At 42.4% G+C, this 70723-nt stretch overlaps 3 protein-coding genes across 13 annotated transcripts; all 3 read left to right on the forward strand.

The window, feature by feature from the left end:
• Positions 1-5465: 5465 nt before the first annotated feature.
• On the forward strand, positions 5466-11037 carry Cxxc1 (CXXC finger protein 1). 2 transcript variants are annotated; one of them, XM_076837030.2, is made up of 15 exons: positions 5466-5875; positions 6589-6707; positions 6799-6899; positions 7182-7417; positions 7508-7684; positions 8084-8110; positions 8188-8433; positions 8598-8717; positions 8871-9055; positions 9353-9560; positions 9643-9753; positions 9894-9943; positions 10097-10193; positions 10396-10548; positions 10631-11037. In XM_076837030.2, the coding sequence occupies exons 1-15, from the start codon at positions 5594-5596 to the stop codon at positions 10775-10777; spliced, it is 2259 nt and encodes a 752-aa protein (XP_076693145.2). In that variant the 5' UTR covers positions 5466-5593; the 3' UTR covers positions 10778-11037. The 2 variants fall into 2 exon arrangements, with proteins under 2 accessions (XP_076693145.2, XP_076693146.2); XM_076837031.2 differs by having other exon boundaries at positions 5468-5875; positions 8598-8705.
• A 911-nt stretch (positions 11038-11948) lies between these two features.
• On the forward strand, positions 11949-31390 carry Mbd1 (methyl-CpG binding domain protein 1). 10 transcript variants are annotated; one of them, XM_076837011.2, is made up of 17 exons: positions 11949-12159; positions 17895-18029; positions 21692-21806; positions 21896-22080; positions 22164-22246; positions 22461-22501; positions 22878-23024; positions 23126-23254; positions 23625-23750; positions 23834-23902; positions 24439-24606; positions 24924-25223; positions 25316-25453; positions 25756-25890; positions 25977-26038; positions 27177-27248; positions 30528-30615. In XM_076837011.2, the coding sequence occupies exons 2-16, from the start codon at positions 17920-17922 to the stop codon at positions 27214-27216; spliced, it is 1848 nt and encodes a 615-aa protein (XP_076693126.2). In that variant the 5' UTR covers positions 11949-12159; positions 17895-17919; the 3' UTR covers positions 27217-27248; positions 30528-30615. The 10 variants fall into 10 exon arrangements, with proteins under 10 accessions (XP_076693126.2, XP_076693127.2, XP_076693124.2 ...); XM_076837012.2 differs by having other exon boundaries at positions 24442-24606; XM_076837009.2 differs by lacking the exon at positions 27177-27248 and having other exon boundaries at positions 30528-31390.
• A 353-nt stretch (positions 31391-31743) lies between these two features.
• On the forward strand, positions 31744-59006 carry Cfap53 (cilia and flagella associated protein 53). Its single transcript, XM_076837076.2, has 8 exons — positions 31744-31964; positions 37232-37464; positions 37766-37939; positions 46299-46602; positions 47166-47384; positions 53083-53299; positions 55155-55257; positions 58740-59006. The coding sequence occupies exons 1-8, from the start codon at positions 31896-31898 to the stop codon at positions 58966-58968; spliced, it is 1548 nt and encodes a 515-aa protein (XP_076693191.2). The 5' UTR covers positions 31744-31895; the 3' UTR covers positions 58969-59006.
• Positions 59007-70723: the final 11717 nt, after the last annotated feature.

Genomic DNA, 70723 nt, shown 5'->3' on the forward strand with positions numbered 1-70723 from the left:
TTCTCTCTTGCTGCTGTGGTTCCCACTTGTCCTGAGGTGCCATTCTGAGTTCCTAGCTCTGTTTTCCTTATTCCCAGCCTGCAATACTAAACTTTAGAACTTGATTAATTGCGTATTTAATGTGTCTTGACCCAGATCCACTGAGACCCTTAGCCTTTGGAACCCTTTTCTTCACCATGCCCAGCTCAGTGCTATGGCTTCTCCATCAGCTTTTCATCGAATTTCTCCCATCTCGAAGATCCCTGGGCCTATGTCCTAATTTTAGCTCAAGGATCAGAATTCATAGTAGGAAGTTTTTTCTTTTTTCTTTTTTTTAATAATATCCAATATTACTTCTGACTTTGTAGCTTGGCAAACCACTTAGGCTCCTTGAATCTCAACTGCTTTAACTGCAAATGAATATTACCTTTTTTCTGTCTACCTAATAGATCCAATAAGAATGTTTATGTGTAAACTGCACATCTGATGGCAAATTCCTGTAATCCCAGTGACTGAGGAGGCTGAGGTAGGAGGATTACTATTTCAAGGCCAGTCTCAGCAACTTAGCAAAACCCTCAGCAATTAAAAAATTAAAAATTAAAAAAGGACTGGGAATGTAGTTTTGTGGTAAGACAACCCTGTGTTCAATCTGCAGTACCAAAATTATAACAATGATTATTATTATTATGTTTATGTGTAAGTACTTATAAAACATGAAGTATTGCAGAATTGTGTGCTTCTCATGTGATTATTATTATCGTCATTAAACTCTACTACAAGCTGGGTGTGGTGGTGCATTCCTGTAATCCCAGCAGATCAGGAGGCTGAGACGGGAAGGTTACGAGTTCAAAACCAGCCACAGCAAAAGCAAGGCACTAAGCAACTCAGTGAGACCTTGTCTCTAAATAAAATACAAAATAGGGCTGAGATGTGGCTCAGTGGTCAAATGCCCCTGAGTTCAATCCCCACTATCAAAAACAAACAAACAAAAACCTCTATTGCAGATAGCCACAAAAAAATGTGACTTTTCTGCAAAGTTTTTTCACTAATCTTTCTTTACATTGGCCATAAAAATTTAAATACTGAATTATAATACAAGATCTTAAAGCCTTCATACAACCATTTTCAATAACATAAAGGTGAAAGCTCTTAAAATGAATGGAAAGTTGGGCTCTCTGTAAACCTAGTTACTCAAGAGTCTGAGGCAGGAGGATCAATCGCAAATTCAAGGCCAGACTTGGAAACTTAGTAAGACTCTGTCTCAAAATAAGAAATTAAGAGGCTGAGGATGTAGTTCCATGGTAGAGCATACCTGGTTTAATCTCCAGTACTGGAGGAGAAATAAAATAAAATAAATGAAAAAACAGAAACTCTCCACAAACAAACTGAAACCATGGGAAAAACTCATATGAAAAATATGAAAATTGAATGAAGACAAAACTGAGCCACTGGTTTAATTCAGTAGCAAAAAGGAGATGACAGGGGAGGGAGTTAAGGGACTTAAAAATAGATAAACAGAAACCATACAGTCTGGAAAGGGGAGGGATAAAGATCGAAAAGCAATGAAAAGGGACTTGGAAATCTTTGGGAGCTATATAAGAAGTTAAACTCTCATGTCATTGAGATCTCAGAAGAGAATGAGATTGGTGCAGATAAAAATATTTGAAGCAAAATGACTAGAACTTCTCAAACTTAGTGAAAAAATATAAGCTTATATATTCTAGAAGGTAATAAATCCCAAATAAGTTTCAAAGATAAACCCAAAGAAAATAATGGCTCAAAACATTGTAATTAAACTAAAATAATATTGAAAGCAGCTAGAGGAAAACAGTACACATTGGGAGCAATGGTTGAAAAGCAGGTTTTTCATTAGAAACCAGAGACAGTTAAAAAAAAGGAATTAAAACCAACCACAAATGGATGGCTGTTCCTATGGAAAGAAAAGATGAGTAAAAATACAAATAGCCATTTCATGATGAAAAAAATTATTTTTGTTCATGAAATCATAGCAGTGGAAGAAAGTAAAATTGGGTGCATTGAGCTTGGAACTGCTTTGAAATCCCCAGCCAGTACCCAGGGAACCCCTGCTGCTGGGATAACCTGTCGGAATTGTCTGGAATTAGGACAAACAGGAAAGGAAAGCTTAATGCCCTGTATCATTAATGAATCACTGGATGTGAGCTGTCCAGGAAAGGTATGACCTTTCTTTAGTCTAGGCAACTCAGAATAAGGCTAACAACGAAAAAGTTCTGCTAGCAACACCATCTGCAGCTGGAGAAATACACCCTGCAGTCCTGATGTAGGACTGGGGTTCACTATGTGTAGTGAATCCATTATACCTACACATTCCATTGCCAAGTTAAGTATTCCCCAGAATGGTCTGACTGGACTACCTGGACTGCCATCTGTTGTACATTCTCTTTTGGTAGTTTTTTAGTTCCGGGATACATCCAGCGGGGAGCAGCCTGGACTCCCGACAGCAAGAGACAGAGAATCTTTGATTCTGTGTCTGGGGGTGATCAGGCCCCATTTACCAGAGAATCTACTTACTTTGAATCTCCTCCTGAGCCAGCTTCATGTTTAGGGTGTCATTGTGAAAGGAGCAAAGGCCAGCTCACAGGGGGTGGGGGTAGGAGAATGGGGGATATCTTCTTCCTGCCAAGGAGGGTGTGAGCCACCTGGAAACTTAAAGTCTAAATTAATTAGTGATGAACAAAATACAAATAATCAGAAATATATTTACATAAATCAGAGCCCCTGATAAATCTACTCCATGTGAGTACTGGAACTAGACAAAGAAAAGATGGTTCCAGTGGTTTACTTAAGGGGGTACCTCAAAAGCAGGGATAAGGTTTCAAGGGCAGAGTTTTGCTTCCTGCTGTCTTGCAGTCAGCAGACTGATTGCCATCTTGGCAGGTCACACCCATCTCAGGTGCTGTGTGGGCCATGGCAGAGCAGGATAGAAATTTACACTGTCCCTAGGCAATTGACCATTGGTCATTCCCAGACATCAGATGTTTCTATCCACTAGGCTTCTATGCATGATAACCCACATGCAACCATGACAATAATTCAGTAGACTGTTACTGTCATCTGCCAGGTGTTTAATACCAGAATTTTGGAACCAGGCATAATAACCATAAACAGATTTATCAGGCCACTGAAAACATTGTTGAATAACCTGTCTGCCAGTGCATTTGAGAAACAATAAGAATTTGTTTATGAAGATCTCAGTCTAATTTTTGAGCATTTGCTGGCCTTTATCACAACCCTTGGTTGGTAGGCCACGACTTCCTGCTCCATACTTCAATGGTAACTTCCTGATTCCTAACTGTTGTGTTTTTTCAGAACATGGTATCCTAAGAGTCATCTTCAAGTCTGACTTAAGGATGTCTCCTGAGCTAGACAGGACTAAGAGCCCAAACCAATGGAAACTTAGATTCAAAACTGGGAGCTACATGAACCAAAATCAATAGCAAGCGGCTCTGACCATAAAATCACAATCTAGAACTAAACTAGTAAAACCCAAGAAAAAGACACTGTGCTCAATCTAGACCCAAGGCATCAGTGGCCCCCTTAATTCCCCAAACCCTTAAAAATCCTCTTCACTGGCTGATGGGGGTGTAGATTTGAGTGTGTGCCTCTTGTCTCCTGGTTGGCCAACCTATAATTGAGCTCTTTTTGTGAATTCTAGTGCTATAGTATTGGTTCTAATTTCATCATGCAGTGCATCCATGTACAATATCAGAGGTAACCAAAGTTCACATTCCAGGCAGCAGCTTGAGACATGCATATGTCATTCTGCAAAATGTTACCCAGTGGACACTTGTGCAGGCCCAAGTAAAGGGTCAGTGGTTTCAACCAGTTTTAGAAAACAGTGGCCTCCAAGTTTCTGAAAACAACTTAAACAACCATTACTACCTGACCAAAATATCAGAGGGTTTATCTATAGAAATGTTAATGAGAACATATTGTTTAAGTCATTTCTAAAATTGGTGTTTATCAAGTAATTGATAATTGGTGTTTGGCAAGTAACTATAAACAAAGCTAGAGTTTATTCAGATTTTCCCTTGGTTTTACTTTCATGATAATTTTTCCATTTATTTTCATAATCTTTAAGGAAATAATCAGAATAAACATGATCATAAGTGCTGAAGAACGTTCCTGGCACAGCACACAGTGGCACAGGCCTGTTATACCAGAAACTCAGGAGTCTGGGGCAGGAGGATGGTAAGTTGGAGGGCTGCCTGGGTAACTTAGCAAGATCCTGTGTCAAAATAAAAATAAAATAAAAAGGGCTGGGGATATAGCTCTAAAGCTCCTGGGTTCAATCCAGGAGCGAGTGCGTGTTGTCTCACTCTCACATAGTGCTAACACAGTGCGTGTGCACATGTGCGCGCACATACACAAATCTTCATTGCAATTTTATTTACAATAATACTTGGAAATGTTTTGTCACCTAAAACAGAATTTCACAAGAGTGTGTAAGAAAAGGAGTTTATTTGAGAATGAGGATAGCTACCCAGGAGACAAGGATTCTGGTTGCCCAGAATAAGGGACTCATGAATGGCGACAAGAGATCTGGTTTTATAGATTTTTTTTTAATATTTATTTTTTAGGTGTAGATGAACACAACACAATGCCTTTATTTTTATGTGGTGCTGAGGATGGAACCCAGGCCCCGCCCTGCTAGGCCGGCGCTCTACCGCTGAGTCACAACCCCAGCCCGAATTATTTATTTTTTTTAAAAAAAATACACGAAGGAGGTTGCAGCAACTTGGTTGTTGTTAATTTATATTAAACTTTCATTGAAAGAAGCGGTGATACGCATGAAAGTTCATTTCCACGTAATTTATTACTCCAATGGTGTCAGCGCCTAAATTGAAACGGTTAAAAGTTTAAATTAAACTTTTCTTGAGGCTGGAATCCCGGAGGACCCGACGGCTGTGGGAACCCACGTTCTCCAGGGCTGACAGCAGTCTTCAGAGACCCCTTTTAGTTATGTCTTCAGTTCTACATGTTCAAAACCACGAAATGGCTGCGTAAGATGTGCTATACTGGTAGGCTATTGTGCCGCTTATACAACTAAAACGAAATTTGAAATTAGTTTAAGAATTATTTATAAATAAATGTGGAGCCGTGCCAGACAAACCTGGTTAACAGCCAGGAGTGAGAGCCGGGTGAAGGCAGGTGAAGTCGGAGACACCTGGGGATCCCAGTTTGCTTCGCCTAGGCCAGGCACAGTCTGCCGGCGCCCCACTGCCATACGTGGAAGGGGAACCGAACGTGACTTGATCCAAGCAGTAGTTCGCAGGAGGCAGCTGTGTGTATCTGTAAACAGACGGGCAGGAGAGTCGGTCGATGTTCGGAATTGACAGCCATGATGGCATCCCCCTCCGCGAAACTACGACCAGGACGCCGGCATATATCGTCTGGGAACGTACGGAGTCGGCCCCCTTATGGAGTCAGATTCCAAGAAGTCGGCGTCTGAATGGAAATCACAAAGTAGATGTGGCCATATTGCCTATAACGTCGAGTAATTCCAAGAGTCCGCCGTACGGACTCGAAGGAGAAGGTGGCGACGTCCTCCGGAAAGCCTCACATAGGCGCGACCATGTTTCCCGCGAACGTACGGACTCGGCTGCCGTACGGACTCGACAGCCAAGATGGCGGCGCTCGAGGGAGTTTCGGGAGCTCTGGGAGGGCGACTTACTCGTTTGCTACTGAGCCGTCGCACTGGTCGTGCGCAATAAGAGTACGGTGCCCGGGAGGCGCGACCGTAGCGGAAGTAGCGGTGGGCGCCTTTGCAACCGCCGCGGACGCCGCCGCCGGTTTTGTACAGGTTCGCTGGTCGCTAGCTGGAGTCACGAGGGGCTGCGCCGGCAGCGGAAACATGGTGAGTACTGGGTCGAGGGAGGGGTTCGGCGGTCCAGGTCGTGGTGCTGGTAACTGGTGGCCCCTGGTAGACGCATGGGGGTTCTGTGGTGAGCAGTAACCGCGAGACTGTGGGCCGAAAGGTGGGGGTCTGTGGGAAGAATGGTGGGGTGTGGGGTGAATCACCTGGGAGTTCTGTGATGAGGCATCACGGGGGTCCGTAGTGGAAGTTTAGTGGGGACTCCAGATGGCAGTTCCGTGGGAAACCGTGAGGCGGGGCTCCTTGGGCAGAGGGGTAGGAGCTTGTGGTGAGCCGGTCGGACGGTCTGTCAGGAGTACGTGGAAACTGTGAGCGGGGCTGGGGACCGTGTCGTGGGGACCGCGACGCCAAGTCCGCCGCTGAGCTATTGCGGAGTCTGTGGAGAGCTCCGAATGGAGTTCCGCGAAGACCCTTGGTGGGGCAGTTTGTTGGCAAGTGAGAGGGTGCTTGTGAGGAGCTGTTAGGGAAATGCGATAAAATGATGTGCGTCTGTCAGCGGGTGACTGAGGGGAGGTCTGGGGCTGAGTGACGAGACGTGTAAGCAGAGCAGCGGGGCGTCGGGTGGAACCCCGCGGAGAGCTCTCAGGAGGAAGCCTAGGCAGAGTGGGCATCTGAGGTGAGCCGGGATGGAGCTGTAATGGGGGATGAGCCACTGGCCCTGGGCTGGGAGTTGCCACAATGGGGGTGCCCCACAGGAGGGAGATGGTTCAGACCCAGAGCCTCCAGACGCAGGAGAAGACAGCAAGTCGGAGAATGGGGAAAATGCGCCCATCTACTGTATCTGCCGCAAACCGGACATCAACTGCTTCATGATGTGAGCTAGGGAGAGGTGGGTGGGACAGAGCCCTGGCGAAGTAGGGGCGGCTGTCAGGGCATGCCCCTCACATCTCTGCCCATCTTTGTAGCGGGTGTGACAACTGCAATGAGTGGTTCCATGGGGACTGCATCCGGATCACTGAGAAGATGGCCAAGGCCATCCGGGAGTGGTACTGTCGGGAATGCCGAGGTGAGGAGGGCGGGATGGACAGGGAAAGCCGGCTGGGCATTGAGGGAGGAGGAAGAACCATGACTGGAGGCTCATGGGTAGTCGTGGTATATGGCTGTAGGTATATGACTCTTGGTCTGTGCTGAGCTGGAATGCAGGCTTCATTGAGAGCAGTAATAGAAGATTCTACAGGAAGGGGCAGCTCTGCCCTCAAGCAGGAGGGCAGAGCAGGTACATTGGATAGTTCTAGAAAGAGGATTAACTCCTTGTTAATCCATCTTGGCCCAACCTTCTGTCCTACAGAGAAGGACCCTAAGCTGGAGATTCGCTATCGGCACAAAAAGTCTCGAGAGCGGGACGGCAATGAACGGGACGGCAGTGAGCCCCGGGATGAGGGTGGAGGGCGCAAGAGACCTGTCCCAGATCCAGACCTGCAGCGCCGGGCAGGGTCCGGGACAGGGGTTGGGGCCATGCTTGCTCGGGGCTCTGCTTCGCCCCATAAATCTTCTCCACAGCCCTTGGTGGCCACACCCAGCCAGGTGAGTGGCTGCAGTGGTTAGGATGGGTACAGTGGTTCCATCATGGCTGTTTCTAGGTTCCTGATTTCTATTCTGGGCACTGTCTCCTAGCATCACCAGCAGCAGCAGCAGATCAAAAGATCAGCTCGAATGTGCGGGGAGTGTGAAGCATGCCGGCGCACTGAGGACTGTGGCCACTGTGACTTCTGCCGAGACATGAAAAAGTTTGGGGGGCCCAACAAAATCCGGCAGAAGTGCCGGCTGCGCCAGTGCCAGCTGCGGGCCCGGGTGAGCATGGACAGAGCTGGACAGGGTCAAGTGGGGGTGCATGACTGGGAGGTACAGGCAGGGCTGTTTGAGGCTAGGAATGGGGGACCAGATGGGATGGAGCCCGATTGTATCCAGACATGTGGGAAAGGGCCTAGCATGTCCACATGAATGCTGCATGAACAGGTATGCTGGGCTGGCAAGTGAACCCCACCAAATCTTGGTGGGTAGGGGGGGCCAAGTTTTGGCAAGTGGTCAGGCATGTCAGAGTACAATAGGCAGGGCTAAGCCTGTTCTGGTGGTGAGAGAAATGGTGGCAGATATGTCTGGGGAGGCAAAGCAAGGCTAGGGGGGAGGGTTAGGGCAGGGCCACCCTCTGTCTACCTGGGGCTGACCTGGGCCTTCCTCCTGCCGGCACAGGAATCGTACAAGTACTTCCCTTCCTCGGTGAGTCCAGCCCCCCAGGGCGGGGCAGGGCATGCGGGCAGGGCGGTCAGGGCCAGTCCTGAGATTCTGCCCTGCAGCTCTCGCCGGTGACGCCTTCAGAGTCCCTGCCAAGGCCCCGCCGGCCGCCACCCACTCAACAGCCGCCACAGCCATCACAGAAGCTGGGGCGCATCCGTGAAGATGAGGGGGCAGTGGCATCATCAGCAGTTAAGGAGCCACCTGAGGCTACAGCCACACCTGAGCCACTTTCTGATGAAGACCTACCACTGGACCCTGACCTGTACCAGGACTTCTGTGCAGGGGCCTTTGATGACCATGGCCTAGTGAGCAGCAGGAGCCTCCCTTGGTGGGAGGATGGCAGTTCTAGAAACAGAGAGATTCCCAAGGGGAGAGTGGAGGTGGAGGGCAAATAAGGTTATTGGGAAATAAGCAGGTGATAGGGCTGTCAGGAATGAGGCAAGAGGGTCAGTGCATGCCCTGCTTGCAGCCCTGGATGAGTGACACAGAAGAGTCCCCATTCCTCGACCCTGCCCTACGGAAAAGAGCAGTGAAAGTGAAGCATGTGAAGCGTCGGGAGAAGAAGTCTGAGAAGAAGGTGATGGAGAGGGTAAAATGGTTGTGGGAAGGTAGAGGGTAGGGTGGGGAGGCAGAAATATTAGATAAGGGGATAAGTGGGATAAGAGCCAGAAAAGACTAGAATGGAGGGGGAGACAGGACCTGAAGCTGACTTAGATTCCCCCCTGACCTGTCTTAACCACAGAAGGAGGAGAGATACAAGAGACATCGGCAAAAGCAGAAACACAAGGACAAATGGAAACACCCAGAGAGAGCTGATGCTAAGGATCCTGCATCACTACCGCAGTGCCTGGGGCCTGGCTGTGTGCGTGCTGCCCAGCCTGGCTCCAAGTATTGCTCAGATGACTGTGGCATGAAACTGGCTGCCAAGTGAGTCTTTCCTGGCATGGAGGGGTGGGAGGAGGGAGGTAAGAAGTACAGAATAGAGCATCACTAGAATTTTCAGTGTATCTACCAGTACCTTTTTACCATTTGGTCAGTCAGTCACACACCTATCCATATACCCATTTGCTCATCCATTAACCTATCTTTCTGCTCATCCATGTAGCATTAGCCATTCACCTGTTTACTTCCCCTTTCACCATTTCATCACCCATCCATTTGCTATCCTTTGACCACCTGTTTGCCATCTTCCCTGCCTATACCCCACCCACTGCCCTCTTGCAGCCGCATCTATGAGATCCTTCCCCAGCGCATTCAGCAGTGGCAGCAGAGCCCCTGCATTGCTGAAGAACATGGCAAAAAGCTGCTTGAACGTATTCGCCGGGAGCAGCAGAGTGCCCGCACCCGTCTTCAGGAAATGGAACGCAGATTCCATGAGCTCGAGGCCATCATTCTTCGTGCCAAGCAGCAGGCTGTGCGCGAGGATGAAGAGGTAAGGATGCAGGGGGTATACAGTAGGACATGGCTTAGTACCTAGTTCCACCTGGTCTCATCATTCCTTTCACATCCCGCAGAGCAATGAGAACGACAGTGATGACACAGACCTGCAGATCTTCTGTGTCTCCTGTGGGCACCCCATCAACCCACGTGTTGCCTTGCGCCACATGGAGCGCTGCTATGCTAAGGTTGGGGTGTCAACCTGAGGGGATGGATGGTTTGGGAACATGAGTGGGCCCATGGGGGATGGATTTGTTGTTTGGATGGTGACTTGGGAGGGCATGCAGCGCATACCCACAGTTCCTTCCATTTGTGCTCATCCTTCCAGTATGAGAGCCAGACGTCCTTTGGGTCCATGTACCCCACACGCATTGAAGGGTGAGTGAGGTGCCATGAAGAGTTGGGGCTGGATTAAGGGTGGGCTCAGAAATAGAACATGTGGAGCCAGGGCAGGAAATGGGCAGGGGCAAGGATAGGTGGGCCTCTTTTCTTCTCTCTCTCCATTACCTTCTCTCTACTATAAACCACCAGGGCCACAAGACTCTTCTGTGATGTCTATAATCCTCAGAGCAAAACATACTGTAAGCGGCTCCAGGTGCTATGTCCTGAGCACTCTCGGGATCCCAAAGTAAGATTTTCCCTCAGTTTCCTCCATTCTGCCCCTTTCTACCTCAATGTCTCACTTCCATATTTTCCTTCATCAGCTGCCCTTCTTCCTTTCTATGACAACTTCCATTCCCTTCTCTTTCCTTGTCTTATCGCTGCCCTTTCCTCTTTTCACTCTCCCTTCCTCACCATCCTTATTCATCTGTACTCTGGTGTTCCTGCAGGTGCCAGCTGATGAGGTATGCGGTTGCCCCCTTGTACGTGATGTCTTTGAGCTCACAGGTGATTTCTGCCGCTTGCCGAAGCGCCAGTGCAATCGCCATTACTGCTGGGAGAAGCTGCGACGTGCTGAAGTGGACTTGGAGCGTGTACGGGTGGTAGGTTTCAGTGATGGATGTGGCTAGGGTCAAGCGGGGCTTTGGGATTCCCCTTCTCATGGCACCTTCCACCCACTTGCAGTGGTACAAGTTGGATGAGCTGTTTGAACAAGAGCGCAATGTACGCACAGCCATGACAAACCGGGCAGGATTACTGGCCCTGATGCTGCACCAAACCATCCAGCATGACCCACTCACTACCGACCTGCGCTCCAGTGCTGACCGCTGAGCCTACGGATTCAGAGCCCTCACCCTGCATTCCATTTGGGGGAGTGGCCCCGAATCCCCCTTTGTCCATTTCTCCATTATTTGTTTCTTCCATTGTCCCTGAGTTTTCTCCCTGTGCCTATCCACCTTTGACTGCCTAAAGGGTTTCAGAGTTTCCCTCTCTCCATTTTCTGTGCCTGGGTGGGACTGTGGAGTCTACTCACCCTTGCTTCCCTTCTCCCCTGGTTTTGTTAATAAAATTTTGAAGAACCAAGCAGATAACTTCTGATGGTCTCCATGTGTGTTCCAGTTACAACTGCATTCCCAACCCCTGGATAAGATGGGCGGTGGTATGTCTGTACTCAGGCTGGGCTGCAGCACATGTGTAGGCTGTGAGTATACAGTTGGCATACACTTTATGCTCCCTTGGGCTGTGAGAATATGCCCTGCCAAGGTTGAGCCCAAAGACCTACTCAGTCAGCCTGTAGTCTGGGGTCAGTAGTATCCAGTCAGCAGCCATCCCCTGTACTGACTGGCCGTCCTTCTGTGGAAGTAACACTCAGCAGACCAAAGGCACGTTCAGCCTCGCATAGAGGCCATCTCCACCCAAGCCCCTCCTGGGGGACCTGTTTACATCGGAGCCCACTGTTTGTGCTTGTGCCAGGACCCCATACAGTGCTCTCCCCACTGTGGCTCTTGGGAAGGAGACGCACCCTCACTCCCAGCGCGCCACCGCCCCCTTCCTAGGTTCCCGCGGAGGAAGCTGCGAGTCGGCGGGGGCGGAGAAAGCAGAACTCTCTGGCCCTGGGGAGAGGTTCGCGGGGAGTGGTGAAGAAAGTGTCACCTAGGAAAGGAAGCGCGCAAACCCAAACCGTTGCTTCGCCTCCCCAGCGGACTACTTGTGGAAGAGATCACAGGCACAAATCAAGCAGTTCACTGCCCCACGTAGGGTAGAACTGGATAGTGCGCAGGCGCCACCTGGATGGGCAGCGTGGGTAAGATGCGCCGGCAGGGGAAGCGAGGACCGCAGACGCCACAGCAGGACCCTCTAGCCTCTGACCCGGGCGCTCGATGCAGTTGGAAACAGTACGCAGGCGCAGCAGATCCTCGACAAGGCGCGCGCCGCTGTGGAGCCTCAGTGCGCAGGCGCGGGAGTCTCCCCTCTAAGGGCACGCGCCGTCAGGGCAGCGCGCAGGTGTCACGTCGTGGGTGGAGCCCGAGGGGCAGGCGGCGGATTTCCGGTTCCGGGAGCAGCGAACGGCCGCGGAGACGACAGCTACCGCTTAGGAGAAGACTACTTCGGAGGAGGAAGAGGAATTAGGGCAGGCGGGACGCGCAGACAGGACCCTCACCATGAGTCCTCAGGCCTAGGGCGTCGGAAGCTACCTGCCTGGTGCCAAGCTGGTGAGATAGCCGTGGGAGTGGAAATGGAGAGCGCTCAGGCGGAGAATGGGAAGGAATTGAGGCTCGGAACCCTGCCGGGGAGGAATGAAAGGTCCTCAGGCTGAGGAGGTGGAGGAATGGCGGCGCCGGAGTGTTGAAAGGGAGGTCTGGAAGGATTTAGGTGGAGGACGGGAAGAAATATGGCTCAGAATGCTGAAAGGAGTGTCGGGATCCTGGGAAAGAAGACAGAGAATGAGGAAGATCAGAACGCCTAAGGGGAGATATCGGGCTTCTCAAGGAGAGAGAGAGATGGGGGTTCAGAACGTTGAAAAGAAGAAATAAGGGGCCTTCAGCTTGATGACAAGAAGAAATTTTAGGGTTGGAATACTGAAAGGAAGGAGGAGAACTTCCATGCAGGACTAGAAAGAAGGGGGGGCGGTGTCAGAGGCTGACTAGGGATGTCATGATCCTGGACACAAAGGTGGGGAATATATGTGTATTGGGAGAAGTCAGAATTTCTCAGGCTGATAAGAGAAGAATGGAGGTTGAGAAAGTTGAAGGGGAAGAGGGATGACTTTTTGGCTGTAGAGGAGAGACATAGGTTTTTGCTTTGTGCTTGGGGAGGAACTATGGGTCAGAACCCTGAGAGAGGAAAGAAATAACGCTTGCCGAGCTTTTGTGCTGAAGAAGGGGGGACATGGGGGCTTCCAGGCTGAGGAATGGAAAGAATGTGGTGGCGTTGGGGTCTGTCTCAGGGAAGGTCTGTGATGAAGGTTATAACTCTGAAATAGTAGGCTAAGAAGGTATTACATGTGGGGAAGAAATGGAACAGTTAAAACAGTGAAAGAGAAGTTGGAAAATTGTGGGTTAAAGAAGCAGGGAATGGGAGTTCAGAACACTAAAATAGTCGACTAAAACCAAGCAAAATGGGGCCTCTTGTACTGAACTTTGTAAGTATTAGGGGCAGGTCTTAGGGTGATAAGAGGAAGAATAAGAACTATTAGATCAAAGACAGCTAGTGTCTTCTATACGAAGGACAGGTAGAGATGACCGGGGTGGGGGGTAAGTTTCTTGGGTTGACAGTGAAGGGAAACCGAGGAAAACGAGAGATAGGTAGGGAAATGAAAAATGGGGATCAGGCAGAGATACACATGAGAGTTTATTTGTCAGAGCTGACAAATAAAGGCCATCTCTCTATAGTGGAGAGAGGTAAAACAGGCTTGGGTTCCAGGTGGTTAGGGGTTGGGTTGGTATGCAACCAACCAACTCATGGAGTGGTGAGCCTTTCTCAGAAACGCCTTTGGGCAGGAAAGCAAAACTTTTTCCTTAAAATGGCTGCCTAGATGCTAAGCAAGGACCTTATATTTCCCCCCCTTTTTATTGTTTATTGGGCCCCTTAGGGAATGGGAACATATGTCAATCTTCTGTTAACTGCTTCCTGCTGGGAAGGGGCAGCATTTGAGTTGTCAATAGGGGCTTAGGATGTCATTGAAATGATGATGGAAGTTGAGTGGTGGTGGAATGCTGCCCTTGGCTGCCCAATTTTGGTAAGCTGAGTAGGGAGATAGGCAGTCTATATAGAAACTCAAAAGGGGAGAAGTTGAGTGCTTCTTTGGGAGGGCCCTAACCTAAGAAGAGCCAAGGGAAGGAGTTTAGTCCAATCTAAATGTAATCCAAGGGATAATTTAGTGAAAATGTTCTTCAAGGTTCAGTTGGTATGTTTCACCTTTCCAGAGGACTGAGGATGATAAGAGATATGAAAATACCAGGAGATGTTGAGTGCCTTAGCTACAGAGCTTGAAATATGGGAAGTAAATTCAGGATGATTATCAGACTGGAGCAAGGAGATTGAGGCCAAATCGAGGAAGAATGTTCAGTGAGAGTGCTGGCCACTGTGGGAGCACACTGTGGTAGGAAAAGTCTCAACCCATCCTGAGAAGGTGTTGATGAGTACCAAGAGAAATTAGTACCGCTTGACGGGGGCATATGGGAGAAATCCACTTGCCAATCAGAGCAAGGGAGCTGTCCTCTTGCCTGGTTTAAAGGGAAGGCAGGTGGCCAGAGATTGGAGGTGGGATTGTCTTTTTGGCAGATTTCACATGAGGCAGAGAGGGTAGAAAGAAATTGTAGGTCTTCTGGAGAGAGTTTAAGGTGGGAAGTGAGAAATTGTTTTAAAGATATGGTGTTAGGGTGAAAGAGGTTTTGAAGGAAGGTAAGTATCTGTTGAGTGTCAGGTGGGGAAGAATCCATTATGGAACTAGCAAGGCAGAGGACTGCAGGTGGAGTTTGCTGTTGGAGGGCAGAGTCTGCATTGTTGTTGTCTAGTGTCACAAAGGAGGTATCTGTCTTATGAGTTTTACAATGTGAGATGCTGATGGCAGTGGGAAGCTTTGAGGCCTGAAGGAGATCAGAGATAAAGGGGGCATTAGTAATTGAGGTTCCTTTGGTGGTAAGGAATCCATTCTCCTTCCAAATAAGATGGGATCTTTCATCAGAGAAACCTGTAGATATAAAAGGCAACAGGGTGTAAGGAATGTAAGCCCTTATGTGAATGGGGTCGTAGTAGGAAGCAATTAGATTTGAAATATACAGACAGTATGGTCCACCTTGGAAGCGGGTAATGGGAAAGCACTGGCAGACAGAATAGGGGATGGTCCTAAGGTAAGGGTGAGGATCAGGGGAGCAGCTGGCAAATCTGGATGGAAGCATATATGAGGGGAGAAGGAAAGCATAGCCCCCAACTTTGTGAGGATGTCCCTTCCCAAAAAGGGAAAAGGGCACTGTGGGATGACCAAAAAGGAGTGGGTAAAAATTAGAGAGCCAAAAATGCAAACAAGGCTAGGTGTCTGTAAGGGTTGATAGTAGGTCCCCAGAACTCCTTGAGGACTGAATATGTAGCCCTGGTGTATAGGAGGAAGGAGACAGGCCTACCTGAAATATGCAGAATTACCCTGGTTTCCATTGGAGTGATGGTACTGGTCGGGTGATGGGGACCTGGGACTCGTCAGTCTTCTGTAGCCAGTCCAAAGAGTTGGAAAGAGGAACCAGAAGGGCTCGATGGCCAGGGGCTGCCAAGGAGTCAGGGATAGTCAATGGCCAAGTGTCCCTCTTAATGGCATTTAGGACAAGGGTCTGGAGACTTGCAAGGCTTGGGACATATATGAGTACAGTGACCCATCTGACCACATTTAAAACAGTCCAAGCGGTCCCAAGGGACCCTTCTGTGAGCAAGTGGAACTAGGAACAGATACTGAGGCCGGACTGATGGCTTGAGCGAGCATCTGATATTTCTGCTTCTGGGCCTTCTCATTTCTGTCATTATATACCTTAAAGGCCACTTCTGGAACCTCAGCTTGGGAAGTTAGGGGGCCCCTTTTGAGGTACCTTAGTTTGGCCTTAATATTGGGGGAACTCTGGGAGAAAAGTAGGTCATTAGTAGTTGTCTCCCATCTGGAGTCTCAGGGTCCAGATTAGTATATTGTAATATAGCCCTAGTCAGGTGATTTTAAAATGCTGAAGGTTTTCATTCTTATCTTGGATGACTTCCTGGAGGTTTTTATAATTGATATCCTTATGGGCTGCCTTCCTAAGTCCTGCCATGAGGCAAGTAATGAATTGGTTTCTACTAGTTACTCCTCCAGGCGAATTATAATCCCAGTTGGGGTTCCAATCAGGGACCGCTTCAGTGCCAGTCTGGTGGGCAGGGAAGGTCTGATGTACCTCATCAACATAATTTCTAGCTTGTTCCCAAACTTGCCTGCGCTCCTCGTGCAGGAGGGTGTTAGAAAAGATCATATGGACATCATTGAAGGTCAAATCAAATGATTGAGTCAGATATGGAACTCTTTGATATATGTGGTGGGGCTTGAAGCAAAGGACTCAAGCCACTTTTTCTATCTGTGAAAGATCTGACGGAGAGAAAGGCACATGAATCCAGATTACACCATCTTCCCCAGCCCTCTTGTGGACAGGACACAGAGATGCAGGTTGGGCAGTGGCAGCCTATGTAGCAGGAGGAGTGAAGGGTGGAGGGGCTGAGGGGATATTTGCTGTGGCAGCTTCATCAGAAAGAGAATTGTGGTATGGTGGGGACACATCCACTGAGTTGAAGAAGGAGGAGTCCTGGGTAGGATTTTTTGTCCCTTTGGAAGCAGGAGTAGAGGAGGTGAGAGCTAAGGGGACTTGTGCAAAAGAGCAAGTATTGCAGAGACAGGGCTTAGAATGTAGAGAAGAGAAGGCCTGAATATATGTTATCTCTTTGAATTTTCCTGAATGCTCTCAATAGTTAAAAAGATCTCTTATAATATTGGGATCTGGAGTGCTGTTAAGCAGCCATTTAGAGTCATTATCCAGTGGATAATGAGGCCAGATCTATTTGTACACAAACAGATAATTTGAGGGGGCATTAGGTCTGGGCAGGGAGAGAGAGAGGGAGAAAGAGCGAGATACCTTAGGTTAGCCAAGTAGCAGCCTAGGGGACTATGGGAGGGAATGGATGAGGAGGAGCTGCCCATGGTGAGACGCAGGAGGTGAGTTTAGAGGAGGAGCATCCCCCAGTCTCTAGTATCACCTAGTCAAGAGGACAGTTATGCTCACGGTGTTGTTGCCATTACTGGGTAAATGTTGGGGCAGGAGCCTGTAGAGGCACTTGGTCGCCGCACTTGGTCGCCGCACTAGGATTACACAGTAGGGGCAGAAGCCCGTAGAGATTAACCCTAGGTTGAGAGGTAGTCTCACCAGGAACGACTCCCAGTCGCCCTTGGTGATTTTTTTTCTCAAAACCCAGAGCCCAAATAAAAGACCACCTATAGACTCGTAGACAGTAGGGATCAGCTGCAGCTGTGAAAGGTATGGCTAGGGGTGCCCCCCACCACACGGTAACTCTGGAAATACGTCATGTTCAGTAGTCATTTCCCAGGACCCATAGATTGTTTAGGTCCCAGAAACAGAAGTCTTAACTGGAATGTCCAGTGGTGGGTGCGGAGAAGGTGTTCAGTGGAATGGAGGGTCTGGTCCCACAATAGAATTTATATTGGGGCCTGGGGGTGCTCACTGACCCTCAAAGAGGGGAGTGGGCACACCGGGGGACCAATTCCAGGTTTTGGCACCAAAATGAAGGGAAATTGAGGAATGAGAGACAGGTAAGCAAGAAATGAAAGACAGAGACCAGGCAGAGATGCACACAAGAGTTTGTCAGAGCTGACGAATAAAGGTCATCTCTGTATAGTGGAGAAGCAAAACAGGCTTGATTTCCGGGACTTTTATGGGGCAGGCTCAGAAATCAGAGCTGGGCGGGTCCTAATGTGGGTAGTTAGGGGTTGGTTGCTATGGGGGAGTTGTGAGCCTTTCTCAGAAACACCCTTGGACAAGAAAGCGAAACTTTTTCCTTAAAATGGAGGCTGTCACTTAAGATGGCTGTCTTGATGCTAAGCAGGGACCTTATAGGCAGTGAATGAAATGATGGGCTTTCAGTTTGAAGATGAAGAGAAGTAGGGAATCAGTACACTGAAGATTGAGAGCAGTGGAGGCTAGCAAGTCAAGGAATAGGAGGAATGAGGAGCTCTTGGGTCCAGGACAGGGAAGAAGGGTGAGAATGGAGGATTTTCTCTCTCATATGTGTGTGCAGCTATCTGCTGTGGCAGGTCCTAGGTTTCAGGCATGCATTACAGGATATCAGTTATTTGTGTGGCCTGGGGCAGTTTGCCCTTCCTGAAGCCTTGGTTTCTCCTATACCCTCCTCTTCCCACACCTTACAGGCTGCTACTACATTTGGAAGCCTCCATGGCTGAAGACTGGCTGGACTGCCCAGCCCTGGGCCCTGGCTGGAAACGTCGTGAGGTCTATCGCAAGTCAGGGGTCACCTGTGGACGTTCAGACACCTATTACCAGAGGTAATAGATGGGTTGTGGTCAAAATTGGGTGGGGTTAAGCCTGGTTAGGGGCAGGGTAAAAGGGTGTGGTTAACTTTGTGGGTGGAGTTTAAATTATATATATAGTCAGTCCTTATTATTCAAAGTTTTCATATTTCCAAATTCACCTATTTAATAAAATTTATTTGACCAAAGTCAATACGGTGCTTTCGTGGTTATTCACAGACATTCACAGAGCAGTGAAAAATTTGAGTCACCCAATGCACATGTTCCCAGCCAAGGTTGAACAAGGCCTTTTTGTTTCAGCTTCCATATTGTAAACAAGCATTCCTTTTCGTGGTCTATTTAGTGCCATATTTTTTCCCATTTTCATGCTATTTTGTTGGTGGTTTAACTGTTTAAAATAAAGCCTGAATATATAGTGCTGAAGTACCGTCTAATGTTGAGTGCAAGAAGGCTGTGATGTGCTTTGCCCAGAAAATATGTGTCAGATAAGCTTCCTTCAGGCATGAATTAAAAATGTTGTTATCTGTGACTTCAATGTTATGGACCCGAAGTACTGTATAAACATGTACCTTATACCCAGAAAAAGAAGAGGAAACTTGTATGTGAGGACACACTGGGAAGTAAAAAAAGTAACATTTGTGGTACCTAATGAAGCTGTGGAAAAGATTTAGGAAAGCAGCTAAATCTGTGAATCCATGAAATGATGAGCAATAAAGCATAGTGAACAGCACTGTTATGAGAAACACCAGAAAGATACGTTGTCCAGCATTGGGAAAATATAAACCCATCTCAACTAGTGCTGGTTGGCTTACACATTTTAAAAGATTATTGATATGGTATGAAAATTGTTTAAATTGCATGTAGTGCAGGAGCTACAGATGAGGAGTGGGGGGGGGAATCTGGAAAATACTTACAAAGTGTTATATGAGAAAAGGTTTATATAGAAGAAGGTTTTTAATGCCAGTGAGACTGATTTGTTTTGATGGAACAGTGGTAAGCCAATCTGTGCAATGAAAACAGCCTCCAAATCCCCTGGCTTTGAGACATTCAAAACCTAAGCAATAATTTGTAAGAAAAATAAGGTGTCTTTAAACAGAAACACATTAAAAAGGATTATATTTTGATCATTGAATAAAAATGAGGCCAAAGACTTGCTGGACCCTAACCCTGTATTTGTCCCACGGACCAGTGTTTTCTTACTAATTCTGGGTTCTTGGCAGTTTTATAGAACATAACTACCAGGAATAATGAGAATTGACTGTAATTACATATACAGATGTTTATAAACCTTTTACATATGTTTTAGAATTATTAACAATACAGTTAACTATGCTTTTTACTCTAATTTTCTTTTTGTATTAAAGTTTACATTTCCCTAGAGGAAAATATTAAAACTGCAAGTATGTTTTATGTTTAGTTTTATGTTTATCCTTTTATGTTTAGTTCTAATTTTTTCACATATTTACATACTTGTTTTAAAAACTTAAAATTTAATTGTCAGGAATTATAAGGGATCCAAGATTTTACCCTACTTTGGATAAGATAACAAGTGAATGAATGCTGATAGGAAATATGAGACTCCTGGGTCAGAAATGAAAGAATTTATTACATCAGCAACAGGATCCAGTGCCAGTTCCCTGAATCCCAATTCCCACAGTGAATGAAGAGGGCTAAATAGATATGCACTGCATGTCAGTGGGTTGTATTATAGAAAAGAAACTCTGAGCTTATTTTATAATATTAAGACAGTATGCTTTCCTCTTCCTCTGGAAGGAGACCCTGTCTTATCTTCCAAGGTCTGTCTTAGAAACATCTTTGAAAAAATAGTTTATTACAAAGGACAACTGATGCCTCTTATGAGACATGCAGAAATAGAGACTCACGGAGTAATCTTCCAGTATCTCAGCATCAACTACTTGGCACTTTATATTTTATGTACTTTTTTTTTTTTTTGGTACTAGGGATTGAACCCAGGGGTGCTTTACTACTAAGCTACGTCCCAAGCCTTTTAAATTTTTTAAATTTTGAAACAGGGTCTTGCTGGTTTGCTAAGGCTGGCCTCAAACTTAGAATCCTCCTTTTTCAAAATTCTGATTCGATGGGATTGCAGACGTGTGTCACTGCACCTGGATGTAGTTAATATTTTTATGTGCTTTTTTAAAAATATTTTTTTAGTTGTTTATAGACCTTTATTTTATTTATTTATATGTGGTGCTGAGAATTAAACCCAGTGCCTCACACAGGCAAGTGCACTACCATTGAGCCCCAGCCCCAGTCTTTTATGTGCTTTTTTAAACATTTCTGTTAGAATTTTCTTTGCTTGATTATGCATTTGGTATATAATACTTAAATATTTACGTGTTATGTATTTGTGTTCTTATTTGTGTTAATTTTTACTCATAAAAAGTATTTTCAATACCATTAATGCTATGTGTCTATGTTTTATACAGTCGTGTTAGTGATGGGAATACATTAGGAGAAATGCATCATTAGGTGATTTTATTACACAAACCTCATGGAGTACAGTTTTCAAACATTTAGATTGTATAACCTCTACATGCCTAGGCTGAGGAGTGTGTTCTGAGAAATGTGTCATTAGAGGATTTCATCATGTGAACCTTATGGAATGTACTTCTGCAAACTAGGTTATCCCCCCTCAAACCTTCCCACAGGGAAGAGGACTGGGGATTGAACTCAGAGGCTTACATATGCCAGCACAAGTACTCTACTAAAGAGCTGCATTACCAACCTTTTTTATTTTATTTTGAAACAGGGTCTTGCTAAGTTGCCGAGACTGGCCTTGGACTTGAGATCCTCCTGACCCAGCCTCCTGAGTAACTGGGATTATGTAGGAATGTACCACTGCCTTACCATGCAATATAGTCTACGGGATGATATTTATATATGCTGTTTGCAGTTGATCCTTGTGCAGTGCATAACTATGTATGCTGAATCCTGTTGCTCCTAAGGCTATGATAAAATGAGATCAAATCAAACACGAGAGAAAATGATGAAATTGAGAAATGCAGCAAATGTGAGATGAGGCTGCTGCTGTCCCCACATGGTGTACTGTTTTAAAGCAAACTAAAAAGAGTAGGAATGTACTCTAAAATAATGGTAAAATGTGCAGCAAAGGGGCTGGGGATATAGCTCAATGGTAGAGTGCTTTCCTAGCAAGTGAAATCCTGGGTTCAATTCCACTACCACACACAAAAATAGCAAGTACATAAACCAGGAATAGTCTTTTATTAAGTATATTTATTAAGTAGTACATACTGTATGTAATTATATGGGCTATACAACTGGCGTGCTGTAGGTTTGTTTACATCAGCATCACCATAAAAATGAGTAATGTGTTTTGCTTGACATTACAATGGCCATGATGTCACTAGGCAATAGATTTTTCAGCTCTATTATAATCTTTATTGGACCACCTTACAATGTACTGAAACGTCATTATATAGCTCATGACTGTAGTATTTATTAATGTTTGTAAACATGCTGATATTTTTATTCATCTGTTCCTCTTACTCACAGTTGGTTGGGGTTGGATCTGGATGGGGCTCACAGGCCAATTCCAGGGTGCCTCTTGAATCCCACTAGCTCTGTAGGAGGGTGAGCTGGGTGGAACTACATTGGCTTCACCTTGGTGCCAACTCATCCTGGCCCATCCTCAGCCCCACAGGAGACAGGATCCGAAGCAAAGTTGAGCTGACTCGATACCTGGGCCCTGCATGTGACCTCACCCTCTTCGACTTCAAACAAGGAATCTTGTGCTATCCAACCCCCAAGGTACTTCACAATGTATCCAGGCAAGGGTAACTGTGCCACCTGACACCCATGCACTGATCCACATTCCTCGTGCCCTCATTCATCTTTAGGTCCAATCTGTGGCTGTCCCCAGCAAGAAGCGGAAAAAGCCTGCAAGATCGGCCAAAACTCGGAAACGTCGGGTTGCACCCCAGAGGACTGAGGTCAGGAAGGAGAGAAAGGAGAGGAAAGAGACCCAAGAGGATGAGACCAAGGCTGATACTGACACAATCCCAGCTTCATTCCCTGCACCTGGGTGAGTATTGGCCTAAAGTGAACCAGATGGGAGAGGTTTGTGATGGTACTGTTAAGGCCCCATATCTGTTTTTTCCATCGCAGGTGCTGTGAGAACTGTGGAATCAGCTTCTCAGGGGATGGTTCTGGAAGGCAGCGGCTCAAAACATTGTGCAAAGACTGCCGAGGTGAGTGGCCCCCTAGGATGGGACATAAAAAACATGAGCCAGGCCCAGTGTCAGGCTAGGCTGGAAGTTGAGGAGACTACTGGCATGGGTGGAGGTTGGATGTTGGAAGTATGAAGCATGGGTACAAGTTGAATATGGAAGTCAGGGCTGAGGTGGTGGATAAGGCCAGGTGTCGGTAGCTCCCTTCCCATTTCTCTCTCTCCCTCTCCTCCAGCACAGAGAATTGCCTTCAACCGCGAGCAGAGAATGTTTAAGGTAAGTACATGTGCTTCCTCTTCACAACCCTGCAGTAGGACCAAGATGTGATGAAGCTGGTGGAGGGTGTGATGGGTCAGTCATAGAGCCATAGGGTGCAGGAATCCTTTTATGGGGAACTGTCCATGGATTGGTTACCAACTCAGTGATGGGAATTAATTGGGGTATCTATCAATAGATATTGTGATGAAGTCAACAGGGAACCAGTAGACATAGTAGTGGTTTCAGTATGGGCAGCTAATCTGTATTTATTAGATAATAGTGATGAGGTTAATGATAGTGATGGGAGCTAGTGTCAGATCAGCAGACATGGGAGAGCAGGGGGCTTGGAGCCACCCTACTTAGGCCTGTAACCTCATCTCACCATTTCTGGCAGCGTGTGGGCTGTGGAGAGTGTGCAGCCTGTCGGGTAACTGAAGACTGTGGGGCCTGCTCCACCTGCCTCCTGCAGCTACCCCATGATGTGGCCTCAGGGCTGTTCTGCAAGTGTGAGAGGAGACGCTGCCTCCGGATTGTGCAGAGGGTGAGTTGGGCAGGTGGGGTGGGCCCAAGGCTCACCCCAGCCCCTGGCCCTCATAGCCCTGACCCCATGCATCACACCTCCGGCCCCCCCCCCCCCCACAGAGCCGAGGGTGTGGAGTGTGCCGGGGCTGTCAGACCCAAGAGGACTGTGGCCATTGCCGAGTCTGCCTTCGCCCTCCCCGCCCTGGTCTCAGGCGCCAGTGGAGGTGTGTGCAGCGGCGCTGCCTTCGGGTGAGTCAGGCTGGAGGGACCAGCACTGGCCTGGCCGGGCCAGAGCTCGTTCTGTTATTAAAGTTGCCACTGCTGCTGCTGCTTCCTCCCAACCTGGCCTTGCCTAACTCATGTCTTTCTTTTCCCTCCCACCCCACATTCACCTCCCTGACCTCACCTACCTGTCTTTATATGCCAGCACCTTGCTCACTGCCAACATCGCCATCATTGGCGATGTCAGTAACACCCCCCCTAGCAGTGACTTCCCATGCTGTGAGTGCCCCACAGCACACACTTTCTACCTGTCCCATGCATGCTTTCTGCACTTTAAGGGGTTCTGTGTTCACCTGGTGCCATGAAGCCCTAATCAACTCTTTTGGCTGTCTCCCAGGGTAAACGTAGATGCCACAGGGGAGGCCGTGACTCCAAGATGGCTGCCCGACGACACTCTCGAGCTCAGCCAGTGCCTATTCTTCCCACACTGCAGCCTCCAGAACCCCCAGAGCCCATGGAGCTGGTAAGATTTCAGTGGGCAGGGGAAAGCACAACCTTCACCTTTTCCCAGTACCTGCCCTGACCTCGCCCCATTTGCCTCTGCAGCACAACAACTCCCCGGTGCCCTCATCTCCTGCTGAGTTCATCTATTACTGTGTAGACGAGGACGAGCTAGTGAGTGGCCCTACCCTACCTGGATAAGCCTAGACTCTCAAGATGCTTGGTTAACCCAAGGAAGGAGATGGGTACCAGGATGGGATGAGCAATAATGGAGGGGAGGAATGACATGGGATCAGCATGTGCAGTGAGAGTGCCTAATGTCAGATGAACCAACACTTGGTGGTTAATGCAGGACCAGCACACCCATGATAGGGCTGATAGAGGAGCAGGTAGCATAGTGACTGGAGTTCATGTAGGATGAGCAGACATAGCTGACATGGTGGTTGAAGCCAGTGGGGTCAGCAAAATCCTGCTGGAAGTGAGGAATCAAAGACAGTGTTGATAGCTGCACTGTGATGGAGCATCCATAGTTCTAATGTTATCGGACTTGCAGACACTGATTTATGGCAAATGGGAAGTCAGCAGGTTGAGATTAGTGTGCAGCTGGTTCCCTTGATAGAGCTAAAAGAACACCAGAAATAGTACTGGAATGGGTGTTGAGGATGACCTCTCCTAGTCCTAGTGACAGCACCACCATTCCCCCCCACCAGCAGCCCTACACGAACCGCCGGCAGAACCGCAAGTGCGGGGCCTGTGCAGCCTGCCTACGGCGGATGGACTGTGGCCGCTGCGACTTCTGCTGCGACAAGCCCAAATTCGGGGGCAGCAACCAGAAGCGCCAGAAGTGTCGTTGGCGCCAATGCCTGCAGTTTGCCATGGTGGGTGGGGCAGAGGAAGGGTTAGGTGGAGGGGATAGGTTGGGCCAGGTACCCCAGTGTCTGAGAGTGGCGGGCAGGCCTGGTAGGTGGTTGGGTGGTACAGTGGCTCTGGCAAAGAATTAGCAGACCTTGTGCTGGGGTAGGAGTCTAGGTGGCACTGGCATTGCTAATGGAAACTGGTAGGCTCAGTGATAAGGGCTCATGTAAGTAGATTGTGCTGGGACTAATGGGAGGTTAGTATACACATTGAACAGTGCAGGGTGGGTGGGGCCAGTCAAGGCAGCAGGTGGCCATAGTACTCCCATCTTTCCTTACAGAAGCGGCTGCTGCCCAGTATTGGGTCAGAGTCCGAGGAGGGGGCAGGATCACCTCTACTTCACCCTCGTCGAAAGAGATCAGGTTCTGTTCAACGGCCCCACCTGGCCCCCACCCTGAAGCCCCCTTTGGCTACTCGCACAGCCCGACCAGGCTGTGCTCAGCCTCCAATGAAACAGGAAGCAGGTGCTAGCTTTGTACTACCCCCTCCTGGCACTGACCTTGTGTTTTTACGGGAGGGTGCCAGCAGTCCTGTGCAGGTGCCTGGCCCTGCTACAGCTTCCACAGAAGCCCCATTGCAGGTGAGAGTTCCATCTTATCCTCCCTTTACTGTCCCACTCAGCCTGATATCAGGGTGCTAAGACCAAGTCTGCCATTATCCTCCCTCATGCAGGAAGCCCAGTGCTCTGGCCTGAGTTGGGTTGTGGCCTTACCTCAGGTAAAGCAAGAGAAAGCAGATGCCCAGGAAGAGTGGACATCGGATATAGCTGTCCTGACTTCTCCCACATTGCAACCTGGCTGCCCTAGCAAGGTGGGAACAGTGATGGGTGTTCTTTTGGTGCCATAGTGGGATGGTCTATAAGCAGAGTAGTGGTGAGCCATGATGGTGGCACTGTGAGCAGGGTAGGTGCAACTAGATACCCACTTTCAGTTCAATTAACAGGAAAATGAAGGCTAGTAAAGAATGGGAAAGATTTGTAGGCAGAACGGTGGCATTTCTGTGCTGAATTATAATGGAAGTGGGATCTGTCAACACAGTGACCATTTGGCTGACAGACTTTCCTTAGGCCAACCCTATTCTTCTAACCACTGCCCTTCCCCTGCTTCTCTCAGGCAGTAGACCTGTGCCTGCCACCTGTGAAGCAAGAGCCACCTGACCCTGAGGAGGGAAAGGAGGAGAACAAGGATGGCTGTGTCTCCGAATCGGCCCCAGAGGAGGAGGTGGCAGGAGGGCCTGGCACGCCCGTGGTCAGTGCTGGGGGATGCCCTATCTTGCCCTGACCTTGTCTTAGCCCCTCCAGCCATGTTGACCCATGATGTTAATTCTTCCCTAGATCACGGAGATTTTCAGCCTGGGTGGAACCCGCTTCCGGGACACAGCAGTCTGGTTGCCAAGGTGTGCCCCACACAGTGAGGGGTGGGGATGGGGAGGGTGCCTGCCAGATGTGGACCCTGAGTTTTGAAAGTACAGCCAGCAATTTGGGTATAGAAGGAGATGAAGACCCACACTCACTATACTGTTCACCACTGGTCAGGTGACAGGGTTTGCGCAATACCCTAGAACTTTTTCCAGAGTCTCGGCCCAGTAGTGTTCCAAGTCAGGGTCTACTTTTGGTGGGAGGGGGAGAAGACCTGATGCCATGTGATGAGATTCAAAGAAAAAGAAAGATTAGGAGAGTCTGGTGCCTACCTCTCTAAGAAAATTCTATAGGGGTCAGACTTGATATATAAACTTTTATTCAGAAAAACAGCCTTTGGAATCTCCCAGAGACCCCTTGGTAGGCTGTCTCCTAAAGATGAGAAGAGCATATATCACAGAAATGACATTGGGCTAGCCTGGGCAGTGAGGTTGATAGAGGCTCTGGGTCCTGATCTGGGTCTGTGAGCTGGGTTCACACTCAGTTGTGTGACCTTTGGCTTGTCTTGTGCCTCCTGGAGTAGCCTCTATAGAAGGGCTCAGGCTACTCCCTTGAGCCTTTCTTGTTGAGATTACTGTTTCAGCTGCTGAACAAAATTCCCTTTAGACCTGGCAATAGGATGAAGGGTACGTTCCTATAAGAACTGGGGTGGCTGAAGGAGGACCATGGCATGCTGCCTCCTACAGAAGGTTGACAGGCCCTGCACAGAACTCCCAGACACAGGCAACAGAATCCAGTTCAAGCACTGGATTCCCCTGTTCCTATAAACCAGATCCATCTGTACCTGGGAGAGAGGTACTAACTGAGCCCCTGCTGGGTGTATAGTAGTGTAGAGAGATCCTACTCTAATTACACTGAGCCCTTTAAGGCTTGCCCTTCAGAAGAGACAGGATCCCTACCTGTAGGGAGCTTATCATTCCCTGTGCATGATGAAATCATTACATGCTACAGGGTAGGTGTTGGGCTGTTAGTATTGGTGGTTTTTAGAAGAAAGAGGTATAGGATGATTAAGGGAAAGTGGGTGGAGGATGCAGAATGGTAGGAAATGGTTTTGTGATGCTCCATTTGCACATAGCAAACCTCATTCAACATACAGAACTGCTCCCTCTTCTCTAGGTCCAAGGACCTTAAAAAACCTGGAGCTAGAAAGCAGTAGACTGGAGGCTTCTGCAGACTGTAGGACTCAAGGTGATACATGCAGACCGGCTTTGTGAGAGACAACCCTGATCTACCAGGGGCTGGAAGGGGCTAGACTGGTTGCAGGGCTTGTATGTGGATCAACTGTAGGAGGAAAACCTACCAGCAAACCCAAGGAGCAGGCCTACTTCCTACTTGGAGCTTAGAGGAAACAAGCCCAAAAGGAGGAGAAAGTCAGGGGAGAAAGTTGGTGCATCTGCTCCCGGGTCTGAGGGTGATGAGAAGTTGGGTGTTAGGGGTGTGGGAGCTGGGGTGAGGAAGGGAATGTAATTAAAGCCACCACAAAGAACCTAAACAAGTCATCCTCAAACAATTTTAAGTGGCTTCTGGATGAGACATAGCAGTGTCTCTAAACATTTTCTCAGGGAGACAGCAATTGAAAATGCAATGTGAATAAATGAAAAAAGGAAAGGAACCTCTGTTTGGTGAACTCCTCCTATGGACCCATTTATTTAATCCTCAAAACAGTCTTTCTAAGAAGACATCGATTTTGTGCACTTCTGCCAATGAGAAAATTGAGATTCAAAAGATATGAACTTACCCATTGTCAAAATCTAGTGTTGCTAGAACCTAGAATTATACCCAGGCTGTAAAACTTTGTTCTTCAAGCTGTTAACTGCAATCCTATGTGCAATAATGTGTAATACTGCAGTAATAGTTTCCAGTGACAATGAAGATATAGTGGATTGCTATTAATACTATAATAAATCCTTTATACTCCTGCCTTTAGCATGGTTTAGGGAGTTCTAAGGCTCTATTATGTGGACAGGGTGACCTTTTCAGAGCACCTGTTCATCCAGAATCTGGGTTATCCATAGGCCCTGGATGCTGCATAGGATTCTTCAAACCCTAAAGGGTGTCCCTTCCCATTGGCTACTGTCTATTTAGTTGTTACCCTAACTGCCCCTCCTCAGTCAGAGCATTCTTTGGAACTAAAGCTGCCAGCCTGGCTCATCTTTCCTGACACTGTACATCTGCCCTCTGATGACCTTTGTGCTTGGTTCCTGTCCTTGGCCCAAATGTCTTCCAGGAGGCTGAATTCCTGCTTTGAATTCTGCCCAAGGGTCAGCCTGGCTCAGCCTTACCTCACTCTAATGCTTCATTCATGAAATGCCAAAAAGATTTGATATATAATTTGTTACTTAGTTTTACATGGCCAGGACTCAGTGCCTCCCTTGCCTACTCTAGTTCTAGCCCTGCAACTTTAGGTAATTCTGATTTAGATTGGTCATTTCCCATTTCTAATTCACAAGATTCAACTCTCTTAACACTCTCCTATTCTTTGCCCTGCTCTACCTAGTTCAGCTATAGCCAAGAATAGATAATCTAATATTGCTTTGTTCCCACTAGGGAACCCTAGTAAGTCTATAATTCTGACAAGTGATGTTCTAAGGGAAATTTATTTAATTGGCATTCTGACTCATAAGTGAAGAGTGTGATTACCGTGACCACCAAGAAACAGATGATGTATAATGTATATTTTAAGGGATTTATTAGAGGGATTGAACTTCACATAATTGTGGGAGCTGGTTAAACAGTCTCTGTAAGGCTATTTTATTTGCATCTAATGCTGGAGCTTGAAGTCTGCAGGGCAGGCAGTCGGGAAGGGAAGATGGATGTAAAGTGTGGGAGTCTGAGGACACATTGGAGCCCATGAGCACAAGCTGGGACCCACACGGATTGCCTGGAACCTATCTCAGTCTCTCATCACCTCCTGCTTCAGTGATGTGGGTGTCCTGCAGAAGAAGTTGGTGCCCTTCCTCACAGAGTTAAATGTGCACCTGGCTCAGGATTAGAGAAACTGAAGGAAGATCTCAGGGAAGGTGTAGCAGCTGCAGACCTGGCTGCAAGCCTCAGGGCTGCCCCACACCAAGGAGGTGAGCCTGCAGATAAGTGACAGCATGTGTGAACAGCAACAGCACTTTGGTGCCCCTGCACCAGCCTTCCAGCTGTAAACTATGTTACTGCTTCACTTCTGCCCTCCAGTTATCAGCCAGAATGCCTCATGTGGCCATCCTAACCAGAAGCGTATGGGGAAGGGAGTTCTGGGAAGCAGCCAAGATGATGCGTTGCAAAGCTAACCTGCTGTGAATCAGCTCCCAAGGGTCTCACTACTCAACTGAGGATAACTTGATAAAACTACATTGCTGAAAACACAAAACTCAAGACAAATTCTATCAAGCCAGAACAAATTTGCTGGTCTTCAGCTATTTTTGTCATTCATTCAGGTATTAAGAACCTGGCCCAAAGTAGGCACTGTGTTTAATAGTGGGATACAGAAATGAAAAAAAGATATGGTCCATGCAGTTTTATTAAATGCATCAATATATATTACAAGTGGTGAATGGATTTCCAAATTTATCATGGAATTTAATGCTGAAAATGTAAAATTTAAGAAACTAAGGGGAGGCCAACCTTTGGGTGAAGATTGTTGGGCACAGTAGAAATTGGAAACAATTAAGTAACTGTTCTCTAACTGTTCTATTTTTGAATTATTTTTAAGGAGATTTTTATTGTCCTCTTTATAGATTTATATGCTTAGTGTTTATTTGGGGAGTGACTTGATGGTGATAGCAGTGATTGCCTCAAAGAAACTGGGATAGTGGATGGCAGGATCAAAGTCAGTTCTATCCAAGGACCCCCAAGGTACATCATTTTCTAGGCCTCACAGGGTGGTTGGTGGCTAAAGGCTGAGGCGCTTTTGCTGCTGATACTCACATGGGCCCAGCCCTCCAATCTCCTCAGGGCGGGGGAGCCTGCCAGCAGTCAGTCCTGCCTTAGGGTGAGACTTACCACAAATGCCTCCCCCTGGACAGGGCCTGGAGGGAAGCAACTACCCCTTTCGAAGAGGTAAAGGACTAAAATCGAACTGGAGTTAAATAACCAGGCTCATCCAGGGTGAGGGTGCTGCAAGATCAACTCAGGAACCAGCACTGAGACATCTGAGGGCAGCCGCCTGTCAGCATCAATTGGCTTCCCTGTCTGTCGCCTCCAAGAACTCATCGGGACCCTCCGGGCTGCACAACCTCGAGGGCACCCAACTGGCAGCCCAATCTCAGTGGCCTTTCCCAAACCCCGAGAGGATGGAGGGCACAGCATTTTCATTGCCTCACTTCTCTGAGGGTATATGGGCTGGGGAGGTTCCCCTCAGACCCACCCCTACAGGCCAGTCAGTGCCTGGGAGACTTAAAGATCAAGGATCCGCCCCCCAGGACGTCTTCCAGTGAATCCAGTAGACTTCCTAATTTCTTTCTTTTTTGTTTGTTTCAGGCTACGTAAACTCTTAGCAGTAAATGAAAATGAGTATTTTACGGAACTGCAATTGAAAGAAGAAGCATTATAGGAGAAAAATGAATTATTAAAAGATTATTAAAAGAGAAGAAAGACATTATTTTGTGGCTGAAAAGCTGAACCAGCAATTCAGGATATGGAATCCAAATCTAGAAATGTACCACATAGAAAACCGAAGTGGGTGAACTACAAATGATTAAGGAATGCTAATTTACAGTATACTGCGGCCTTAAGAAGGTATACACAGTTTGTACTTTGGTTACTGGTATACCTTCATAACTGGCGTAGTTACTGGTTTTTCCCTTCTGTGCTCTGGTGTTCTATGCTCAACCTCACTTTAGAATGGGAATGCCAAAGAGTCATTCTTAATTGGCTTTTATGTATTAACTACCTTCATGCTCTTGAGGGGAAATACAAATGTGGCTTCTACCTGTGCTGAGGTCTCTGCCAGATCCAGTTCCCTGATCTGTGTTGCAGTTCTGCCAGGGATCCTGATTCTCAGGAAATGATCACCTGGACTTCTGAATTTGCATCCTGACCCAGGTCCACTGTGATCCCTTGATTCAGACTCTTTTTGGTCTTTATTTTGCTCAGCCAGGTAATGCCACTGCCCCACCAGCTCATTTGATCTGCCCCCCTTCCTAAGAAAATCCTAAGTCTAAACCCTGGTTTCTGCCCAGTGCAGTAGGAAAATTTTATTAACAGATTATTATTACTGGTTGGGTAGTTTGATAAAGCACTTTGGCTCCCTGAGCCTTAATCCACTACGCTCTAAATGAGGATAATATCTGCTGTTCTGTCAACTCTGTAAGATATTTGTCAAGCTCCAAGGTTGTATCTGTAAAAATACCTTGCAAATTGTAAAAAAAAAAAAAAAAAAAAAAAACTACACAAATATAAGATGGTCCTGTGATGATTAATATCGCCATTACTAAAAATAACCTGTAGACGATTCAAAATTTAACCTTACAATAGAATGTCCACTAACCTTTCCCATCCTTTTAGGCCTGTTAGTCTACAAACAGCAACTGGAATTGTAATTAGACCTTCGACTTCCCCTGAGTTAGAGAGCTATCCCCACCCCCTGCCATTTCCGCTGAGCCTAGACGTGGGAAAGAGCCTGGTGGGAGGTCTGGCCTGGGCTGCATGACGATTTGCAGACTCGGATCCTGGGCTGTTAGAGGAAGTCCTGTGTGCCAGCGTCTGTGGCCCCCATGGCTACCAGACTGACTTCCGCCGGATCCACCCGCACCCCTCGAGGTGCACCATAGCAACCAGATCTCTGCGTTGCGGAAGCCGGTCTGGAAGGTTACAGTGGTTGCCCACCGCCGACCAACGGAGAGGAAAATGTACAGCCAGCAGTTCGGCAGCCTCCCACGGGAAATTAAGGGCCCCACCCCTAAAGTGTTGATGGTGGTAAGTGCAGGAACTGTGGTGGGACCCTGCAGGTTTCTCCATTTCCCGGCACTCCTGGCCTAGTCAAACCTAACCTGCCCCCTGCAGGGACTTTTCTTTAGTGGCGTGAGTATCTGATTGTGGCAGCTTGAATTTTGAAAGCAGGGTAGTCACTCACCTATCTATTTCTGCCCTCACCCACTTATCCTCCACTATCCTCTTTACCTCCTGACTTATAGTTAAAATAATTCAATCTGTTATTTGGAGAATCACCACTTGGGATCTTGTTTTTGTTTTTTTTTTGTTTTGTTTTGTTTTTGTTTTTTTGTTCTTCAAGACACCGGAAGGAGGTCTGTCCCCTTGCAATGAGTAATGTGTATCATGGAAAAAGGAAACAGGATGGGAAGCAGATCTGGGATTTGTACTGGCTGTGATTCAGCAGTATGATTATGGGTGATCCTTCATGTACCCCTAGGAAAATTGTCTATGGAAGGGGAATTGGATTGTGTGGGATTGTGTGTGGCTATAGAACCTTACCTGTGCCAACTCAAGCAGTAACCGGAAATGGACCAAAGTGTCTCTGCAGACCTGGAAATATGCCTGGTGGTTGCCTCCAAGGCTGGAAGTATGCCAGAGGAAGGCATTGCAGAATTTGATGAGTCTTGCTGAGAAGCCCAGACACTAATGGTTCAGGCACCTATAGTCATTTGTTCCTACCAACTAGTTTCTATAGATCAGAAAGCACCACCATGTGTCATTAGGCAATTATGATTTTTGCCTGAGCCCCTCCTGTAACATCTCCAGCACAGCACTGTAGAAGATATAAGGTCCAGTGACTTTGGGAAGAGGTTTAATCTTTAGAAGCCTGATCTGTGCGTTCAAGGAGCTTATAATCTAGTTGCAGAAACAACTTGCTCATAAATATAAACCACTAAATGTTAATACAGTGGATAATAATATACATTCTCTGTATTAGCAATTTGTGAAAGAAATATCAGTGATAATCAAGGACAATTGTATTTTGCTCCACAGAAAATTTCAGTCAACCTATGGACTTGCTCCCTTTTCTTTAGGTCCAAGGACTATAGAATCTGGAGGTGAAAAGCAGTAAACTGGAAGGTTCTATGGAGTAGGGCTCAATGATAATCCTAGTCAGATTTCTTGAGGGACAGCATCTAATCTATTTTGAGTCAGCACTCAGGGCCTGGGCCATCTGTAATCTGGTGCTATTACAATTTATATTGAAAACTAATAAGGAACAGGAAAAGAATATACCACTACTGGGTTTCTGTTCTCGCGACTAAAAGGCTCAGGGGTCACTCCAGTTAAACTAGGCTAACTGGGCTGCACGAAATAACTACACAAGAGACACAATACCTTTTTCTTTGGGGTCGCTGTGACGGCTCCTCTGACCTTAAGGGTCTTCAGGAAGACAGAGAGAGCTAGAGCACGTGCTGACCCCTTTTATTGAGGAGAAGCTATTCAAATGAGGCAAGGGGTCAGGTTTCAGGGGGCTGAGTCTATCTTCATGATGTCCACTGTCAGCAGGTTGACTGACACCTGGGTAGGCCACACCCAAGGGCACATGGAAGATTCTATCCTAAACAGGGCAAGGGGTTATATTACAAAGGAATAGGTGAGCATAACTTCACCCATGGGGCTGTAGCAAGACACACCCATGCACGAGACACCGACCCTCAGACCTGAGAAGGGTGGGGAAAGCTCTGCCACATTTCTGTGACTGAGCGCCTCAGCACCCAGCCGGGGAGTGTGACTCAGTCACGAGTAAGGTTGGTCTCCCACGTACCACCAAATCAAAGAAGCAGGTCTACTGAATACTTTGTGCTTGCAGAAGAATTTGGAGGAAAAAAGAGATCAGAGTGGTTGCATCTACTCTTTCTCAGGCCTGTGAGTGTGCTAAGAAATGACAGAGTTGTATTAAGGAAATAATTAGAGTCATCAAGAGATGAGACCTGAACACTAGACAATTCCCCATAAGAAAGCAATAAAAAAATAGAATGTGGTTATCTACTGGAAGGGCATTTATTTTGCTCTTGTGACTGATGAGAAAAGTAAGACTCAAAGAGATTAAGCAGTTTGCTCAACACAATTAATGGGTAGAGGCCAGAACTAAACCTAGGATGAAGGTGTTGTTCTTTAAGATAGTAAACTGTAAACTGTATTCCTCAAAATTATAATTGGAGATGTTGCAGTAACAAGCCCTCAGTAACTTTGAAAATAGAAGCCCATTAGTAGATCTTGTTATCTTGCCTTTAGTGTGGTCCAGTGCTTTGGTGTATAATATGGTAGCCACAAGCCACCCATGGCTTTAGACCACTTGAAATGTAGAGTCACATGCTGAAATAATATTTGGATATATTGGTCTAATAAAATAATTATCAAAATTAACTTCCCCTGCTTTTTACTTTTAAAAATAAAGCTACTACAAAGGTTTCATATTTGGTTTGCATTATATTTCTATTGAACAATATGGATTTTGAGCAATGCCAAAGACTGCCTAGATTGGCATCACCTTGGTAGAGAACTATAGGTTTTACTTTATTTATCCAGGGACTGGGTTCTTTCAAGACTGGAGTCCTGCACAGGATACCCTGAGCCTTATAAGGCTTCCTAGCCCCGAAGCTGCTGCTCATGTTGTTTCTTACCACCCCTCACCCTCATTCCTCTCTTTAGACAAAATGTACCCCTCAGGCTTGTTCCTGTCCTGGCCACTGAAGATAATTGTTTCTAGATAATAATGCATGGTTCCTGTTCTCATCCTTTGTGTCTACCAGGAGCCCAAGTTCCTGCTGTGTATTTTGCCCAAGGTGCCATGGCCCTGCTCCTGCTTAGCTTTATTGTCACAGATCTGCATTGTGAAATACCAAAATATTAGAGAATAGTACTTTCTCTATAGTTGGATGTAAGGCTCCAAGTAACTCTGATATGGATTACTAGTTACTTTTCATGATCTAACCCTCAATGACATCTGCCTCCTCCTCACCTCAGTCCTACTTTATCTTGTTTAGCTACATCTAAGTGCCCATATATATATATATATATATATATATATATTTTTTCAAGCCCTGGATCTCTATTTTTATTTTTTTCAATATTTATTTTTTTTAGTTTTAGTGGGCACAGTATTTTATTTTTATGTGGTGCTGAGGATCAAACCCAGTGCCTCATGCCTGCTAGGCGAGCTCTTCTACTGAGCCACAACCCCAGCCCCCAAAGCCCTGAATCTTTTTCATCAAACTATCTTCATATGTTGGTATTCTTTTTTTTTTTTAAGAGAGAGAGAGAGAATTTTTTAATATTTATTTTTTAGTTTTCGGTGGACACAACATCTTTATTTTATTTTTTTAGGTGGTGCTGAGGATCAAACCCAGCACCTCGCACATGCCAGGTGAGCGGCTACCGCTTGAGCCACATCCCCAGCCCTGTTGGTATTCTTTCCCCTGGAAATATTCTTATAAAACACCAAGTATTCTGGTAACCCTGCCACTGATGTCCTAAATATAATTTATAAAATTGACTTTCTGCCTCATGAGTTAAAGTTTTGTTACTGAGAATCAACACTCCAGAGTCTCACAACTCACCCAAGGATGACTAGATAAAATTGTTACTGAAAACACAAAGCATAAGCCAATCGATTTCATGGTGGGTCCAGGAGGCACAGAAATTGCATCGAGTCCACACAGAAATGTTGATTGATTGATCAATTCATTCATTTGTATTGAGAAACTAACTATGGTAGAGATTATTATGCTCTTTTACAAAAATCAAAGCTACCCCAGAATATCAGCACAGCCCTTGCATTCTAACCTCTGGAAACCATAGAAATAGAAATAAAGTTCTACCACCAGCTTTTTTGAATTTTTCTTTTCCTTCCTCTCCCTTCTCACTTCATTTCTTCCTTAGGGTTTTTCACTGACACAAATATAATGTCTATATATCTATTATATATTATATGCAGTATGTAATATACTATGTTAAATTTGCTATGTTATATATAATGGTATATTACTATATATTATATAATATAGAGATCTATATAATACATATAGTTCTTATATACTATATATGTCCTGTATACTGTTACATATAGCATCTGTTGTATATATACAATATATTACATAAGTCTATAATATATACTATATATTGTATTGCTATATAATATAGCATATGTAGTAATATATACTAATATATATGATGTAGAGCTATATACTAAATGTGTGTGTGTGTATATATATATATATACACACACACATTTATATATACACACACTATACTCACACACATCCTACACTTATATAATAGCTCCTTCTCAAAAGTATTTTGATGGTAGTTACTATGGTATTTACCCCTGAGAAATGATGTGGAGCAGTGGGTGGCAAGATCAAGGTCAGGAATTAAAGACCTCTAATTCTTGTTCTGTTCAGGTCTACCCTAACTATTAGTACCTTGGGCACATAACTTAAGCAACTGGGTTTGAATAAATAATCTATAAAGTCCTGAACAAATCTTAACTTTATATTTTCATTTACTTTTACTCAACACTTTAGACATACAGTGATCCTCAACCATTGATGATTCGACTTACAATTCTTTGATTTTATAATGGTACAAAAGCAACACGCACTCAGTAGAAACTGTACTTTGAATTTTGAATTGGGGTCTTTTCTCAGGCTAGCAATATGATACTCTCGAGATGCTGAGCAGAGCATTGAGCCACAGGTCCCAGTCAGTCACAATGTCATGAGGGTGAATAAAGATACTCTGTGGTGTATTATGTTGCTAAGCTGAGGAGTTTAGTAGGTTAGGTGGATTACAAGCATTTTTAAAAAAATATTTATATATGGGCACAATATTTTTATTTTGTTTATTTATTTTTATGTGGTGCTGAGGATTGAATCCAGTGCCTCACATGTGTGAGGCAAGTACTCTGCCACTGAGCCACAACCCCAGCCCACAAGCATTTTTAATGACAAAATTTATTATAATGTAACCCCCACCATAAGTCAAGGAACATCTGTATTTGAAACTAATTTGATGACATCTTAAGTATAAACTCAGAGAATCAAACAATCTATTCTTTATGTGTTTATGGTATTTTCAGTTGTAACAGGATGTATTAGTTTTTTAGTACCCAATTGTATTTAGTATAAGTATTGGTGGAAGTCATGGTTAATTGAAAATATGCTATTTATTTTTTATTTATTGTAAGTGATAGTGTTTTTTTTTTTGTTGTTGTTGTTGTTGTTTGTTTGTTTGTTTGTTTTCAGAGAGCCAAACCTCCCAAAGTCCAATGGTCTGAACAGCAACATCTGGAAAGATTCCAACGCAGCCACCAGAAGTACCATGCTACTTTGGCCTCCATTAAGGCTAGAGAGCGGGATCGTCTCAAAATTGAGTGGGACCATCGTAATGACCACAAGTTTTTGCACAACCTTGTGCAAGCAAGAGTCAAGGACGCTATGCAAGGGTTTATCATCAACATTGAAGAAAGACGAAACAGGTAAGGTTTATACACCTGGCAGCCCAGACTATGAAACATTCTCCCAACCACAATTTAATATTAGTCAGTCAAATTATCAAGTATAGTAAAGATCATGTCTGAGTTATTTATATTCAAATTAATAGCTATTGCTTGTTAATATTCTTACTTGTGATAACCTACATTTAGATGGAAACAAAATTATATTGTAAAATTTATTATTAGATATGTCATTCTGAAATTGAATATAACAAAAATCAGTAAAATGGTACACATTAAATGAGAGTTTTAATTTGAGTGTGTATATATGTGTTTGTTTCAGGCTACGTGAATTTTTGGCATCAGAAGAAAATGAGTATTTTGCTGAAATGCAACAGAAAAAAGAAACTATTGAGGAGAAAAAAGATAGAATGAGAGAGAAAAGCAAATTATTAAAAGAGGAGAAAGAAAAAGAGAGACAAAATTTTGTGGCGGAAAAGTTAGACCAGCAATTCAGGTAATGGAATTGGAAAAACACATAGAATCTGAATTGGGCATATTAGAAAAGATTTAAGAATGCTAATTTACAGTTACTATAGCATCAGGAGGATGTAACACAGTATTCCTACTTTTAAATCTTAGCCCTGAAAAATACAAGTACTGAATTTGTCTGAAAACTGTACTTTAGTGTTCTGTGCTTGCTTCCCAGTTAGAATGGTAATACCTAGTGAGATTTTGTTATTGAATATTAGCTGTTAACCTTAGCCTTACTGTTGGCAGGAGGTTCTTTTAAAGCCCTGTCCCAGGGAATCTTTGGTAAAGTCTGGCTCTCCTCCTTAGTGCTGTAGTTTCCACCTGTACCAAGTGTATGCCAGGTTCCCTGCTCTTTCCTGTCTGTTTTCTTGCCTGATATCCTGATCCGTTGAGTTTGATCATCCGGATTTCCAATCCATTTCCTGACACAGACCCATGGTAACCTTCTGTTTTCAGATCCTTGCATTTTACTGTACTCAATCTGATTCTGTGATTTGACTTCACAGATCCCTTTTCATCTTGGGCTTTCATTTTAGGATACTCTGATTCTATAACCTGATTTCAGTTCAGTGCCATGCACTTAATAGTGGGAAGGTTTATAGGTTTATAGTGCCCATCCTCTAAGATGACCTATAGTATCACATCATCAAGAGTTTGGCAGATGTTTTTAACTTCAGAAACTAAGAGATTTCTTACATCTAAAGAAAAATATTCTGAAAATTCTCAGTGTCCTATATTTTTTTCTTAGAGCTACAGTTCTTAGAGCAAGGGCATATTTATAATTTATAAATTATATTATAGTTCCTCATTTTTAGTGCTTCTTGTACTTCTAAAGAGGGTGAACATTAAGAATTGCCATTCGGGGCTGGGAATGTGGCTCAAGCAGTAGCGTGCTCGCATGGCATGTGCGAGGTGCTGGGTTCGATCCTCAACACCACATAAAAAATGAAATAAAGATGTTGTGTCCACCAAAACCTAAAAAATAAATATTAAAAAATTATCTCTCTCTCTCTTTAAAAAAAGAAAAAAGAATTGCTATTGTATTTCTCAGGTTGGTTTGTTCATTTTGCCCTGTTTTTTTCATTCATGTCTTTCAATGCAGTGATGATCACATGATGTGACTTATGGAATGTTCCAAATCATCCACTTTATTTCTCTTTTTAATTTTAGAATAACTGGTTAAGATTTTTATAGTTCAAATATTATCTGAACGTATTTAAAATATAGCTATTGGAAGTTATGAATTCATTCAATAAGTATGTTTGAGACCTGTATTAGTCAGATTTTCATTGCTATGACCAAAACACCCAATAAAAACAATTTGGAGGAGAAAAAGTTTATTTTGATCACAGAGGTTCAGTTCATGGTCAGCCGTTTATTGTTGTGGGTGCCAGATCAGGCAGAACATCATGACACAAGAGTGTGGTGGAAGAAAACTATTCAGTCATGACAGTCAGAAAGCAGAGCGAGCGAGCAAGGTGCCAGGGAAACCCCCAGTGACCATTTATCTCCAGTTACATCCTACTACTTGCCTACAGCTATACCCTACTACTTGCCTGCAGTTACCACCTGGTTAATCCATTCAGGTGGATCAATCCACTGATTAGGTTACAACTCTCATAGTGTAATCATTTTGCCTCAAATTGTTCTTGCATTGTCTCACACATAAGCTTTCAGGGGATGTTTTATATCTAAACCATAACAAGCCCCTGCTTTGTGCCAAGCTCTGTAGTAGAATAATCAATTGATTGACTTAAGGAAAATTAATGTCACTTAGGTCATCAGGTCACTGAGTATGAGTGGGGAAAGAGTGCATATATATTAAGCTGGAATCAAAAAAGGGTGGTCCAAGAATAACATAAATCCTAAGCTCAAATCTGGTAGAATACTGAGAGAATACTAAAGTTCATTTTTGACAGCACTCAAAATGTAAGTAGGTCAGAAACCCAAAGGTCAGCAAATATGAGAAAGCAGCAAATTCTAGCATATGGAGGGATCAAGACATGCTTCAAAGAAAAACATCTGAAATCTCCTCTCTTTGTTGTTAATAAAAACCCCATAAAGTTGCTATTAACAATATAGGCTATCCTAATCCACAGAAGTAAGCTATTGTGGTGAATAGTGTGCACAGTGGCAGATACATAGGGGAAGAGTAAATTCAGACTGCTGAAACTGGAAAGGATGAAAGTTCCAGAGCTTGCGAAGCTGCTGAAGGAGGGCCCTGAAGAAGACCAGAGTAGTGATACATAGGGTCAGAGGGACTTGTCACTCACCTATTCTGCCATTAGGAAACCAAGTTCCACAGATAGGAGTTTTCCTAGGTCTCAAGCTTGTAAGTAACCAGAACAGGATTCAACTTAGATTTGCAGCATATGCAAAGAATATCCTCATACCTTGTCTTCAGTGCGGTTTGGACAGCCTCTCTACTTGCTGTGAGGGGGAAGATGCTATGGAGGCAGAGGGGATACTTGCAAAATGTTTCTCAATGGCTCGTTCATATACTTCCTATTCCCTAGTGAATGCTTCTTGGCATATTAAGAAAAATGAATTGTTCATTTTAAGTGATTTATGCTCTTAAAATATCTATGAATTCAGCGACATTTTTCAAATTTCACTTTGTGTAACAATTTTGCTAGTTGGAGGAATTGTTTAGAATTTTTAAAGAAACAAATCTATCTTATAATAATTTCATCAATCTAAAAAATCAGTTGTTTTCAGAGTTTTGATGCAACATGGTCAACTCTTCAGTGTAGAGCAGTAAACATACTTTTGAGTAAGGCTGCTGTATTAGGTCTCATTACTGATAATATAATTAAGGCTTTAATACATACATAAAGAAAAATGAAAAATTTCTTCTTTTTCTTTTATTTGCTTCTGTATGGTATATTTACAAGATGCAAATATGTATACACCACACACACACACACACACACACACACACACACACACAGAATGACCTCCAGTCTAGTAAAAACTGCATACACAAAAAAACATCTGAAATCTCCTCTCTTTGCTGGAGTTGTAGCTCAGCGGTAGAGCACTCGTCTAACTTGTGCAAGGCCCTGGGTTCAATCCTTAGCACCACATAAAACTAAAATAAAGGTATTATGTCCAACTACAGCTAAAATAAAATAAAATACACTGCATACACACACTCACAAGACTGGAAGAAAATATACTGTATTTTGTATGAATTGTATGAATACATTACAATTTATTTCTAGTGGGGACTTTTAGGATAAAGCTACAGTGAATATTCTTGTCTTTTGGTAGACACATTATTTATTTATGCATTTGTTTCTTAGTATAATCAGTGACATTCTTAAAATATTTGATACCTGGAGTGAATTATTTTCAGTGATTCTATCTTCCTCACAACAAAATTATTTTCAGTAATAATGAGAAGAAAGGATAGCCAATGATTTCTTTTTTAACTTTTAAATGTATATTCACAAAAAAAGTTCGTGTTCCATGTACCTTTCACTCAATTTCCTCCACTGTTTACATCTTTTGTACTCATAGTACAATATGAGAAGAAAAACATCAGTAGTACAATGTGTATGTGCACTTCTGTGAGCACTACCACATTCATGATCCACAACTTGAATCCACAGCACCACAAAGATCTGGTGCTACCCTTTTACAGTCACACTCTTCCCTCTCACCCACATCATTCCCAAGCCCTGTCACCCACTAATCACGTCTCCATTTCTGTAGTTTCATAATTTTCAGAATGTTTTATAATTGAAATCACATAATATGTGATCTTTTAGTTTCAGTGTAAGCCTTTGAGGTCTATCCAAGTTGTTGTATGTGTCACTAGTTTGTCTTTTTTTTTTTTTTTTTAATTGTTGAGTGGTATTCCATTGTATTGAAGCATCTTAGTTTGTTTAAACCACTCACTTATTGAAAGACATTTTGGTTGTTTCTAGTTTGGGGCTCTTTAACAAGTGAATGTAATAGGAACATCGATGTGCAGGTTTTTGTGTAAATGTTAAGTTTTCATTTTTTTTAAGGATAATTGCCATATGTTATTTCTGGGTCATATGTGTATGTTTAATTTTTTTTAAGAAATTGCCAGACTTCCAGAGTGGTTTTACCATTTTTTATTCTCACCAGTATTGTATGAAAGAGGCGGTTTTTCCACATTGCTAGCTTTTGGTATTGTCACTATTTTTTATTTTCACTGTGCTACTAGTGTGTAGTGATATCTCATTATGAGCTTACTTGTAGATCAATGGTAAAGCACCCCTGGGTTAAAACCTCAGTACTGGGAAAAAAAGTTTGAAGCCCCTACTGATCTAAGACACATTTATTTGATGTGGGCACCTTCCTGTGCTTATTAATTCAGCCTTTTTTTTTGGCAGCAGATGGTCTCAACTGTCTTAGCAATGTTTGTACACTCTGATTATATATTAAGGAAGGAAATTATCTTAAGGAAACCACCAGAGATAAGAAGAAAGAGGCACATATTAAAATGTTGACTGGAATATAATAATAGAAGACAAAAGTAACCAGTATATTTATCAAATAGGGACATTTTAAAGTAAACCATGGTATATTTACAGTCTATGCCTTTATTACATAGTTTCTTAAACTACAATAAAGATTTGAAGTAATCAATTATATCTTGAGAATATTTGATGAGGAATTGTTCCCGATAAAATGTTCAGTTAAAAAAGTCAAGATGCAAATACACACACACACACACACACACACACAGAATGACCTCCAGTCTAGTAAAAACTGCATACACACACTCACAAGACTGGAAGAAAATATACTGGGATTAAGTTTTGTGTTTTAATGAATGAATTAATTAGTTTTTCGTATTGGAGATTGAACTGAGGGTCACTGAGCTATATTCCCAGTTTTTTTAAAATTATTTTTTATTTTGGGACAGAGTTTTGCTAAGTTGCTGAGGCTGGTCTTGAATTTTTGATCCTCTTGCCTCACCCTCCCAAATTGCTGGGATTACAGGCATGTGTCACCATGCCTGGCAAGGTTTATATTTTTGGTGTCTTCATACTTTTTTGAATTTTACAGCATTCTGTTTTTGTTTTGTTGTGTTTCATTGGGCACCAGGGATTGAACCCATAGCCTCATGCATGGCTCTCACTGAATCTCATCTATAGGACTTTTTATTTTATCAGAGTTTTTTATTAATCAGAGTCTTGCTGTGTTGCCTAGGTTGACCTCAAATTTGTCATCTTCCTGCTTCAGCCTCCCAAGTGCGTGGGATTACAAGTGTGTACTACCCAGCATTTTCCAGCTATTTTTTTTTTAAATAATGAATACCTATTAGTTTTATAATTAGAAAATTAAAAAAAGAAAAAAAAATGCTGTAACTCAATACTTCTTGTTATGATTAGGCCTTAGATTTTTCATTCACCAAATAACATTTTTTTATAGAGTCAGAGTCATAGGATTGGGAAGGACTTTAATAAATTTTCTTGCCTAATTCTGATAGAATTTAACTGATAGAATTTGAGACTGATGAATTCATTTTTAAGTATTAAGTGTCCTTTTTGTTTTGTTTTTGCTTTTTGGTTTTTTGTTTGTTTTTTTAATACCCTAGTAATTTCAGCTCTTATTGTCCTGTTGGGTCCTCCACAAAATATGAGATAACTACTGATTTCCATTTATGCTGCTAATATGATTATGTATCAGTTAAACCAATGATTATTCATTGGGCACTGAGTAAATAGTAAGGAACATACTGAAGAAGTACACTCCTGAGTCCCAGTCCTTAAAAATGATTCCAGTTCAGTTAGGGAAATGAGTCTGATTTTCATTAAATAATGAAAAAATACACAATAATATTTGATTTGTGTGGTATTGCCACCTTTATAATGACTTTAGACCTGATCCTTTCTTAGCAGCTATGAGATCTTCAAAAATTCTTTATTGAACTTATTATCCAACTTTCAGCCTCCTGGTGCTACATTTGATTTAGAAACCAGGAGTGAAAGGACACTTGCAGAGTCCACGCAAAATCCAAAGACCACACACTGGAATCTCACACAAGAGATTTATTGGTAGTAACACAAGGCAAACTGACAAGGCTGTCCCTCCCAGGAGAGCAGCAGCGTGTCGGCACTCACAGAGCAACTTTATAGCTCACAAGAGGAATTTCATAAGTTGCTTCATGAGCTGGGGTAGGGCTGATGGTTTAGCAAACACATATTCTTTGGGAAGTTAAGCAGCACTGCCTCAGAATCCAAAATTTGGAGCCTCTAGGTAAAATGGCTCCCGACCTAAAATGGTGAATCTGATGCCAATTTGATCTGATGCCAATAAGGAAGATCTTGTATTTTATCAGCACTGACTTCAGTCAGAGGTTCTTAAACTGGACTGTATGCCAGAACCTCCTAGGGTGCTCTAAAAACATAGATGCCTGGGTCCCACCCCTGTATGTCTAATTTTACTTATCCAGCATGAGAGAAGAAGAGTGAAAAAAGGAAAGATTAGGATTTTGAAAATATACCTAAGTAATTCTAACGGACAGACAGGATTGAGAATCACAGTCCTTAAATTTAAAAATGGACTCTTAGTCTGTTTTGTGTTGCTATTACAGAGTACTGGAGGCTGGGACACTTATAAAGTAAAGAGGTTTGTTTGTCTCACAATTTTAGTGGCTGGAAGGTTCAAACAGCAAGAGGCCAACATCCTGGCAAGAGCCTCCTGGCTGTGCTATAATATGGTAGAGAAGTGAAAAGAGAACAGGCTAAGTGCAGAAGGGACACATATGCAAACAAGGAAGTAAGAGACTGGGAAGGGGCCGGCATCAATCTTTTATAGTTCCCAGAAGACAGCACTAATCCATTCATGAGGATGGTGGCCCCATGGCCTAATTACCTCCAAAGGCCCCTTCTCTTAAAGGTTCTACCACTTCCCAACACCACCACACTGGAGACTACACTTCCAATACAGGAACCTTTTGGAATACAGCATATCCAAACCGTAGCAGGCTTGATGAAGAATTTTCGAAAAAAAATTTGAATTACTATAACTGAAAGAAAGGATGAGGAGTGACACTTACTGAAAGAGCATCTCCTCCTCCTCCTCCTCCTTTTTTTTCTGTTCTCCCTCTTCTTTTCCTCCTCTTCCTCCTTCTCCTTCTCCTCTTTTACTGAGGATTGAATCTAGGCACTTTACCACTGAGGAACATTCCCAGTCCCTTTAAATTTTTTAATTTAAGACAGGGCCTCGCTAAGTTACTTAGGGTCTCACCAAATCACTGAGGCCGGCCTTGAACTTGGGATCCTCCTGTCTCAGTCCCCCCAGTCACTGGGCATCACAGGTGTGTGCCACCGCACCTGGCTGAGCATTTCTTCTTGAATAGTACATCAGCCTGGGTGTGAAAAGGCACTGGGCCCCAACAATGGAGCTGTTTTCTCTTCTTGGGCCCAAACCCCTTCAGTGGGCATGTGCCCTGCCAGGACGGCAGAAGCAATGAAGCTTTACGATGGCATGCTGACCCTGCCCTTATAATTTTCCTTGGAAGTGCATGCAGGGTCTCTTCTATCCCGTCATTAATCCATTTACAATATTGCAGGAACCACTGCTCCTTTGTTTCCTCTAAAAGAATAATTATGGTTATCATTTATTAAGCCTCTATTATCTGGCAGGTATTTACATCCATTATCCAACATCCTCACTAGAACTTTTGATAGGCAGTTAGATGAGGAAACAGGCTCAAATAAGTTGAATTTTTGATCCAGCGTCATATAGGTGAAAGGAAAGTGATGAACTGAGAGATGACGAGCAAGAAATGAAAGACGGAGACCAGGCAGAGTTACACATGAGAGCTTATTTGTCAGAGCTGAAAATAAAGGCCATGTCTCCACAGAGGGAGAAAGGCAAAACAGGGTTGGGGTTCAGGACTTTTATGGGACAGATTCAGGGATTAGATTCGGGTGGCGGGGGTTCCTAATGCTGATAGTTAAGGAGGGAGTGATGATAAGCCCTTGGGCGGGAAAGAATGCAGGGGTGAAGGGTTGGTATGAGGGAGTGGTGAGCTTTTCTCAGAAAGGCCCTTGGCTGGGAAAGCGAAATTTTTCTTAAAATGGCAGCTGTCATTTAAGATGGTCATCCAGATGCTAAGCAAGGACCTTACAACAGCAAACTGTAAAATTAGGTTTATGAGCCTTCTTTGCCTGACTTGGGCACCTGTGTTGGAGCAGTGGCTTCCTGGCTGGCCTCCCTACTGACCCTCATGTATTTCCTCAGTGCACATGGTCTACATCTGGGTCTTTTACCTCTCTCTTTTATGGCTATGAAGATATGTGGCTGGGTTTTGACTTTTTTTTTTTTTCCTTCTTTTTTAATTCCCCTTTCAGGGAAGGCTGTGAAGAACTTCGTACCAAATTGTTCAATATCCATGAGAAGAAGGTGTGTGAGGAGCGGAAAGCACAGGTAGAATTTAATGAGGAGCAGAAGAGGCAAAAATTAGTGGAAGAGCAGATGTTCTCCAGGCTCTGGGAGGAAGACCGATTAGCCAAGGAGAAGCGAGAAGCCCAGGAGGAGAGGAGACGGAAAGAACTGGTGGAGAGCACACGCTTGGGGCTGAATGCACAGATCACCAGCATCCTGGCCCAGAAGCAGGCGGAACAGCTGCTGAAGGAGGAGGAGGCGCGCCTCCTGGTGAGCCTTCCTGAAAGGAAGCTGCAACAGGCTGCAGCTCTGGCTCTGCAGCTCCCACAGTCTGCAGGCCAGTCTGTTCCTGAACTGTTTCCTTGAGGCCTGGCTGGTTGGTTCCCAGGGCATATTTCCATTCTTGGACTCTGACTGCTGATTAATAATGTATCCAAGTCTAGATATGCAGATGTGCTCAGAAGCTGAAGGCTGAAAGGCCAATATATCAAAATGTTGAGATTAGAGGTGGGTGATGGGTACTGGAATTAAAGTGACTTCTCTTTACTTTTCTGCATTTGCAAGCTTCACAACTACTTGTTACTTTATAGTAACATATACACAGCAGTTTTCACAAAGCTTTATAGCTAAGTCATCCACGAAAAGGCAACTTTTATTCTTAAACCCCCCCTGAATTCAGTTGTGTTGGTGTATGTATGTACATGTGCATGCAGGCATAGGGGCTTATTTCCCAGAAACCTCTTAGTCTCATCTCTTAAAGCAAATGTATTAACTTTTTTGTTTTATTTGGCTCTACTGATTGAAGCATTAACTTTATTATTGCTCTACCTTAGGAAAAGGACAATGCACAGATTAAACTTGAGAAGGAACAAGATAAACTAAAGAAACAAAAGGCAAAGCAGAGAATGAGGACTGGTCTGCAGAAAGCCTTACAGGAGAAGATGGAGCATATTCAGCAGGAATACAGAGAAGAACAGGACCTGAACATGAAACTCTCACAAAAGGCCCTTCAAGACTTACAGGAAGAAGCAGATAAAAAGAAACAGAAAAGAGTAAGATATTTATTTAGTGCCCGCTAAGTGCTGGACAGGATTTCCTGTTGCATTCTCAGTCTTGTGGAAAATGACCATAAGTATGATGGTGCTGCTCTGAGTGTGGTCCATGAACCACCAGTGGCAGCTATAAGGGCAGGGTCAGCATGTCATAGAAAAGCTAAGAAACAGAAAGTCACAGCATCCACAGCATCAGAATCTTGGCAGGGACAAGGTGAATCCTGATGGCTGCCAAAGTTTGAAAGCTGAGGAGGATATCACTGAGAAAGTGGCCTTTGAGTTGAACTTTAAAGGCTATGTAAAGTCTTAGTGTCAGACAAAGAGATTAGGGAAAGGCATTCTGTTTATTTTGCTGCTTGTACCTTTGGAATTTGTACCAAACTTTTAAGGGGTTTGTGCTTTTCCTACAGCTGCTTTGTTTTGAGGGATTTTGCTTTGCTTTGTGTTTTGGGTAGTTCTGGGGAATGGATCCAGGACCTTGAGTGTGCTGAAGCATGTTCTGCATGTTTCAGAGCTCCACCCTTAGCCCCTGGTTTTGTTTTGTTTTGTAGCAGTAGTGGGGATTGAACCCAGGGCTTCAGGCAAACTAGGCAAGTATTCTACTACTGAGCTACTTTGCTGGCCCTTTTAAAATTTTTACTTTGAGACAGTCTCACTAAGTTGCACTGGCTGGCCTCCAACTTGTAATCCTCCTGCATCAGCCTTCTAAGTAGCTGGGATTACAGATATGAACCGTTGTATTCAGTTTAACCCTTTTTGGTTTGTTTGTTTTGTTTTGTTTGGGGTGGTGGGGATTGAACCCAGGGGCACTTTACCACAGAAATATATTCCCAGTTCTTTCCTTAGTTTTTATTTTGAGATAGGATCTCACTACTTTGTTTAGGGCTTCTCTAAATTGCTGATGCTGGCCTTGAATTTGTGATCTTCCTGCTTCAGCCTCCCAAGTTGCTAAGATTACAGACATGTGCCACCATGCCACCAGCTCCTAGTTTTTAATTGAAGTTTTTGTTTTTAGGTCATTATAGATTCACATGCAATTTTAAAAAATATTTGTTTTTAGGTATAGATGGACACAATACCTTTATTTTATTTGTTTATTTTTATGTGGTGCTAGGGATTGAATCCAGTGCCTCACACATGCTAGGCAAGCTATCTACCACTGAGCCACAACCCAGGCCCCTCATATGCAATTTTAAGAAATCGCATGAGAGAGAGAAAGAGAGCCTATAATCTCAGCTACTTGGAAAACCAAGGCAGGAGGATTTCTAGCTCAAGGCTAGCCTAGGCAATTTAGCAAGACCTTATCTTGGGCTGGGGTTATGGCTCAGCGGTAGAGCGCTCGCCTAGCACTATGCGAGGCCCTGGGTTCGATCCTCAGCACCACATAAAAATAAATAAATTAATTAAATAAAGGCATCGTGTCCAACCACAACTAAAAAATAAAATATTAAAAGAGAAAGACCCTATCTTAAAATAAAATTTTAAAAAATGGGCTGGGGCTGCAGCCTAGGCCCTAGGTTTGACCCCAAGTACTGCAAAAGAAAAAGAAAGGAGAAAGGAAAAGGAAACAAACAAGAATACAGAGAGATTCATTTGTACTATCTACTCAGTTTCTCTCAAAGGCAATATCTTACAAAAATATACAATGTCAAGGATAGGATAGCATTTTCCTAATGGCTAATTATATTGAGCTACTTTTTATTTGTTTATTTGCCATCTCTATATTCTCTTCAGTGAAATGTCTCTTCATGCCTTTTGCCCATTTTCTAATTGACTTGCTTGCTTGTTTCAACTTTTTTCAGTTGAATTATTTTATTTTTAACAGCTTTATTGAGATATAATTCACATATTATATATAGTTCACCTATTAGAAATATATAGTTAATTGGTTTTTAGCATATTTATAAGTGGGTACAACCATTGCCACATACCTATATTTTAAAACATTTTCATTATCCAACTTTCCCCTCTTCCTTACCCTCAAGCCCTAGTCCTAAGCAACTACTGATCCACTTTCTGGCTCCATATTTCCCTGGCCTGGACTCTCACATGAATGGAATCATATATGACATTTTGACTGACTTTTTTACCAAGCATGATGTCTTCAAGATTTATCCATATTATATAGCATTTATCACTATATCCCTTTATATGGCTGAAAAAGATTCTTCTGTATAGATACACCACATTGTGTTTATCCACGTGTCAGTCAATGGACATTTTTGACTATTGTGAATAATGCTACCATGAAGTCCATGTACTAATTTTTACGTTGATGGATGTTTTTATTTCTTTTGGGCATGTATCTAGGAGTAGTAGTATGGAGTTATAAGTAAGTCCATGTTGAAGATTCTTGGTAACTGCCAACTATCCCATTTTGCCTTCCTACCAGTAGTGTACTGAGGATTCTGATTTCTTTTTTATTTTTAGTGTATCTAAAGTGATATCTCATTATGGCTTTGGCTTACCTTTTTCTAATGATGAATGACATTGAGCCTCTTTTCCTGTGCTTATTGGTCATTTGTGTATCTTCTTTGGAGACATCTGTTTGAAGTCAGTGGAAGCCATTTGCCTTTTTTTAAAGCCATGTTTTCTTTTCATTATGAAGAATTCTTTATATGTTGTACATGTAAGTCCCTTAAAAATAAATGATTTACAGATATTTTTCTCTTATTCTGTGAGTTGTCTTTTTTTACTTTCTTAGCATCCTTTTTAAAATTAATTAATTTGTTTATTTTCTAGTAGAATGCATTTTGACCTATAGTACAAAAATGGAGCACAACTTCTCATTCCTTTGGCTGTACATGGTTCAGAGTCACTCCAGTAATCATACATGTATATAGGGTAATAATGTCTCTTTCTAATGTCCTTCCCATCCCTACAACTCCACTCTGCACAAACCAAATTTCCTTCATTCTTTCCTATCTCCTCACCCCACTATGGATCAGCATCTGCTTATCAGAGAAAACATTCGGCTTTTGTTTTTTTGGGATTGGCTTATTTCACTCAGCTTGATATTGTCTAGTTCCATCCATTTACCTGCAAATGCCAAGATTTCATTTCTCTTTAAGGCTGAGTAATATTCCATTGTATATGTATATTTTCTTTATCCATTTATCTGTTGAAGGGCATCTCGGTTGGTTCCATAGTTTAGCTACTATGATTTGAGTTGCTATAAACATTGACATGGCTGCATCACTGTAGTATGCTGAATTGAAGTCCTTTGGGTATAAATCGAGGAGTGGGATCATCTTAGTGTCCTTTGAATCACAAAAGTTTTGAATTTGATGAAGTACAATTTATTTCTGATGTGTTTTGCTGCTTGTGATTTTGGTATGGGGTCTACAACCCTGTTACCTCTTAAGGGTCATGCAGATATGCTCCTTTGTTTTCTTCTTAGGGTTTTGTAGTATTAGCTTTTATATTTAGGCCTTTGATCTATTCTGAATTAAATGTCCTGCCCATTTCCTACGCAGGGACATGGGGGTGTTGGTGGGTGGGAATGGAGTTCCTCTTGGTGGAATGAGCTGTCTGCGGAATAAAAGCTAAGAAACGTTAAGTGGTGAAGAGACCATAGGACCAGAAAGTAATTTTAAAAGTGGGTGTGGGACAGGCTAGCTGATCTTAGGGATGAAGCTGCCACAATAAAAAGAGCAAAATGGAGCCCGTGCTTGCTTTGTTTCTATTGGGGAACATCAAAGGTTTTCCATGGAATGTTCTTTGCCAAATAAGGTAGGAGGTGGGCTGTCCAGTTCCCAGAGGTACAAGCGGGGTCTTCCTAGTAGAGCAGAGATAGAGGTCATGTGCCTTGGGCAACATAATGTACTCGGGGGAGCCAGGATAGTTCCCAAGGAAAAACCTAAATTTCCATGGCTCGATACCGAGTAAAAACTCTCAAGTAATTTACGGGTGGCTCCCTGCAAAATGTTGTATATTGTGTGAAATAAGGTTCCAACTTAATTATTCTTCATGGGCTACCCAGTTATCCTAGCCTAGCACCATTTGTTGAAGAGACTGTTTTTCCCCTGTTAAATTGCCTCAGCATCCTGGGTCAAAAATCAGTGACAGTAAAGGTTTATTTCTGGATGAACTCTCAGTTCTATTCTGTCATTCTATGTGTCTGTCCTTATGACAGTCTCACATATCTAATATATCTTGATTACCGTAGCTTTGTAGGAAGTTTGAAATCAGGAAATATGAAGCTCCAATTTTGTTCTTTTTCTAATTGTTTGGGCTGTCCAGCTTGTCAACTTCTGCAAAGAAGCCAATGGAATTTTGATAAGGATTGGATTGAATCTTTAGATCAATTTGGGGAGTATTGGCATTTAAAAGGTATTATCTTCTGATCCATGAACTTGGGATGTATTTCACTTTATTTAACTAATTTTTTTCAATAATATTTCTTAGTTTTAAAAATATACATTTCATCTTTTCATTAAAAGCTTGATTGAAAACTTAAAAAAGAACATACATTTCATAATTCTTTTGTTAAATTTATTCCTAAGCATAAAATTCTTATTATAAATGAAATTCTTAATTTCATTTTCAGATTGTTTATTGCTACAGAATAGAAACACATTGGGCTTTTATATATAGATCTTGTATCTTGTAGCATTGCTAAATTTATTAGTTTTAAACTATTTTAATGGATCACTTAGGTCATTCTTCTGTTTTGATGTTCAGATTACCTCTTCATAGGTTAGGAGTCCCTTTAAGTTGGCTGCCATGCTCTTGATATTACCCAGTAGTCTGTGATAGTTTTCCTGCTTTATGACACAATAAAATATCTAGGTTCATGTTGTTCAATTTCTGCCCAGTCCCAGAATCAGTCATTTCCCCCATTTTAGTGAGAAACTGTATTTAATAACAACTACGACCTAGGTATTAGATGAACTCATTGCTATTGGGTTATCACTGTTATGTGGCAGTAGCTAACTAAAAATGTCTTCATGAAAAGAAATAGTTTTCAACCTTAGCTGCACATTATGATCACCTGGGGAAGTTAAAAGCTATCCCTTAAACAGGAATTTCTAGGGTTGAAATTCATCCCTCAATACTTTATTATTTATTTATTTTGCCAGTGCTAATAATAGAACCTGGGCTTTGTGCATGGTAGGCAAGCACTGTACCATTGTGCTACAGCCCTAACCCCTCCTCAGTATTGTTTTGTTTCTACAGGTGATTCCAAACTGTAGCCAAAATTCATAATTGGTATTATGAAGTTTTGTGATTACAAGTCATCAAGATGGCATTATATTATAAGTGACTTAATTTACCTGGTTAAGATTTCATCAACCTAATTGTAATAAATGAAAATAAAGCTGTATCATTGAAAATGATTCAGCGACTTCTTTGAGAAATACTTCAAATACTTTAAGAAAGTATCTGAATTAATGTATTCAAAATGCACTACCAAGCATTTCAAACAAATGCAAAGAACAATACAATGAACCCCCTTGTGTCTATTACCCAGCTTCAACAACCATCAACTAATGACTGTTCTTATTTCATCTATACTCACCAGCATTCCTGAGTATTTTGAATTAAACCCAAGACACAGTAGTTCTTCTGTGAATGTTTCAGTATGTAGCACTGAAAGGTTGGGATTATAGATTCAAAAGATTGCTATTAAACTTGTCATTAATATCTTTACCAGGTCTAAAATTCTAATAAATGAATTAATTTTTATGTTATGTAGGGAGATATGGCAAGAGAACAGAAGATATATTATAAATATTTGCTACAGCGACGTGAGGAAGAAAAAGCTCAGGAGAAAGAATTGGACAGGATATTAGAAGAAGAGAAGGAAAAGAAGATGGCTGAGAAGGACAAGCAGCTGAGACTTGAAAAGGAGGCGAGGAAACAACTCCTGAATGAGGTCATGTGTACAAGAAAACTCCAAGTTCAAGAAAAGTGTAAGGAACTAAATTACAATTATTTTATACTGTACCCTTACTTCAGTTTAAGTAACAACCAAAATATTTAAGTCGATGTGTGTGAAACACCATGAGCCGAGCACATTACAGTAGGTTCCTGCTTTTGTTAATCTTACCTACTTTAATACATGAGACATAAACACGAAGAATTTCATATCCTAGCAGTTGATGAGTAGTCCCAGGAGAGATGTCCTCAAGGTTAAAGGAGCGGCATGTTATTTGAATACCATGTGCCTTGATAATTGTAAAGGACAGAAGGGTGGGGGACACAGACACAGTTCCTCCTCCTCCCTTTTATTTGTCCCTCTTTTCTTTCTGAAGGTGTTTCCATACCTCCATAGCTTTGTTTAAGTAGTTTTTTTCTGCCTATGATGCTCTTGATCTTGAAAATTCCTAGATACCCTTCAAGGCCAGCTCAAATGTCTCATTCCTTGAGAGACTTTCTTGTTTCAGAGAAATGAATCGTCTTCTTAGGACTTTCACTGTGGCTTGTTCACATCTCAGATGACCCACTGGCCAAGATGGTGTCTGTCTAGATACTATACTCTACCTTCGGGGAATCCTTCCCCTTCTTTATACCTGAATTCAGTTCACATCAATAACTGGGTTTTTCTTTCATAAAGGAAGTTTAAGTTATTCTTTAAAGGTAAGCTTTGAAAGTTTTATTTGTATGTAGTTATCTTGTCCCTGCACATAGTGACAACCCTGTGAGATGCTTAAGTGGCCTTATGGCTACCATTAATCTTATAGCCACTTGTGTCTCTTATAGTACACTACACAACACCATTATATTCCCTGAGCTTTAAACAATGCTTGGACACAGGGTAATGTTTGTAGAGAGGGTAAACTGACACCTTCACATTTCTGCTATTTGCCAGAGAAGCAATATAGGAACATATTTACCATTAGGATGCCTTTATATTTCACACAAGTGGTCTTTGCAAGAGAAAGTTCATCCCAGTTCCACTGAATAATTCTCTACTCCAAGAATTATAATAAACTTTAACTCAATATTATATGAAATTTTCAGAAAATGAAAAGAAAGCGTTGTGTATGTAGCTTAGGGAAGGGTACTTGCCTAGCATGCATGAGGCCCTGGGTTTGATCCCCACACCACCAAAAATAAAAGTGAAGAAAATGATAACAAAGCTTATAAACTGAAGATGTTTTTATATTCATCAGTCATAAATGGTGAAATTATTGAGAACACATGGAAAATTCAAATATTTGGGACCATTTCTATGAAGAAGAAAACAAAATCTACCATAATTTCACCACCTAGGAATTCATTACTGTTCACAAATTTTGAGTATTTCCTTCTAGTATTTTTACTGTATATAGAGTTTTTTCTTGAAAATTTGGATCATGTGACTGATTGTATTTATTCATTTGTAAACTCTCTTTGCTTCTTTTGTCTTTTTTCCATTGTGATGCTTAAGTTTCTAAAAATGATTTATAAGGGTTTTATATACTTTTAAAAATATTCATTTTATAATAAGCTCTCTTATTAACATAAATGGCATAAAACTCTCCTTGTCCTCAAGAGGAGTAAAGTGAGGCACATTTTAACATTGCTAATGTTAATTTCACATCTGGTATTAAAAAGGTTACTTATAATTTTCATGAAAAATGGTTAAGAGGAAGTCTGTGTAGATCATAGTACTTAAGAGCCTAGGCTTATTTACTCTGGAGAGACTACTTCTTCCTTCTTGATCCAAGATCAAGCCCAGTGATTCTAAGTTCTAAAGACAGTATGACTTTGGTGCCAAGAAAGACACCAGCAGATTTTGTCTAAAAAAGTCATTTAGTAAACTATGTCTTTTGCCTTTCTCAGTACAACGAAAAGCCAAAGAAGAGGAAGAATATGCTATGGAACAGGAACGCATAAATGAAGGTCTTAAAGAACTTAACTGTGAAGAGAAGCAGAATTTTGCGAGGTATAGTTTTGTGTTTTGTGTTTTTTATTATCATTTGTTTCCTAAAATCCAAATTTTTAACAGAGAGAGAAAATTTGCCATAATTCATATGTTATTCATATTATCTTATGTTAGCGTTACCTTTTTATTCTAGAAGCTCAAAACCATTAACAAAATTTTATGTTAAAATAGGCACCAACTGTCCTGGTGAAATAAAATTCCATTGTCATTATTTATATTCTTATAAATATAAGATCATTATTTATATTCTTATATTATATACATTAGTTATAAAGCTATGTTAACATCTTAAAATAAAAATACATTTGAAATATATTTTTTAAAATAGGCAATGTGATGAGTGCCTATAATCCTAGCTATTTGGGAGGCTAAGGCAGGAGGATCCATAAATTAGAGGCCAGCTGGGGCAACTTAGAGAGATCCTGTCTCAAAACAAAAGTTAAAAAGGGCTGGAGATGTAATTCAGTGAGTTCCTCTGTGTTAAAAATTTTTTTTTCATGGAAATAAAGCAGAATTGTAGTTACTTGGGGCAGAAGGGAGGTAGAAAAGAAGGGGAATTGTTTGTTCAAATGGAAAAATTCTGGAGTTCTCTTTCATAACAATGTAAATATTCTTAACTTCTGAACTGTACACTTAAAAATGGTTAGGATGGCAAATTTTGTTGCATTTTTTAAAGTTGTAGAATGGCACCATACTTTTATTTTATTTATTTATGTGGTGCTGAGGATTGAACCCAGTGCCCCACGCATGCAAGACAAGCACTCTACCACTGAGTCACAACTCCAGCCCTGTTGCAGTTTTTAATACAAGAAAAAACACATTATGCATTTTTTAAAAGTGTGTCTTATATTCAAAATGAGATTTATATATGCAAGAAATTATCTTATTAATGCTAAACAGAATGGTAGAATGAGGCTAACTTATCCACCCAGTCCTCAGCAATGCCAGACCACTGCAGGCCTCCCCTGCATGGATCTGGAGCAAAACAGAAAACAAGCAGGCCAGTTTCCAAGAGGACAAGGGAAAAGCTCAAGTGGCATGCCATTTTCTCTCCCATTTTACTAATAGATAAGTTACTTTTTCCTTGGAGAAGAGTGAGGGATGGAATGGAGACTAAGGACTCCCTCCACTCAGCAGTAAATATTTTGAGAAGTGTAGAAGCATTCCTTCTCTAAAATCATATTTGTCATAAGATTATTTTTAAATTTTTTTTATTCTGATAGAATAATGCATTATAATTCATATTACACATATAGAGCACAATTTTTTATATCTGGTTGTATACCAAATTATATTTGTTTTCATACATGTACTTTGGATAATGATGTCCATCTCATTCCACCATCATTTCTAACTCCATGTTCCCTCCCATCCCCTCTCTTCCCTTTGACCTATCTTAGAGTTTGTCTATTCCTCCCATGCTCCCCCTCCCTACCAGACTATAAATCAGCTTCCCTATAGCAGAGGAAACATTCGGCATTTGATTTTTTGGGATTGGCTAACTTCATTTAGCATTATCTCCTCCAACTCCAGCTATTTACCTGCAAATTCCATGATTCTATTCTCTTTTATTGCTAAGTAGTATTCCATTATATATATATATATATATATATATATATATATATATATATATATATATATATATATATAATTTTTTATTCCATTCATCTACTGAAGGACATCTAGGTTGGTTCCACAATTTAGCAATTGTGAATTGTGCTGCCATAAACATTGATGTGGCTGTGTCCCTGTAGTATGCTATTTTTAAGTCCTTGGGTATAGACCAGGGAGAGGGATAGCTGGGTCAAATGGTGGTTCCATTCCCAGTTTTCCAAGAAATCTCCATACTGCTTTCCATATTGGCTGTACCAACTTGCAGTCCCATCAGCAGTGTATGAGTGTACCTTTTCTCCCACATCCTTGTTGTTTGTATTCTGAATAAGCTGCCATTCTGACTGGAGTGAGATGAAATCTTAAAGTAGTTTTGATTTGCATTTCTCTAATTACTAGAGATGATGACCATTTTTTTTCATATATGATTGATTGTATATCACCTTCTGAGAAGGGTCTATTCAGGTCCTTGGTCCATTTATTGACTGGGTTATTTGTTTTTTTGGTGTTTAGCTTTTTGAGTTCTTTATATACCCTAGAGATTAGTGCTCTATTTGATGTGTGAGGGGTAAAAAAAATTCTCCCATTCTGTAGGTTCTCTCTTCACCTCACTGATTGTTTCTTTTTCTGAAAAGAAACTTTTAGTTTGAATCCCATCCCATTTATTGATTCTTGATTTTAAATCTTATGTTATAGGAGTCTTATTAAGGAAGTTGGGGCCTAATCCAATATAATGGAGATTAGGGCCTACTTTTTCTTCCATTAGACATAGGGTTTCTGGTATAATTCCTAGGTCCTTGATCCACTTTGAGTTGAGTTTTGTGCATGGTGAGAGGGTTTTAATTTCATTTTGTTGCATATGGATTTCTACTTTTCCTAGCACCATTTGTTGAAGATGCTATCTTTTCTCCAGTGTATGTTTTTGGTGCCTTTATCTTTGTAATTTGGTGGGTTAGTCTCTGTGTCCTCTATTCTGTTCCATTGGTCTACCAGTCTCTTTTGGTGCCAATACCATGCTGTTTTTTTATATTGCTCTGTAATATAGTTTAAGGTCTGGTATAGTGATGCCACCTGCTTTACTCTTTTGCTAAGGATTGTTTTAACTCTTCTGGGTCTTTTATTTTTCCAGATGAATTTCATGACTGCTTTTTCTATTTCTATGAGGAATGCCATTGGGATTTTGATTGGAATTGCATTAAATCTGTATAGTGCTTTTTGTAGTATGATCATTTGACAATATTAATTCTGCCTATCCAAGAACAAGGTAGATCTTTCCATCTTCTAAGGTCTTCTTTGATTTCTTTCTTTAGGGTTCTGTACTTTTCATTGTAGAGGTCTTTCACCTTTTTTTGTTGATTCCCAAGCTTTTTTTTTTTTTTTTTTTTTTTTGAGGCTATTGTAAATGGGGTAGTTTTCCATATTTCCCTTTCAGAAGATTTGTCACTGATATACAGAAATGGGTTTGATTGTCATAAGGTCATAAGGATTATGTGTAATAAACCCATTGTTTCTTATGTCATCCATTTCTTTCCCGCTTACCCTGATTTTTTCCCATACATTTTATTATGAAAAATTTCAGCTACAAAGGAAGCTTTCCTGATTTTTTTATAAAAACATTTATTTTTTAGTTGTAGTCAGACACAATACCTTTATTTTATTTATGTATTCGTATGTGGTGCTGAGGGTCAAACCCAGGGCCTCGCATGTTCTAGGCTAGCACCCTACTGCTGAGTCACAACCCAGTCCTAAAACTTCCCTGATTTTAATGGGAATCATGATTTGGCTTCACGGATCAAATTTTATTAAAGTGCTCTAAATCCAAATGCTTATGACTTTTATAACTTTGTACTTTGGCATTTCTAATCCTTTAGACGCTGTGCGTTAGCCCAGGAGTATAGGAAGCAACTTGAGATGCAAATAGCCTACCAGCAGCAAGCCCGTGAAGCAGAGAAGGAAGAGCAACGGCGAGAGTTTGAAACAGGAATGGCAGAAAACAAGATTGTCCTGGACAAGATCCAGGAGCTCCTGACCAACCAACAAGTGTTGCCCCGAAACATTCATCCCTGGAGGAGGGCATGCCCTGATAAGCTTCCATCATAGCTTTTAAACATCAGTGCATCTTTTCTCAATATTTTAATGTTATTCTCTGAATTTGTATAATGTATTTTACACAATTTTATTCCTTCAAATAAATTTATTTCTTTTTTGGAGTTTATACGAATCTGAATGGCCTACTTCATATCACAGTTTTTCTCCTGACTTGCCCCCATGCTTCCCTGTAACAGGGGTCCATTTCATACTTTGAGTCTGAGTCTTGCTGCTTGACCACTGACGGCTTATTTAAAAACTGATATATGACGTGACTGAGTCACACTCCCTGGCTGGGTGCTGGCGCTCAGTCACAGAAATGTGGCAGAGCTTTCACCACCCTTCTTGGGTTTGAGGGTCAGTGTCTCGTGCGTGGGTGTGTCTTGCTGCAACCCCATGTAATATAACCCCTTGCCCTGTTTAGGATAGGATCTTCCATGGAAGTGCCTTGTGTGTGTCCCCTTCTCTTACTGTGCTCTTGGGTGTGGCCTACCCAGGTGTCAGTCAACCTGCTGACAGTGGACATCATGAATATAGACTCAGCCCCCTGAAACCTGACCCCTTGCCTCATTTAAATGACTTCTCCTCAATAAAAGGGGTCAGTGCATGCTCTGGCTCTCTCTTCCTGGGGACACTTAAGGTCAGAGGAGCCATCACAGTGACCCCAAAGAAAAACGTATTTGTGTCTCTTGTGTGGTTATTTTGCACAGCCCAGTCAGCGCAGTTTTTCTGGAGTGACCCCTGAGCCTTCTAGTCACAAGAGCAGGAACCCAGCATTTGTCTTCTTTTTCTTCTTTCCCCTCTTCTCTAACTGCTAGGGAATAAGTTTGATATTCTTCCTGTAGTAGGTCGAGTTATCATGTCCTTCAACTCATGGACCACAAAAATGAAGGAGTCAGACCTGGGAACTGCTGCCAACAAGTCGAGCAGTGGCTCCCCCAAGGCCACCATCTGGACATTTATCATATCTACTGATAATTACACTCAGAGCCTAGTCCCTGAATTTCCCGTCAAAAAGCCTTTTGTTTCCCCTCATGAGCAGGACAAACATCTCTGGGACCTTAGTCTGTTGCTCTTCTCATTTGTTAGCAAATCAATAAAATTTCTTTTCCCTTTTTCTTAGAAACTTAGAAACTTTGTTCTTGCTTTTTGCCTCAGCACTAGGAACAATGACCAAACTTTTGGTATCATCTCTTTCTTTTTTCTTTTCTTTTATTCCTTCTTTATTCACTTATTAATAGTTACATTTTCTGACATCTACCTATCAATATGCTCATTTCCTTTTTTATCTCTTCTCTTTCACATACATAATTCAGCGACAACAGGGCATTTTTGCTGGCAGAACTGGGCCTAATAACCATTTTCATTAACCCTCATATTCAGTCATTCAACAAATATTTACTGAGTGTCTTTATGTGCCAGGCACTATTCTAGATATTGAGGCTTCAACAATAATAATAAGTTCTTCGCTTATGGAACTTATATTCTATTCTAATAGGAAATTAGAGAGGTGGTGTTTGCTAAAAAACACTGACTCTTCACTTGGGCCTACTGAAGCAGGACAAATGCTTTATACCTGTGTCTTCATTTTATATCTGTCACCTTTATAACCTTAAACCTTAGGTCATATTCCTGTTCAATTTTGCAGGTAAACATTTTAGTCATTTAAGGAGTATTCATCCAAAGTTGGTAATATACCATCTTCAATGTTGAAAATTCCAAGGTAAGAGTAAGATGCTTTCAAGATTTTTAGGGACATTCAACTTTCAACTTTTACAATGTCATGTTCCAGAACCCTGGAATGGCACCTGGAAGTTTTCAGTCATTACTCCACACCTTCCAGGAACAGTGGAATCTTGCAGATCTACCCCTAAGCAGGAGCACTTGTATCATAGGAACTGAATTGCCCCTGTTTCAGGATCAGGTATGATAGGTAAATATCCTGTGAAGCAATTGGAGATTGCCTCTTCAAGCAATAAGGACTTCTCTGGTGCCACCTTGCATATCCAGAACTGAGATAATGATCAACCAGACGAAAGATTGAGTAAGGCTGCTTAATTATGCATACCTCTTACCCTCCAGCTTCAATTTTTCCTCTATGTAAAAATCTAAAGCTCATGTCAATATCTCTAAAGACAGGGCTGAAATGCTTGATCTTACCTTCCCAATATGGCCATATTGATTAGAGTTCCTTTCCTGCTTTTCAATGTTACTTTTTCCATTAGGTTTTTGGGGCAAGTGGCTGAATTTAATTTGTTGGGAACCCCAACCCAGAGTTGACCCTCTTGCCTAGGACTCTGGAAGCACTAATGGAAGAAAACAGGAAATAAGCATTAAGTAGTATAAAGCAGGAAATGACTGACATGCTGTTTTATTTTATGTGTTGGCCAGAAAAGGCCCATCTTGGCAGCTGACTTTTAAAAAGAGATGTGAATGAACCAGCCATGGAAAAACATCTCAGGCAGAGGAAAGAGGAAAGAGCCAATACCAGGGTCCTGAGGCTAAAGCCTGCTTAGTGCATTTGAGGCATACTATTTGTGCTAGAGTAGAGTGATGCTTCCATCATCTGGAGCCATCATGAAGGCTGGCTTTTCCCTGGTTCTAGGAAGCTGTTGGAGGGCTTTCAGCAAAGGAACCACATGACATTATGAAACAGGTTACTGTGTTGCGAAAAACACCAGGGAAAGAAGTAATGGTAATAACTGAGTGTATGACTCTGTATTCATGTCCTACTAGGTCATGGCTGGCCAGTGAATGCTACAGAATATCACACAAGTGACAGGATGTAAGTTCCAAGTCTATGTCATAAAAGATGCAGCAGCTTCTGCCTTAGTCTTGTGGATTATTCCTTTTGAGGGAAGTCAGCCAACCACTTATGCTGGTAAGCTTAGGATGCTCAAGAAGCCCTCCAGAGAGGATTACTAGGAGACACTGTGGCCACCCACTAGAAGTCTTACAGCCACATGCATGAGTGATATTGGAAGAAGATCCTTTGGGTCCAGCACCAGGCAGGCATTCCTAGCTGACATCCTGACTGCAATTTCATGAGAAATTCTGAATTAAAACCCTTCATTCAAGCTGCTCCTGATTTCTCACCCATAGAAACTGGGAGAGAGAACACACATTTGTTGTGGTTCTAAACCACTAAGTTTTGGGGTGTTTTGTTAGGCAGAAATAGATAATTAATACAGGGAGTTATCTGGGGCATTATGAGAGGAGTCAGGCTCTGGCTATATTTTGAAGTTAAATCCATGTAAATTTGCTGATGAATGTACATGTTGAATGTACATGAATGTAGGAGTTGAAAGAAAGTCAAATATGACCACATAGTTTTGGTCTGAGTAAGTAACAAATAAATCATCCTTGTAGGAAAGAGTTTACATGTCTTTCAAGCTGTGAATCTAGAGGTATTCTCAGATAAACTGTTATGGGCCAGGATATTTGGGCAATGACCAAACAGACTCCATTTTGCCCTGAGACTCCATGTCATGTAAGAAATGCTTTTCCCATGGAAAGCCCGGCCTCTGTACCCATTAACAGTTGCTTAGCATAGTGTGTTTGGCAACACAAAATGGTAATTCTTATACAATGTAAAAGTATTCTCTCTTTGGTTCCCATTTTTTCTTAGACAATGTACTCTGTCAGAGATTGATTGTCTAGATGTTAGTAACCATTCTTTAACTTGTATATGACTAGGGACATTTTGGCCCACTCCCTTTTCTGCATATGATTTTAGATCTTATGACGTTTGTTTTTGGTTTTGAATCATAGCAACAACCACTTATGCTTTAATATGGTTTTGGACCCTAATAGGTATACTCAAACTCTGGGAGGGAGTCGAAGGATATAGACTTGCAACCTACCCTTTGGCTGGCTGATGGATCCAGAACGCCAACTGGTGAGTAGTTTCTGTCTCCTGCTTTAAGATCATCTCAGTGATTTATTGCAATCTCGCCTTAACAAAATGAATTCAAAGAAATTAGGAAGTCACTGGGTAATTCTGATCAGAATTCTATGCGGGATTCTACCCCTACTCTGCAAAGCATTTCTTATTTGTCAAAGTGTGCTTTGTGACACACCAGTTTTTGTGAAAAACAGATTAGGAAAGAATACAGACCACATCCCTTTCCTGGAAAGGCATGAGAAACACTGAAATATTAGAAGACTCTGGGGAAGGCCTCAAAGAACGTGCATCATCCTTGACAAAAATGGAGGACAGCCAGGTGCATGGCTCATGCCTGTAATCACAACAGCTCAGGAGGGTGAGATAGGAGGATCACAATTTCAAAGCCAGCCTCACCAACAGCGAGGTGCTAAGCAACTCAGAGAGTCTCTGTCTCTAAATAAAATACAAAATAGGGGTAGGGATGTGACTTCGTGGTTGAGTGCCTCTGCATTCAATCCCTGGTATCAAAAGAAAACAAAACAAAAACCAGAGGACAGTAAAGAACCATGTCCCTGAAATGTCCCCTTTCCCGCAAGAATATAGCCAAGTCAAAGGAATGATGGGAAAGGGTCCAGACTGGACTGTTCAGATAAGTATTATCTCGAAGGTCACTAAATCTATCTCATAAACACTGAAAACTAGAGCAAGTTAGTTATCTGTAGAAAGCTGGTTTCCTGAATGTACACCAAATTCCCTGGTGCTGGTCATACATTGGAACAAAGCAAGCTAATGATGTCACTTCTTCCGTAGCCTAAACTAGAAAACCCTTCTCTCTGTGTCAACTGGATATGATTGCTCATTAAACCGTCCACCCTTGAACTTTCTGGCAAAGCACCAAATGGGAACAGTGGTGTTACTTGTTAAGTCCCTTGCCATCAGACCTTCCTGTAAGCAGTTTTGGAAACTCTTGTGTCTTACATGCCACTGCTGGGTATTTTCTTTGGTGTCTCAGCAACCTATCCCACTGCCCCGACAGAACCCAGGTATCTTTGTTTAATCCCTGCTACCCACACTTACTTGATTATATCTGTTAGGAGGCAACACCATTTTGGAAACGCTCAGCTTTCTCTTGCATGTTCACATGATTTATTTCATCATTCCCATAGGGAATTCAGAGTTTTCAGCAGGATATTCCTTTCTAAATAAAGCAATACTTCATTTGTACTATTGGCCAATGTTGTATATAAAACTGACCAATGTCGTATATAAAAATTTTGGACAAATTTATTCTTTTAGACTAAGTTGTAAACATTATATTGGGGCAATTCCATAGCATAAAATTTACCAAGTGATTTTTTAAGTGATTTTTGGTAAATTTAGAGAGCTTTGTAATCATTTCCACAATCCAGTTTTAGAATACTTTCATTACCCAGATATCAGAAATACACAATTTTAAAGTTTTAAGTTGTGTACCGTTCTGAGTGGCTTGATGAAAGGTCACATCATCCCACACTTTCCTGACTGGGACATGAATCGTCCCATTGGCTAGTATATCCATACTATATATGCTACCTACCTATTAGTCACTGAGTAGCTATCTTGGTGTTTACACTGTCATGGTATCACAGTGCATGTGTTCAAGTAATTTTATTTTATGTTGTAATGACCCCAAAATGTAGCAGTAGTGATATTGACAACTTGAATATGTCAGAGAATTATAAAATCTACTATTCCCAAAGAAACTATATTATAATGGAATTAATAAGCACCAAATAGATAACTTCTTCTCAAAAGGAGGCCCTAAAAGCTGGTGAAATAAAGGCTACTTTGGGCTTTTAGAACACAAGCCATTACTTCTGACCTTTTGTTTCTGACCTATCATTCTCATGACTACTAGGTAAACTTTCTGGGATGTACATTAGACTTGGTTAACCATCCATAGCTTGTCAAAGAACAGACCCCTGACTTATCAATCTTCTTGCTAAGAATGCAGTAAAATGCCATCTCAGTCCAAAGGTCAGAATTTCCCTACTTGAGTTGAACCCACCAATGTAATTCCCTCACTAATCTACTCACTATATTGATCTATGATTTCCTTTGTTCTCTTGTTCTCTACCTTTAAAGATCATTACACTTTTTTTTCTTTGGAAGATTTTTTGGGGGCAACTTGTAACTGTGTTTCTGGGTCTTGGTCATTCATATTTGGCTCAAAATAAACTATTATCTTATTTCCATTAAAGTAGAGTCATTACATCAGCCAAAGTGCTTTTTTTTTTTTTTTTTTTGTGGTGCTGATTGAACCCAGGGCCTTGTGCATGTGAGGCAAGCACTCTACCAACTGAGCTGTATCCTCAGCATCCGAAGTGTTTCTTTTAAGTAAGAAAAAGTGAAAGTTGGGGCTGGGAATGTGGCTCAAGTGGTAGCGCGCTTGCCTGGCATGCGTGCAGCCTGGGTTCGATTCTCAGCACCACATACAAACAAAGATGTTGTGTCCGCCGAGAACTAAAAAAAATAAATAAATATTAAAAAATTCTCTCTCTCTCTCTCCTCTCTCACTCTCTCTTAAAAAAAAAAAGAAAAAGTGAAAGTACAATAAAATACTTATAAAGACCATATTCACATAACTCTTCTTACAGAATATTGTTATAGTCATTCTATTTTTATTATGAGTTAATTATTTATTTTGTGCCTAATTTGTAAGTTAAAGAACATAATATATATATAGGGTTCAGTAATATTTGTGATTTCAGGCATACTCTGGGTGTCTAAGAATATATCCCCTGTGGATAATAGGAACTTCAGGATAGGGCTTACCAAGTACTAGCCACAATGCTACTGTACATGTGTTTACTCATTTAATCCTTGTGACACTTTTTGAGGTGAGGACTATTATTATCAAACCCATTTTATAGCTGAGGAAACTGAGGCAGAGTGAAACAAAGGAAGAACCTGAAAAAAAAATCTTCTAGAGTAAGCTCACTTCACTTGCTTTTAGTTGGTCACTTTTGTTCAGCTCAAACTGGCTGGAACCACTGAACTTTTACTCAGGCCTACACACATGTCCAATGATCTTTTGATGTTAGAAGGCCCCAAACCCGCCCCCTCAGAGCATGCTACCCTGCCATTTTCTAAACGTGCTTCCTATGAAGAGCCATGAGGTTTGAATATGCAGGTATCAGTCACTGATTCCTTCGGTTTTCCTTACTTCCAATTTCCTTTCCCCCATACCTTAGACCAACCTTCTTTTTTATCCTCTAAACCCATCCTTGAGGAGGTAGATTTGAGCCTTTCTCTGTGATCTTCTTGTGAGATGGCAAAAGTAGACCTGGTTGTAAAAGGAAATTACAAAACCTTATCTTGAGAGAGAACTGCCTGGGAGAAGTTCACTTCGCCTCCTGCTAGGAGCCTTTCTTTGGGAAACCTCATTAAACAAGAATCCTTACTCTAACCTTTTGGAATGTAAATAACTTTCTCTAAGATCCTCTGAGGTCGTTTTTTTGAAATGTAAACCCCTCTATGCAGGGTTTTCAGGCACCAAAGGCTAGAAATTTAACAGATCTTCTTCACTTAGATGAGAAGAAATTCTTTTAAACTCCCAGTGACAGGGCAGGTCTACAATGAATCCATACAGCCTATAAATGTAAGAAACTGTGGATCGGGGCTCAGACTTCAGAGCAGAGAGACTCCTCTGAGCTCACCTCATAATAAATCTAAGTTCTTCCACTCTCCAAGTGTTGCTTGGTGCTTCCCAACTGGTCTGCTTCCCACTACCTTTTGGTTCCGTGACTGGAAAGTGACAACCATGCTGGCCCTTTGATCTACCAATATGGCAGGCCTCCTACGCTGAAGTGTGTAGTGAAACAGCACCACTAGATAGTTCTGGGATCTCCTTTACCTGGGGGTGTGGGATGGGGGGAGGGGGGAGGGGACAAGGGCCTCCACAGTAGCAACCATGGCTCAGACTCCCTGGAGAGTCAGACCAACTCCTCCCCAGTCATCAGGATGAAGGTAAGGTCCTGGGACCCAAGACCTTAGTCAGGCCTGTCTGTAGAACAGAAGGAGAGCTTGATCACCTCCCACAGCTACCCACAAGGGGACCATCAGTATTAGGGATTCCCCTAAAGGGATCATCATCCCCCTAAAGGGGGGAGGCAATGTTTTAAACTCTTAAGTGCATGATTAAGGGAATGATTGTGAAACTATTTGTAGCTCCGTGGCATTGTGCTACGGAGTTTAAGTGAGTCCTAACCTACAGTTCCATGGTGACTTCATACAGCATGACAATGATTCATGTCCTGTAATAGGACCTCTGCTAGCCCCAGGAATTATACAGGTATGTCTTCAGCCAAGGCGCTCCTAAACTCCCTTCAGGGATATGGCCAGGCAGATGCTCTGAGTGGCCCTCTCATGTCTGTGTTGTGACATAGACACTGAATATAACATGGCAGGGGGATTTGGAAAGGCTGGCTAGACCAGGTCCAGACCCTTAACAATGCTTGGGGGTCTACATTCTGCCTTGAGACAATGCAGACTGCAGGGGCAGCTGAACTTAAGGTTGCTCGTGTGAATTTCCAGGGACACCAAATAAAACACAGACACAAACTTTACATTTAAACAAGCTTCAGGACGGCTCCTCTGCTCTCAGCCTCAAGCTCCCCAAATGGGAAGCGAGAGATAGTCACAAGAGGCTGGTGTGAGAGAGAGCCAGCATGTTCAGAAGTGGGCTTTTATTGGGGGGCCCTCATTCTTAGAAAGTTCCATCTAAGAAAGGTAAGAAGGGGCAGAGTTACAAAGGACATGTGAGTGTAATTCCACCCAAGGTCTATAGGACGATGCCTACATCCAAACATGCGTCCTCAAACTTCCTGGACCCGGGCAATGTTCAAGTCACTACAAGATATAGTGATGTAGTGACGGTCAAAGCCTCTTCGCTCCAAGACAGAAGACGCACATCATTCAGAGTAGCTTTCCACATTCCCCCTTCTTTCTTTGAAAAAGCAGGTGATGGGTTACTATTTTGAGTCCCTGAATCCTTGTTTTGAAGGCTCGCCATCCTACAATTACAATACAAGAGAGAATTAGTAGCAAAGAGAAAAATACAAGGATATACCATGCAGAATGTTTAAGAATGTTTCCAGGGTTAAAGCCATTTAATTCTTTAATTATTTTATTAGCTAAAGAAGTAGGATCCGAAAAATCAATTCTACTTTTTTGTATATCTTGAATATATACAAGATCCAAGCCTTTATTATTATTTTGCCAAATACCCAATAAATGGTTTTTAACCTTCTCCCAATCCCATTGGGAAGCATTGTATTTGGCAGCAATAACACACGCATACTTATAGCTAACGTGACATTTAAGTCTTTCCTTGAATTTCAAAGCCAAAAGTTCATTACCAATTTTTATGGCAGTAGCCTCTAAGGGATTTAGCTTGGTCTAAATCCTTTCATCAATATATTTTTGATTATGAAGAGCCTTGGAAGTATTCTGAGATGACTAGTTTGTTATGAGAAAGTCCCATTTTAATAACTGATCTAAGGTTTTGAGTCTTTAGTAACAGTACGATTAGTTGATCTAGGTCTCCCAATTGCTGTATTTTCCTCAAATGACACTTTTAGACAGCCAACATGTTTATCATGGGACCAACACAAAGGTAATTGTGCACTATGGCCAGAATAATTAAATCCAGTCACTTGGTTGGGAATAATATGAGTGTCTGTAAATCCTCCCATCATGAATGAGTCATTAGTAAATACTGGGATGGATTCTCCAGTCCACACTGCTGGTGTACTAGAGGTAGATCTGGAAAATATGTCCAGTAAGCTTCTCCCTGGCTCCCTTTTCCCTGACAGCTCAATGGAGCCAATATTGCAGCAAGCATCATCATTGGAGATTTAACTTTTCCTTGCTGTCGAATCATTTGTGCAGCCTGCAGCGTCAATTCAGGTCCTTCCATGAAGGTACCTTCCTCATTTGGTTTCTCGGGCCATCATTCTTCTTCTCTTCCTTGGAGATTTCTTCTTTTTGAGGGAAGGCTTCTCTGGATCGATATTCAGTCGTTCGAATCTTGGTTCTATGTCCTCCATGCCTGATGGCGCTTCAGGTACCCAAATAGGACGAAAAGCACCTTCTGGGAAAACAAGCATGACTTCTGCCCCACATAATCACTGGATCTGGCCCTTTCCATTGACCGGTCTGTAAGTTCTTCCACCAAACTCGGCCTAAAGGGCTTTTTGCTGTGGAAGACATGTGTCGCTCAGCTGCAATGTGACCTTCTGAGTCACAATTTTAAAAAATTTAAAATGAACAGAGCATGATTGAGGTTATCTTGGGGAGTCTTAGTCCTATCTCCCCCTTTTAGTTTTCGTAATTGTAGCTTGATAGATAAATGAGCTTGTTCTACAGTGGCTTGACCTTGAGGGTTATAAGGAATTCCTGTTTTATGGTTAATATGAAACTCTTGGCAAAACTGTTGAAAAAGAAGAATTTACATAAGCTGGTGCATTATCAGTTTTAATCTGTAAAGGACATCCTAATACTGTAAAGGCAGCTAAGCAACAAGAAATAACATGTTGATTTTTTTCTTTTGTACGGGCTCTAGCAAAGATAAATCTAGAATAAGTATCTACAATTACATGCACATAACATTGTTTACCAAATTGAGGAATGTGAGTTACATCCATTTACCATAATTGATTTGGTTTTAATCCACGGGGATTTACCCCAGATGGTAAAGATTGAGTGTGTATAACACACTGGGGGCAGTGACGTTCAATTTGACGAGCTTGTTCTCTAGTAATATTAGATTTTTAATGTAAGCTAGAAGTATTTTGATGATATAAAGAATGTGAAGCTTGTGCACAGTCATACAAAGGCATTTGTTGACAAATAGCAACCAATTTATCAATCTTACCATTACCTGATGTTAGAGGCCCTGGAAGATTAGTGTGAGCCTATATGTGACCAATAAAATATGGGTGCTTTTGCATTTTCTCCATCCTTTGTAGGGTATGAAACAAATTGAATAACTCTTGTGATGATGTGACCCAGTAATTGAAGTTTCAACATTTTTTTGTAACTCCAACTGCATATAAGCTGTCAGAATAATGGGCTCATTTGCAAAATGACTTAAAGCACAAATGAGAACCTGTAGTTCTGCTCATTGGGCAGAAGCATATGAGATTTGTATTACCACTGTATGAGCATGACTATAAAAACCTGCTTTATCTGAGCTTTAGCCATCAGTGAATACTGTCAGTGCATCATTTATTGGTTGTGCACACACAGTCCTTGGAAATATGAATGGCATTACCAATGCGAATTGAATAGTTTTATCAGGAGGATTATGACTCTCTATCTGACCAAGAAAATTAGCAAGAGCTACTTGCCAAAAATTAGAAGTTTTAAAGAGCCAATCATTCTGTCAAGCAGAAAATGGAATGATTATAGTATTAGGTTCTGATCCAACTAGCTGTTAAACTCTTGTTCTGCCCTTTATCACTAATGAGCAACAGAATTATGAAAAGGAGTTAATGACTTTTGAGGAGAGTGGGCTAAAGAAATCCACTTAATAACTCCCAATGTTTGCCATATGCTCCCTGTAGGAGCATAAGTGGTTGGAAATATCAATAAATGTATAGGCTCTTGCGGGGTAATTCTAGTAAGCTGAGCATTTTTAATAGAAATTTCAACTTTCCTTTCCCATCTTTGCTACTGCTGTGAGCTGACAAGAAGAGGTTGAAGAAGGATCTCTCTGTAGTACCTGGAATAAAGGACTTAGATCTGAAGTAGGATTGTGCTGGTCAGCATAGAGAGCAAGTGAACAGAGGACGGCAACTTTTAGCTGCACCCACTGACTTCCTCACAGGGACAGGAAGA

Source organism: Callospermophilus lateralis, chromosome 17, assembly GCF_048772815.1.
Source record: "Callospermophilus lateralis isolate mCalLat2 chromosome 17, mCalLat2.hap1, whole genome shotgun sequence".
Taxonomy (NCBI): domain Eukaryota; kingdom Metazoa; phylum Chordata; class Mammalia; order Rodentia; family Sciuridae; genus Callospermophilus; species Callospermophilus lateralis.

Coding starts and splice junctions, on each gene's coding strand:
- Cfap53 (XM_076837076.2), top strand. CDS start 31,896: ATGTACAGCCAGCAGTTCGGCAGCCTCCCACGGGAAATTAAGGGCCCC. Junction 46,603..47,165: donor AGGAGGAGGCGCGCCTCCTG/GTGAGCCTTCCT, acceptor GCTCTACCTTAG/GAAAAGGACAATGCACAGAT. Junction 53,300..55,154: donor ACTCCAAGTTCAAGAAAAGT/GTAAGGAACTAA, acceptor TGCCTTTCTCAG/TACAACGAAAAGCCAAAGAA.
- Mbd1 (XM_076837009.2), top strand. CDS start 17,920: ATGGCTGAAGACTGGCTGGACTGCCCAGCCCTGGGCCCTGGCTGGAAA. Junction 21,807..21,895: donor TGTGCTATCCAACCCCCAAG/GTACTTCACAAT, acceptor ATTCATCTTTAG/GTCCAATCTGTGGCTGTCCC. Junction 23,025..23,125: donor GCCTCCGGATTGTGCAGAGG/GTGAGTTGGGCA, acceptor CCCCCCCCACAG/AGCCGAGGGTGTGGAGTGTG.
- Cxxc1 (XM_076837030.2), top strand. CDS start 5,594: ATGTTTCCCGCGAACGTACGGACTCGGCTGCCGTACGGACTCGACAGC. Junction 10,194..10,395: donor AGCACTCTCGGGATCCCAAA/GTAAGATTTTCC, acceptor GTGTTCCTGCAG/GTGCCAGCTGATGAGGTATG. Junction 10,549..10,630: donor ACTTGGAGCGTGTACGGGTG/GTAGGTTTCAGT, acceptor ACCCACTTGCAG/TGGTACAAGTTGGATGAGCT.